Genomic DNA, 72089 nt, shown 5'->3' with positions numbered 1-72089 from the left:
TCGAGAACGGACATCGGATGACAAAGTTATGCATATTGCACAAACTTTAACTGTTTAAGCTTGTGTGAAATAAATAAATTCAAAACTAGCCGGCAGAGTCTAAATGAAAGTTGTAGATCCCGTCAATAGCTACTTGAGGATATAAAAGTACGTGAAAAACGGAGTCCGTATGAAGAAGTTATGTAATTTTTAAATTCTAAAAATTCGTCACGCGCATTAGCCATTTTAAATTCACCCCTACAACTCATTTCTCTCTCTCTCTCTCTCTCTCTCTCTCTCTCTCTCTCTCTCTCGATACTCTTCGATTCTTAGCCATTTTCCCTAGTTTCTAGTGTACCGGAGAAGCCCTATGATCTATGAGTGCCCGGAAAGTAATAACCATCAAGTAAGAACTCTGCCAGTGCAATTTCCAGACTTTTGTATAGGGAATCTCTGTAAGTGGATTACACTCTATTCTATTTTAGTGTAATTTATATTTAAATTCATAGTCGTTGTTTTGAATTTATAAATAATATTTGTCAGTGGTTCCAACGTCATATTACTGATTGATCAACTTATGGGGATGATATCTAGGCTGGATTTAGTGAAGTATTTGAATTGAGATTTCCAAACAGTTTACTTTGTATACCAAACGACCCTACCTCCGATATGATCCTACCTGCTTGTTTCTTATCGGCTATAGATCAGTAGACATTGGGATTATTGAGGGATCTTGACTATTAATTAGTCATAAGAAATAATAAACTAAGACTTGGTGATAATTGAACCTAGGTTACATAAAGGGAAAAGCCAAGTGTTAAAGCGAAGCGCTGCCCAATTTTCCAGTCATCACATTATGAAGTAAGTGCATAGTCCCTTTCATGAACATGATTTTAATACAAGTATTATTTAATGTATTAAGTATCTGTTATGGAGATTTTATGTGAGTTATATGCTTATTTCCTGGAATATGTGTTAAGAACATATTTGATGACATATGATATGCGAACCAAGTATGGTTCTATATGTGATAGGATCATATTTATTATTTCATTATAATAATAAGAGAATTATCATTAGTGTGAAGGATAAAGGTTGATTAATACCTAAATACTTTGTATACACTGAAGTAGGATAACGTTGTCTAAACAAAGATGGAACTAGGAGTTAAGCATTGTAGTCTTACTAAGAGATAAGATAAAGACCTACAAAAGAGGTACACGTTTAATTAAGTTAATGGGTAACATCTTCTTAAGAGTACATACAAGACATGAACGGATAGTAGAATTCTAGCATCCCTAGTCCGAGAATATGGATTAAGCATAGTCATTCGTCCCTGGTCCGAGAGTATGGATTCGGCATAGTCATTCATCCCTGGTCCGAGACTATAGATTAAGCATAATTATTCGACATTGATATGAGAGTATGGATTAGACTCAATTATTCATTCCTGATCCTAGAGTCTGTATTAGGTAAAGTCATTCATTCCAAATCCGAGAGTGTGGATTATAGGTCTGAAAATGCGAGGATAGACGAGATGGGTAGAATGCTTATATACGATATATTTGATCTTACATGTTTTTATATATATATATATATATATATATATATATATATATATATATATATATATATAATAAGATTGTGGGATTGAAATCCCTATGTACTCTCCAGGTTTCCAAACCTGGCCAACTCAGTATATTGTATCACATGAATCATATACGATGATATATGTATCTACCGAGAGATTCAAAGGAGTTATAGACTAATAGTATAAAGAGATATTGCAAGTCTCAGTTTATGCTTATGTTTCTTTTATTGATGATGACATCCCGAATTTTATAAATAAAATACATTTCTTGGAAATGTCTTAATAATAATATTATTATAATTTTGGGATAACTTCCGCAAAGAAAATCTTTTTAAAAAGGATACTCTGATTTAATAAGCATAAACAAATCGGTCTTTTCTGGCTGTGAAATTGGGAATGTCACATCCTCTTCCTTTTGTATGCAACTATGTGTTTGTGTGCGACTCCCCGTTTTTTACCGTATTTTCAATTTTCAATTAGTGCTCAAAGTGGAAGCTCAATTGGACTTTTCTTGGGTCGGCCCTGACGGTGGGTAGAGGGAACGACGGAGATACAGGTGGTGGTGGAGGCTGACAATTCTCAGGAAGGAGTGGTTCATGTTGACTGTTTTAGTGACAACGATGAAGAGCACCTTCAACGCTCCTATTGGTTTTCCTTTTGCGTCGTCTTACTCGCACAACTAAAATTGTAGCCGATTTTGAAGACATGTGTAGAGCCTGATTCCTGGTACGCATTAAATAATAATTTACTAATTTTTATTGAGCAACTCAACGAGTTGGTAGCGCCAAACTCGTCGAGTAGACACCAGAAGGGACACGGGTTTTAAGCAATCTACTTGACGAGTTGAGAGTCTCAACTCGGTGAGTAGGTCTGCCAGAACGAAACCCTTATTTTGAGGTTTTGCACCCTATTTAAGAATCTTAATCCCCACTTGCTGGCCTCATTTCCAGCCTCCAAGTCCCAAACCCTAATCCACGAAACCCTAGTGCCTTGTATGAGCTTGTGAGTTGTTTTGAGTGAAGATTATGTGTTTTGAAGCTTGTTGAAGAAGGATGAGCTTGGAGATTCAGAAGGAAGCTAGTAGATCTAGAAACAACATCTCACCCTCTTCATTTTCTGGTAAGCAAGTCTCGACCTTGCTTAGTAGCTTGATAGTTCTCCTTTTTTTAACTTTATGGGTTTTTGTTCCAAGAAGCTTAGTCCTTGGGAAATGGATGTCCCAAGTAATTTACCATTTAGATCTAGGGTCTAAAAGGGGTCTCATGGCATAGAGGTGCAAACTTTATGACCATGGAAGCCCCATGCAACCTTTAAGGTGTTATTTTGGACTTTTAAGCCCCAAAAGGCCATGCATGGAAGGAAAGTCTGAAACTTTACGTGTTATTTGGTGTCTAGGACCTAGATCTCAAATTTCATGCTTTGGTTTGACGTATTATGGCTTTTGGACCAAGATCTATGTCCTAGAGATCTAGGGTTTGAGCTAAACCCATTAAGAAGGACTATTAACGGGTAAAGCTGAAAACTTTACCCTTAAAAGGGAATTTCCAGTATGTAGATGAAGTATGGAGTTTGGATCTGAAGGATAGGAGCTTAATCTATTAAGATGGCTCAATTAGATTGAGGAACTCAGTGAATCCAGAGAGGGACTCAACGATTTGATTCTATTTGTCCCGATTATGTGCATGTAGAACTCGATGAGTCTGTGTAAGGACTCCACGAGTTGGCTCGTGTTATCACAACTATGTGTAGCAAGGGAACTCGACGAGTCAGGGAGATGACTCGATGAGTTGAGTCACCTCGGATTGTTGACTTTGAATTTGACTGAGCGTTGACTTCGACTTGGATATTGAATTTGACCAAGGTTGATACGTGAAGGGGTATTGAAGTAAGTAATGGTATCTAAGGGTTGTTTTGTATAGGGCGTGAGTAGAGCCGGTTGCAGGAGCAGAGACATTCAGCTACTTCACTCGACATTTGAGGTGATTTTTCCTCCAGTAGGAACAGGTCGAAGGCACCAAGGCCGGCCGTTTATGTATGTTAGTGTGTTTCGGATTAAGGTCTGATGTCGGGGCGGGGCCCGATGTAGGTTTATATGTTTTTCCGGATTTCGATCCAATTTCAGGTCGGTACCCGAAGAATGTGGTATGCTTGATGTCTGTAACATCCGGATTTCCAGGCATGACAATTTGAGTATTTCTTTTTGAGTTATGAGGAGGGACTCGACAAGTTGACGACTAGACTCATCGATTAGGATCACGATTTGCTGACTGGATTAATGAAGGGACTCGACGAGTCGATGGGTGGGCTCGACGAGTCCGCGCTGTGGACAGAAACTCTAAATCTTTGGGCCTGTGCCCTATTTAAGGGTCCTTATAGCCCTTAATTGCGGCTACCAGTCCAGAGAGAGAAACCCAAGAGAGCTTGAACGAGTGGTATAAGAGAGAGAACTTTTTTTATCCTTATTAGTGTGATTTTGCAAAGAATAAGGTGTTTCCAGCAAGAGGAGGTCAAGGGGATTGCTATTCTGTGGGTTTCCAGCTTGGATCTACAACTTTGAGGTAGTAAATCGATCCCTTCTTCTGTTTAGTATGAGATCCTTGAATTTAGGGTTTTCTATACCCATTTATTGGCTTGAAATGATGAGTATATTGTCCCTTTGAATGTTAGACTCCGGATCTGGACCTTTAGAGGTCCAAAGAGCCTTATACAACCTCCTTTATGTCGTTCCATGGAAGAAATGATCTTAGGTTGCCTTTTTAGAGATGATTTCACCAAAGAGAGCCCTATGTGCGTTGCATGAGTGTAAAGGTGTGACAACCCGAAATTTATTCCGTCAATGTAACCCTTTCCGTTAATAAAATTTATTTTATTATTAAAATTGTCCGTTAACTTTTAAGTTAAATAATTCATCTAGGGTTATTGTCATAATTTCCTACGTGTAGGAAATCAATAAAATCACATATAATTCCCTTGATAATCCTTTGGAAAAATTTCTAGTTTATGACTAAGTCGGGTTACGGTCACTTAATCGGGTAAAATCTTAAACTCCGTTTAATGTCGGGATTGGGTGTGTCCCCACCTAACCATGGACTCAACCCCATATAAGGGTTGAGTGGACTCCATTTGAACCTTTTCACCCACCTTGGAACTTTCTCTCTCTACTCTCTCTCTAAAAATCGGGTTTTGATCAAGAATCACCTCATTCAAGCTCCAAAATCGTAAGTAATCCTTCCTAGCTTGTTGTTTAACTTAACATACACGCAAATCTATGGGTTAAACTCTCAAAAACCCCAAAAACTTGTGTTTATGGTTTGGGAACACCTCCCAAAACCGTAAACTCCCATAAGGGGGTTTTGAAGCCCCAAAACCCTCTCAAACCTCTTCTAATGTTTAGCTATGGCTTAGGAACTTGCATGCATGAACTTAGAACACCAAAATCATGTCTTTATGGGACTAGACATGGGTTTACGGTCCATGAACATTCATGAACCGTAAACACCCTAAAAAGGGGTTTTGATGCCCCAAAACCTTTCCAATGCTTGGCTAATGACCTAGAAACTTGCTTGAATGATCTTACAACCCTAAAACATGGATTGAGAAGTGTAAACATGAGTTTACGGTTTGGGAAGGTCTCCAAAAACCGTAAACACCTCCAAAGGGTGTTTAAGTGCCCTTAACACCTTGTATGGCTTACATTTGGGTCTAGAACCTTGCATGCACGACCTACAACCACCAAAACACATGAAAAATGGACACACATGAGTTTACGGCCGTAAACCCATGTGTTTACGACCGTAAACTCCCCAAGGAGTGGTTCAGAAACCGTAAACTCCATAAAGGGTCCATTCCAAGCCCCAAACACTTCCTAAGCCTTTGATTCAACCCTAGGACCCTTCTTTGTGAAGCATGAGACCTTGAAACACCCAAATGCACCATTCCCATGAGTTTACGGCCGTAAACTCATGGGGGATATGGTCTTTGGACCGTAAACACCCCTAAGGGCTTACACTTGAAGAATAAACTCCATATCAAGGCCCAACACTCCTTAGATGCAACCCGAATCATTCCTAACACTTGAAATAAAGTGTTTTCGCGCCTCGGGTATATTATCTTACTTAATTAGTAGTTCAATGTCTAATTAGATACAATTATGTATCTCCTCATGTTACATAGGATCCTCGCGCGTGTTCAAGCCCTAAATTGACACTTAGCATCCTATCCGGCACATTTCTCGTCTGGTGAGTTCATACCCCTACACTTTTTCCGAGTTTTTCATGTTTTCAGGGGGAGAATACAAGCAAATCAAAAAAGTTTTCGTAACTTAAAAACTGATGTAATTATACGATTTCCTGACAAACTTTAGATACTGTATCCCTTTTGTAATATGCGGAGCATAAGGGACATTTTCTAAATATAATTACATAGTTTTCAGAACAGCGTGGAAACTTCTCAAACCATTCAAATTATTATGGGAATAATTTGGGATCTTTATTACTTGTATTACGGATTCAAATTTCATGCAAAGTCAATATATATAAACTATGTCTGATTTAGTTTATCCATGTTAAACCTAGAGTATCATGCTAAATAATTACTTTGTATTTAATTATTTATACTCTACTTTGTTCCAAACGATTTCAAAATTCGATAAACGACCAGTTATTTCGTGAATTAGTTAGTACTAGCTTGTGAGACTTGTCTTCGTTATACCCTTCGGGGTACCAGTAAATCCTCTCCGGAAGTATAACCAGAGTCTCCTGGAGGGAGAACGTGAAATTTGTGGATAGATCTATTCGGGACTGACAATCCCACACCTAAACTGCTAGCTACAGTTAGGCGGGCACGCCTGGGGTGACAAATTTTGGAAATCGAACGACGCCTGAAGAACGTCAAGGAGGTCACGGGTCAAATCAGTATGGTTATACGACTCACAATACGTACTAAATTAACTAACTCTATTCACAGATTTCTTTCTTTCATCTATAGTTTTATGTATTAAAACTACATACTTTCGTACTGGAGGGGAATTCCAGGATCCTAACTTATGGTTTTCTTAACTTATTGATGATTAGTCAAGTTTTTTTCTCATTTTATGGAAACCAACTTACATGTTAGAAAATATGGGATTTTCTGGGAAAACATGCTTATGTAATTCATAACTCAGTAACAATGGTTTTCGATATAACAACAATCTTTATTAAAGGAAATGAGTTATTTATCACAAGATTAAATAACCGGGTTTTCCTTACAAAACATGCTGATGAACTCACCAGCTTTATGCTGATATTTTAAAACGGCTTGTATTCTCAGGTTCTCGTTAGACAGGTATCCCGTTACTTTTGGAGAAGACGGAGCGTATAGAAGTCTCGTCTTTACTTTTGTTCATACTGATGAATATATAAAACATGTATTATCTTGCTCTCAAACGAATGTAACTTTTCTTATGTAATGTAATGGTTGTGTTTACTATGATTACTATGTTCAATGGTTGTGATACTACGCATGATGTCCTCCGCCCCGGAACGTTTCCGCCGCCGGTTTCGGGGTTTGACAGATTGGTATCAGAGCTATTGTTTATAGTGAACTAAGTATACCGAACCTTACATGGTATACAACTATAAACACTAAGGGGCCTAAGTGCTCTAAACTAAAAGTATACTTTCAAAATATAAATATTTTTACAAAAGTATACAAGTATACCCGTATCCCAGGAACCGTGCCTTAAGCAGAACAAAACAAAAGTATTTTGGATGTTGAATACTGCGGTTAAACCTGGGCAGTTATGTAATCATGTCTAGGGTCAATATAGCCTGATCAACTATATTTATTCGAGACATGACCAACATGTGCTTGGGAGTGACTTTGGTGTTACAACAGGCCTAAAACTTACCAAATATCTATCCAACTCAAAATACTATAGGAGTATTTTAGTCAAAACCGAATGCATTGTAGAAGTTCATCCCAAGTGTTGCTACTCATTCCTTCCTTAGCGATAGTTTACTTGCTTTAGTAACTTTTCCTATACTATCGCTTTGTAGAACACTCTAACTGCCATAATGAGATATCCCTTGTTTCATATCTCTTAATTCTATCCAGAGGACTTACCATCCTCTTCTTCTTGATTGTTTTAGAACAAGATGCCTCCCCGAAAAAGACCTATCAGGAGAAACGACGACACTCCACCACCACCACCGCCTCCTCAGTTTGATCCTGTCATATTCTAGGCAGCTGTTACTGCCGCAGTGGCTGCCACAATGTCACAAATGAATCCTGGTGGATCTGGTGGTCAGGGAGGTGGTATGCATCCCCAAATCCAGGAAGGTGGTCAGGAACGCCAGAAAGAATGCTCTTATAAGGATTTTATGAACGCAAAACCCACAACTTTCGACGGCACAGGAGGTGTTATTGCCCTGACTCAATGGTTCGAAAAGATTGAGTCCATATTTGAAATTTGTGCCTGTTCGGAGGCCAACAAAGTGAAATTTTCCGCTTGCACTTTCGTCAATAAATCGTTAACCTGGTGGAACGGCCGGGTCAAGTCCTTAACCCTACCGGTGGCAAATACTATGGGTTTGGAAAGCCTAAAAGAACTTATGATAGCCCAGTACTGCTCATGGGGCGAGATGCAGAAACTCGAACACGAACTCTGGACCCTAAGGATGATGGGTTCCGACATTGCTTCCTACACTTCTAGGTTTGAAGACCTAGCACTCCTTTGTCCGGGAATGATCTCCCCAGAAAGCAAACAGATTGAACGATTCATTTGGGGGCTGACCCAGCCAACCAAGGGAAATGTTTTGGCTGCGAAGCCAGACACCTTCGACAGCGCTAAATGTTTGGCGCAAACTCTGATTGATCATGGTGACGATCTCGAGGAAGTGGCCACCGTTCCTGAACCGGCTAAAGGGAGCGGTGAAAATAAAAAGAAATTCTGGAACAAACGAAAGGGTCAGGGTTCGCAAGGACCCTCGAAGAAACAACAAACTGTGGCAGTTCATGCTGCTACAACTCCTACCGCCGCTCCTACAACTCAAGCTCCTACCAGTGGATACACTGGTACCCTCCTCTAGTGCGACAAGTGTAGTTACCACCATCGTACTTCTGGACCTTGTCGTGAAAAGCTCTGCAACAATTGTGGTAAAAAGGGCCATCTGACTCGAGACTGCAGAAACCCAGTCCAACAAACTACTCAGGCCTCTAGAGCAGGTGCTGGTCGAGCCTGCTACAACTGTGGGGAGATTGGACATTTCAAGAGAAACTGCCCCAAAGCAGCAACAACCAACAACACCGGGAGAGTTCTATCTATGGGACAAGAGGAGGCAGTCGCCGACCCCACCGTTGTCACGGGTACGTTCCTTCTCGACAACTCTTATGTATGCATCCTTTTGGATTCTGGTGCAGAACGTAGTTTTGTTAGCCATTCATTCAAACATCTTCTTAAACATAATCCTCTACCATTAACCGAAAATTTTACCGTCGAAATGGCTAACGGTGAGAAAGAGAGCACTAACGAGATATACGTAGGTTGTACCCTTACCTTAAACGACCATTCATTTCCCATTGACCTTATGCCAGTCTCCATAAAAAGCTTTGATGTCATCATCGACATGGATTGGTTGAGCCCCAATCGTGCTGATATCCTTTGTTTCGAAAAGGCTATACGTCTCAATCTTTCCCTCGACGAAACTCTTGTAATCTACGGTGATAAACTCAGTTCAAACCTTCGCATCATTTCGTGCATCAAAGCCCAGAAACTCCTGCGGAAGGAGTGTTATGCATTCCTAGCCCACGTCATTAACGAGAAACAAGAAGTTAAAGACCTCGAGAGCATCCCCGAAGTCTGCAACTTTCCCGATGTTTTTCCATTAGACCTCCCAGGAATCCCTCTTGAACGCCAAGTCGAGTTTCGTATCGACTTAGTCCCCGGAGCTACCCCCGTAGCCAAACCTCCCTACCGATTAGCACCAGCAGAAATGCAAGAGTTATCTAGTCAGCTCAACGAGCTGCTCAGCAAAGGATTCATCAGACCGAGTTCCTCACCCTGGGGAGCCCCGATCTTGATTGTGTAAAAGAAGGATGGATCCTTTCGAATGTGTATCGATTATCGGGAGCTGAATAAGCTCACAATCAAAAACCGTTATCCTCTTCCTCGGATAGACGACCTTTTCGATCAACTTCAAGGAGCCAGCTACTTCTCGAAAATAGATTTAAGATCAGGGTACCATCAGCTACGAGTCCATGAGGGTGATGTTCCTAAAACAGCCTTTCGGACTCGATATGGTCACTACGAGTTCGTAGTTATGCCCTTCGGCCTAACCAACGCACCGGCAGTATTCATGGACCTGATGAATCGGGTGTGTCGTCCTTTCCTGGACAAGTTCGTCATCGTATTTCTTGACGATATACTTGTCTATTCCAAAAACGAGGAAGACCACAACAGCACTTGAAATCAGTACTGGAAACCTTAAGGACGGAGAAGTTGTACGCGAAATTCTCCAAATGTGAATTCTGGATCCGAAGAGTAACTTTCCTAGGTCACGTAGTAAGCGAGGAAGGCATACACGTGGACCCCTCAAAAATCAAAGCGATAGAGAACTGGTTAGCACCAACGACACCCACTGAAATCCGTCAATTCTTGGGTCTCGCTGGCTACTATCGCAGATTTATCCAAAATTTTTCCAGAATTGCCAAACCCTTAACCGCTCTAACTCAGAAAGGCGTACCCTTTTGTTGGAGTGAAAAGCAAGACACTGCGTTCCAAACATTGAAGCGTGCCCTATGCAGCGCACCTATACTGTCTCTGCCCGAAGGGACAGAAGACTTCGTTGTCTACTGTGATGCATCTAATCAAGGCCTAGGTTGTGTGCTCATGCAACTGGGAAAAGTCATTGCTTATGCCTCGAGACAGCTGAAAGTACATGAAGTCAACTACACGACGCACGACCTAGAATTGGGTGCAGTGGTCTTCGCATTGAAAATATGGAGACATTGTCTCTACGGAACTAAGTGCACTATCTTCACTGACCATAAAAGTCTACAGCACATCCTCGACCAGAAGGAGCTGAACATGAGACAACGGCGATGGGTTGAACTACTCAACGACTACGAGTGTGAAATCCGCTACCATCCCGGCAAGGCCAATGTGGTGGCAGATGCTCTCAGCCGAAAAGAGTACTCAGGTCGTAGAGTGAAGGCACTGACTATGACTATCCATTCCCATTTATCTGCGCAAATCAAATAGGCTCAGTTGGAAGCCTTAAGACCAGAGATCATGCCAGGCGAAGCCCTGAGAGGAATGGATAAAAATCTTGAGATCAGAAGAGACAGAGTCTATTGTTTCATGGACCAAATCTGGACCCCGAAGTTCGGAGGTTTCAGGGAGGTTATCATGAACGAAGCTCACAATACTAAATACTCCGTACACCCAGGTTCGGATAAGATGTACCTGGATCTCAAGAAACTATACTGGTGGCCAAACATGAAAGCAGAGATCGCTACCTTCGTGGGCAAGTGCCTGACTTGCGCCAAGGTGAAGGTCGAATATCAGAAACCCTCCGGTCTACTCCAACAACCAGAAATACCTAAATGGAAGTGGGAGAGGATTACTATGGATTTCATTACCAAACTACCCAAATCTCCGAGTGGGTACGACGGCGTTTGGGTAATTGTCGATCGACTAACCAAATCCGCTCACTTCCTTCCTATCAAGGAAAACTTCAAAATGGAGAGACTCACGCAAATCTACATCCAAGAGGTAGTCCGACTGCACGGTGTGCTTGTGTCCATTATTTCCAATCGGGATAGCAGGTTCACTTCGAGATTCTGGCAGTCACTACAAAAGACTCTTGGAACTAAGCTGGATGTGAGCACGACTTACCATCCTCAAACAGATGGACAGAGTGAGAGGACCATCCAAACCTTGGAAGACATGTTGAGAGCCTGCGTCATCGATTTCGGCGCATCATGGGACACTCATCTTCCTTTGGTTGAATTTTCTTATAACAACAGCTACCATACCAGCATCAAGACTGCGCCTTTCGAAGCCCTCTATGGCCGCAAGTGCAGATCCCCTCTGTGCTGGGCTGAGGTGGGCGACACGCAGCTGGTCAAGGGACAAGTCCCTGACAGCACTCTCACTGGTCCAGAAATCATCCGCGAAACCACCAAAAAGATCGTACGAATCCGAGAACGACTTAAGGCCTCCCGAGATAGACAAAAGAGCTACGCCGATAAACGACGAAAACCCTTGGAATTCCAGGTTGGAGACCGTGTCCTGTTGAAAGTCTCACCCTGGAAAGGCATGATACGCTTCGGAAAGCATGGAAAGCTGAATCCAAGATACATAGGACCCTTCGAGATCCTCGCTAGGATCGGTCCCGTAGCCTACAAACTCCGATTACCTCATGAACTTAGCAATATCCATCCTGTCTTCCACGTCTCTAATCTTAAAAAGTGTCTTTCCGATGAGACCCTTGTGATCCCTCTTGATGAGATCAAGATCAACGAAAATCTGAACTTTGTGGAAGAACCAATCGAAATCATGGATCGAGAAATCAAACGAACGAAACAAAGCCGCATCCTGTCACACCCCGATCCTTGTCGGAATCGATCAAGGCGTGATATATTGTTCAAAGTCTCATGACAACTATGTTATAATATGATTAGATTCAATTAAGTACTAAGTATGCAAACAAGATCCACAACATACAAATACAAATCCAAATACGAACAACCTTTATTACATTAAATTTAAATAGTCTTGTGGATTTCTAAGGCACAACCTATTTTTAATCAACTTCATTCTTCAAATCTGCATCATGGGTAAAAACAGGTCAACTACGAGAGTTGGTGAGTAATCTAATTTTAGTAGAGAAAATTGTGAAGTTGAAACATATATAATTTGAAATTTGTTTTCTTTTGAAGTCGGCAAACAATTGTATTTGAGATAACGGTTTATAAATCAAAAATTGATTAACAAATGATAACAACAACAATAAGTCCTCACCCTATATATATATATATATATATATATATATATATATATATATATATATATATATATATATATATATATATATATATATATATATATATATATATATAGGATGGAGCATCTAATCATCAAACACACTCAACCACGTACGATCAATCACCTTAGCGTCCCAAGGCGGGGTGGTCAACCCAATAGCACTATTATTGTCCATAACGTACCTCAAGAATACGGGCATAGTCATGGAGATTAGACTAAAAATAGTAATGCACTACAAGTACATGTAGCGTAAACAAACAATAGTTATACAATTAATGACTCACGTATAAATGTCCCAACAATGTCTCAATTGTGATAAAACAATAAAATGAAGTTGGAACATATTAGAACCACATGATACACCCCAAAAGTATTGAAAATTATAAAATATGGGGTAGATTACTCACATTAGTCCCAAAACGAAATGCGTGTGTCGTACGATAGACGGTTCGGGTCAAAATGACGTAGAACCTAATATAATTAATAGTTTTGGTTTAGGAACTGCTAAATGAGAATGGAGTATTAATACAAATAATTAAACACATATTCTTATATTAGATGAATTAACAATAATTCATTTTGATTAGAATATTAAGATATTCATTTGTTAAATGAATTTTAAATTGAATTAATTACTTTGCATAATTAATTTATATTTTCAATTTAGGCCAGATTTTAATAATTTCTTATTAAAATAACAATTTGCCCAATTATAATTATTTACAGATTTTAACAATTATTTATATGAAATAATCATTAAAATGCATTTTTACATGCTTAAATACTTAGGAAAATGGTTTTAAATAGTAAACAGTATTGAAAAATTAGGAAATTATTAGGAAATCATTATTTCATACAATATTAATTACTGTAAAAATTTTATATTTTTCTGAACTGTTTTAGTATTTATTTAATACTTTAATGATTAAACAACAACAAAATCCGGGAAAAATAATAAATGATTCCCAAAAATTCTGTAAAATTAACCATAGTTTTATAACATGATATAGAGCCCATTGTATAAGTTTCGGATATTTGTGACTATGGGAAGTATTTTTTATATATTTCATTATTAATTAATCAATAAAATCATAAATAATAGTAAACAGTAATATAAATGCATGAAACTTCATAAATTATGTTTAATCAATATATTGGTCATCCCAGAATTTTCTCAGAATTTATTGAATGCAAAAAGTATTTTATGTGAATTATTGCCCTACTTTATTGCAATAATTATAGTAATTCAATAAAAATAAGTTATTTTCTGAAAATTTCCAGAACTTCTTATTTTATTGATGGGATTCTGAGAAAAATCAGGTTTATGCATAAAATGAGTTTTAGATAGTTTGGTGGATTTAATTTGTTTCTTGTATGAATTTGAAACTTTTAACACCATACCTTGATGAATGCTTTAAGAGGGATGAAGATTTGAGTATAATAGATTATTCTTGGCTGGAATATGAGTATTTCTTGGATGAATTTCGAGATTGAGAGTGAGAGAAAGAATAGAGAAGGTTTAAGTGGTGAAGAGAATAATGTGTTGGGAGAAAAAGGAAGGAAAGTGGATGGGAGGTGTGAGTGGGAGACCATGGGAATAATCCTTTTGCTTTTGGTGGTCTTCATAATTTCCCACTAACACAATCATCTTTTACATAATTAATATAAGAGTTTTATAAAATTTAAAGTAAAGTTTATAAAAATAGAGTTTTATAAAATTTCATGTAAAGTTTATAAAAATGGAGTTTTATAAAAGATAGGTTATCATTTGATTATAACAATCTACTTTGATTTGAAGTTTAATTATAGCATTCAAGTTTGATTCTTTTAATTTAATTAGAGCATTATACTTTGATTTGATTTGAATATGGTATCATAATTTAATTTTATTATAGTTATAACGTTGTATTATACTATGTTGCTATTAACGTCAATTTATATCGTAGTGTATGGGTTTTGATCCTATTAGCGTCAAGTAATCTTGAGTAGGGTTTGTTAAATTTCCAATTGGGTTGGGTTGACCCGAATCCATTTTAGGCGGATGTCACAGTCTCCCCTACTTTAGGAAATTTCGTCCCGAAATTTAAGAAGAGAGTACCTTAAGAGAAAAGTTGTGGGTATTTGGTACGCATATGATCCTCACGCTCCCATGTATACTCAGGTCCACGTGCCGACTGCCACCTGACCTTAACCAGGGGAATGCGACTTCTTTTGAGTTGCTTTTCCTTTCGGTCGGCAATTTCCAAGGGTTTCTCGATAAATTGCATTGTCTCGTCGATTTGGATATCCTCGAGAGGAACATGAAGGTGCTCGTCTGCTAAACACTTCTTGAGGTTGGCTATATGAAATACTGGGTGAACTTTCTTAAGCTCTGTTGGTAGATCCAACTCGTAGGCTACTGGTCCGATCCTTTTTATGATCTTAAACGGGCCTACGTAGCGTGGTGCCAATTTACCCTTGCGTCCAAATCGAACCACACCTTTCCATGGGGACACTTTTAACATGACCATGTCACCCAGGGGTAAATTCAAGTGGTTTGCGTCGCTTGTCGGCATAACTCTTTTGTCGGCTACGAGCTGCGAGAAGGTTATCGCGAATCTGAGTGATTTTGTCGGTTGTTTCCTGGATAAGCTCAGGACCAACGATTGGAGAATCCACTGTTGCGCGAATCACGTGGGACTCACCAATTTCATGCCAGCAAATAGGAGATCGGCATTTACGGCCATAGAATGCCTTAAATGGTGGCATCTTGATGCTAGAATGATAACAGTTATTATAGGAGAATTCCACCAACGGTAAATGAGAGTCCCAGTTTCCTCCGAAATCCAAGACACACGCCCTCAACATATCTTCGAGTGTTTGAATTGTCCTCTCAGATTGACCATCGGTCTGAGGATGATAGGCGGTACTGAGATCGAGGCGGGTTCCCATGGTTGTTTGAAGTGATTGCCAAAACCGAGAGAGAAATCTCCCATCACGATCTGAAATGATGCTGAGAGGAATGCCATGCCGACTAACTATCTCGTTGATGTAAATCCGAGCAAGTTTTTCGACTTTGAAATTTTCACGGATGGGAAGGAAATGAGCGGATTTGGTCAAACGGTCAATGATTATCCAAATGCTGTCGTGTCCTTTTGTGGTACGGGGAAGTTTGGTTACGAAATCCATGGCGATCGCTTCCCATTTCCACCTGGGGATTTCTGGTTGGACCAATAGTCCAGAGGGTTGTTGATGTTCTACTTTGACCCTGGAACATGTAAGACATTTGGCCACGAATAAGGCAATATCCTTTTTCATTCCCGACCACCAATAATTGGTTCTCAGGCCATGATACTGATGGGTTTTTGAGCATTCTAACACTTCCTAAGTGTACATGCAACCCTAATAACCTTGAATCTATGTTTTCTCTATATACATGCAAATTTCTTTTCAAGGATATTTCCTAACTAGCATGGCATGGGGATTACATAGAACATAAAACTAGTAGAAATACATACCTTGTTGTTGCTTGGATTCCTTCAAGACTTTGTGAGCCTAGCACCCCAAATGTTGTGCCTCAAATGCTTCACACAACACCACAAGACTTGGAATAACTTGAGAGAATACTTCTAGCACTCAAAATCGGTTATGCCCTCTCTAGTAACACTAGGTCACGATTTTGCTAGCCATAGGGTTCCTTTTATAGTGTTGTCATAATTAGGGTTTACACATGAATGCCCTTAATTGTCATGACTCTTGATTTCTCATGACCCATGGGTTTGTAACTCCCATGGACTATCCATGGAGCTCCATATGGTTATAGCCAAACCCATAAACCATGGATCATTAATCCACCATAAAAGAATTGATGATTGTCATAATCAACCCTATATATTTAATTAGTCTCACTTTGATCACCAAATTAATACTAGATTAATACTTGATCAATACTAATTAAATAATACTATTATTAATATATTAGAACTTATAATATATTAATAATCATAAGTGCCTTATTCTCTCATTTAGTCTATCCAAGTATTGCAATGCCATGCAACCCAAATGGACCATGCCGGGTCGGGTCAAGTACATACCAAATAAAGTTATGGACTTAGACATTATATCCAACAGATACATCTTGTCAGTGCCCGGATGAATGGAATATCGGGTTTTATGGATTTCTTCCATCAGGAATATACGAAGATTGTCACGATCTGGGATCCAGATGCGATCTTGATAATAGAAAATACCATCAGATTTAGTTTCCAACTCCCCATCAATTCCCGTGGGCATGTCATTTTCGGTAATTGCCGAGTGTTGGGCTCCTCGAATTCGGTCGCTGAGATTGGACAAGATAGGAGAACATATTAGATGAAATGCATGGGCATGTTCTTTTCGGCTTAACGCATCGGCTACGACGTTTGCCTTGCCCAGATGATAGCGTATTTCACACTCATAATCATTTAGGAGCTCGACCCATCGTCTTTGCCTCATATTGAGTTCCTTTTGATTAAGAATATGTTGCAAGCTCTTGTGGTCGGTGAAAATTACGCATTTAGTGCCGTAAAGGTAATACCTCCAAATTTTAAGAGCGAAAACCACGGCACCGAGCTCCAAATCATGAGTCGTATAATTTCTTTCGTGGATTTTGAGCTGTCGTGATGCGTAAGCTATAACCTTTCCCTTTTGCATCAAAACACAACCTAGACCGAGATTGGAGGCATCGCAGAATACCACGAAATCTTTGGATCCTTCAGGGAGTGTAAGAATCGGAGCGTTACAAAAACTTTGTTTAAGGGTTTGGAAAGCGTATTCCTGCTTGGGTCCCCAATCAAATGGTGTACCCTTGCAAGTGAGAGAAGTAAGCGGTAAAGCAATCTTTGAGAAATTTGAAATGAAACGCCGGTAATAACCGGCTAAACCGAGGAAGGACCGAATTTCCTTGGGGGTACGTGGGGCTTTCCAATTCTGGACTGCTTCAACTTTTGCGGGATCGACTAAAATACCCTTGTCACTTACAATATGACCAAGGAATTGTACCTCATTTAACCAAAACTCGCATTTCGAAAATTTGGCGTAGAGCCGATTTCCTTGCAACGTTTGGAGAATTAGGCGAAGGTGTCTTTCATGCTTTGCCTTTGTCTTGGAGTAAATGAGGATGTCATCAATAATGACGATAACAAAACGGTCGAGATAAGGTTTAAATACCCGATTCATCAAGTCCATGAATACGGCAGGGGCATTTGTTAGGCCGAAAGGCATAACAGTGAACTCGTAATGACCATAGCGGGTTCGGAAAGCGGTTTTGGGGATGTCTTCTTCCCGTACTCGAAGTTGGTGATAACCCGAGCGAAGGTCAATTTTGGAGAAGCATGAAGCTCCTTGAAGCTGATCAAAAAGGTCGTCGATCCGAGGTAACGGATATCGGTTCTTGATGGTTAATTTATTTAACTCCCGATAATCGATACACATACAAAACGAACCATCTTTCTTTTTGATGAAGAGAACCGGGACTCCCCACGGTGAAGTACTAGGGCAGATAAATCCCTTATCAGTTAATTCTTGGAGCTGACTTGCCAATTCTTGCATCTCGGCTGGAGCCAACCGATATGGAGACTTGGCTATGGGAGTAGCCTCAGGAACAAGATCGATGCGGAACTCTAGCTCACGTACTGGAGGGAGTCCAGATACATCATCAGGAAAGATGTCGGGAAAGTCTCGTACTATCGGAATATCTTCGATCTTCTTTTCTTTGACCTTTGTTTCCACCACATGGGCTAAGAAAGCCATATATTCTTTTCGTAGATATGATCGAGCTTGAGTACATGACATAAGACTAAGCTTTTTCGAATGAGTCTCGCCATAAATACGAAGACTTTGACCGTCGGCGAGAGGAATACGAATGAACTTATCGTAACATACTATTTCAGCATGGTTTTGGGATAGCCAGTCCATTCCTACTATGATGTCGAAGCTACCAAGTTCCATAGGAACTAAACTGACAGAAAATTTATGACCGCAAAAATCGAAAGTGCAATCTTGGATGACTGCATTGAGTGAAACGTATTTTCCATCGGCGACTTCTACGGTAAAGTACTCATCAAGAATCGTGCGAGATGTGTGAAGTGTGGGCTCAAATTCCAAAGACACAAAACTTTTATCGGCACCTGAATCAAAAAGTACTGACGCGTAGCAGTCATTTATGAGAAACGTACCATTTACGACCTTGTTATCGGTCTTTGCTTGGGTTGCGGTAATGACAAAGGCTCGGCCTTTGGGAGCTGGAACCTGCATTGTTGGATATGCCTGGGCTTGGGTGTTGATGATATTGACTAGCCTAGGACACGCGTTTCTGAAATGGGTGGGGTCACCACAGTTGAAGCATGTTCCAGCTGGATATCGGGTTTGTGTTTGCTGATTTGAGGGTAGATAGAGTGGTCGCTGAGTTTTTGATGCACGACATGTGTCCGCCAAGTGGACATAGCGACCACAATTCGTACAGAGGCGACACGGGCTGGTGGTCATATGGTGATAGTTACAGTGGTTACAGAGGGGGTGAGGTCCGGTATACGGCTTTTTATTCGGTTGGGCTTGTGGGGTGACTTGGGTGATAGGAGTACCAGGGGTAATAACAGCATGGTTGTGGTGATGACTTTTCCGCTTCTTTTTGTCATGTCGGTGGGAGGACTCGGACTTGACAATTAGGGGGGTCTCAGGGGTCGGCTTTTCAGTTGACATCTTTGAACCCTTGCGTGGGAGGACACCATCGTTCATATTGTCCTCGTTGAGTTGACCTGCTATTTCAATGGCGGATTCTAGAGTAGATGGCCTGCTGCTGGTCACCGAATCACGGATCTGGCGTGGTAACCCTTTGATGTAGCGACGTATTGCAGTTTTCATAAGTTGAACCATGTGAGGTAGGAGTCTCGAGAGATCATGGAATCTATTGGTGTAGGTCGTGTTGTCGCCTCCCACCTGTTTCAGATTCCAGAATTCATCCTCGAGAGGTTGCAATTCGCTGTCAAGGCAGAACTTCTCCATCATGCGTTCCTTTAGTTTTGACCAGGTCATTCCCAAGGCAACAACCTCTCCCTTTGCCCGTTTTTCTAGGTTCCACCATGTGAGAGCATGACCTTGGAGGCACCCTGTAGCATGACGGACCATCAGGTCCTCAGGACACTCGCTATGGATGAAAGTACTCTCCATTTCTTCAATCCATGTGAGGAGTGCGGTGGCACCATCGATGCCTTTGAAGTAAGGCGGATTGCAGTTACGAAAGTGCTTGAACGAGCAATGAGGAGTGGTTGCTGGAGCTTGTGGCTGAAGAGAATGAAGTTGGGTTGCAATTGTTGGGATGACGTTTGCTACCTCCTTGGCGATAAGGGCAGCTAGCCTTCGGTTGTTGCGAGCAGCGTATGGGGGTCGTAATGCCATCTACGAGACACACGCATATGGACTTGTGAGTTATTTGTAAATTGATTATGGAAATAAAGTTTTTAGACATTGTTGGGTAAAATAATTGTAAAACACTTGTTGGGCCATGGTTAGGAGTGTTGGGCACCTTTTGGGCTTTCCATGGTTACTAAATGTGAAACATGTAGCACTTGCGTGGGCCCCCACAAAACTAAGTTTTCACATGTCTTTCCCACTACTAGGCCCATTAGGGAACTTAATAGTCCAATGAGTTGGCCATTTTGGAGTGTATCTTTTCGGATACGTTTGATAAGGTCGGGTATTTTGATGGCTCAAAAGTAATGTGAATGATGCGCTTTGGCCTATAGGTTTGGGAACTCTCGCCTTTGGTCCCCAGATAAGCAAACTGGTCCCTCGGTTGATTGGGATGTATACGAATGCTTGCCTAGTCAGGACTTTCAGGCTACCGGCACCTCCCCCTTCCAGTTACTACGCGTCCATTACTATGATCCTACCCAACTAGAGTGGATGACTTTGAATTTCCTATGAGCTCTAAGGAATATATATGTATATACATTTTTTTAAAACCACTTGAATATGTGAGTGATTTTCAGAGAAAGAGGAGAATATTCACCAGTGTATGCACACATATAAGTGTCAGGAGTAATACGTATGCACTTAAGGGAGCAATTAACACACAAAGGTATTCCTAGGATTTCTAAGTGTGAATTGCATGCAGTTGTGTGTGCATTTTATAAACTAGCATACGAGAGGACCCTAGAGGCTATAGACTAGGTCAAGGCAATTAACCTAATTCCCTATAGTCAAGGGCTCTGATACCAATCTGTCACACCCCGATCCTTGTCGGAATCGATCAAGGCGTGATATATTGTTCAAAGTCTCATAACAACTATGTTATAATATGATTAGATTCAATTAAGTACTAAGTATGCAAACAAGATCCACAACATACAAATACAAATCCAAATACGAACAACCTTTATTACATCAAATTTAAATAGTCTTGTGGATTTCTAAGGCACAACCTATTTTTCATCAACTTCATTCTTCAAATCTGCATCATGGGTAAAAACAGGTCAACTACGAGAGTTGGTGAGTAATCTAATTTTAGTAGAGAAAATTGTGAAGTTGAAACATTTATAATTTGAAATTTGTTTTCTTTTGAAGTCGGCAAACAATTGTATTTGAGATAACGGTTTATAAATCAAAAATTGATTAACAAATGATAATAACAACAACAAGTCCTCACCCTATATATACAAATGTATATATATATATATATATATATATATATATATATATATATATATATATATATATATATATATAAATATATATAGGATGGAGCATCTAATCATTAAACACACTCAACCACGTGCGATCAATCACCTTAGCGTCCCAAGGCGGGGTGGTCAACCCAATAGCGCTATTATTGTCCATAACGTACCTCAAGAATACGGGCATAGTCATGGAGATTAGACTAAAAATGGTAATGCACTACAAGTACATGTAGCGTAAACAAACAATAGTTATACAATTAATGACTCACGTATAAATGTCCCAACAATGTCTCAATTGTGATAAAACAATAAAATGAAGTTGGAACATATTAGAACCACATGATACACCCCAAAAGTATTGAAAATTATAAAATATGGGGTAGATTACTCACATTAGTCCCAAAACGAAATGCGTGTGTCGTACGATAGACGGTTCGGGTCAAAATGACGTAGAACCTAATATAATTAATAGTTTTGGTTTAGGAACTGCTAAATGAGAATGGAGTATTAATACAAATAATTAAACACATATTCTTATATTAGATGAATTAACAATAATTCATTTCGATTAGAATATTAAGATATTCATTTGTTAAATGAATTTTAAATTGAATTAATTACTTTGCATAATTAATTTATATTTTCAATTTAGGCCAGATTTTAATAATTTCTTATTAAAATAATAATTTGCCCAATTATAATTATTTACAGATTTTAACAATTATTTATATGAAATAATCATTAAAATGCATTTTTACATGCTTAAATACTTAGGAAAATGGTTTTAAATAGTAAACAGTATTGAAAAATTATGAAATTATTAGGAAATCATTATTTCATACAATATTAATTACTGTAAAATTTTTATATTTTTCTGAACTGGTTTAGTATTTATTTAATACTTTAATGATTAAACAACAACAAAATCCGGGAAAAATAATAAATGATTCCCAAAAATTCTGTAAAATTAACCATAGTTTTATAACATGATATAGAGCCCATTGTATAAGTTTCGGATATTTGTGACTATGGGAAGTATTTTTTATATATTTCATTATTAATTAATCAATAAAATCATAAATAATAGTAAACAGTAATATAAATGCATGAAACTTCATAAATTATGTTTACTCAATATATTGGTCATCCCAGAATTTTCTCAGAATTTATTGAATGCAAAAAGTATTTTATGAGAATTATTGCCCTACTTTATTGCAATAATTATAGTAATTCAATAAAAATAAGTTATTTTCTGAAAATTTCCAGAACTTCTTATTTTATTGATGGGATTCTGAGAAAAATCAGGTTTATGCATAAAATGAGTTTTAGATAGTTTGGTGGATTTAATTTGTTTCTTGTATGAATTTGAAACTTTTAACACCATACCTTGATGAATGCTTCAAGAGGGATGAAGATTTGAGTATAACAGATTGTTCTTGGCTGGAATATGAGTATTTCTTGGATGAATTTCGAGATTGAGAGTGAGAGAAAGAATAGAGAAGGTTTAAGTGGTGAAGAGAATAATGTGTTGGGAGAAAAAGGAAGGAAAGTGGATGAGAGGTGTGAGTGGGAGACCATGGGAATAATCTTTTTGCTTTTGGTGGTCTTCATAATTTCCCACTAACACAAGCATCTTTTACATAATTAATATAAGAGTTTTATAAAATTTAAAGTAAAGTTTATAAAAATAGAGTTTTATAAAATTTAATGTAAAGTTTATAAAAATGGAGTTTTATAAAAGATAGGTTATCATTTGATTATAACAATCTACTTTGATTTGAAGTTTAATTATAGCATTCAAGTTTGATTCTTTTAATTTAATTAGAGCATTATACTTTGATATGATTTGAATATGGTATCATAATTTAATTTGATTATAGTTATAACGTTGTACTATACTATGTTGCTATTAACGTCAATTTATATCGTAGTGTATGGGTTTTGATCCTATTAGCGTCAAGTAATCTTGAGTAGGGTTTGTTAAATTTCCAATTGGGTTGGGTTGACCCGAATCCATTTTAGGTGGATGTCACACATCCCGATAGTGAAGGTTCGCTGGAATGCCAAGCGGGGACCCAAATTCATTTGGGAGCGCGAAGACTCGATGAAACAGAAATATCCACATCTCTTTCCAAATCCATGATTTGTATCTTAAATTTCGGGACGAAATTCCCTCTAACGGGGGGATGATGTGACAACCCGAAATTTATTCCGTCACTGTAACCCTTTCCGTTAATAAAATTTATTTTATTATTAAAATTGTCCGTTAACTTTTAAGTTAAATAATTCATCTAGGGTTATTGTCATAATTTCCTACGTGTTGGAAATCAATAAAATCACATATAATTCCCTTGATAATCCTTTGGAAAAATTTCTAGTTTACGACTAATTCGGGTTACGGTCACTTAATCGGGTAAAATCTTAAACTCCGTTTAATGTCGGGATTGGGTGTGTCCCCACCTAACCGTGGACTCAACCCCATATAAGGGTTGAGTGGACTCCATTTGAACCTTTTCACCCACCTTGGAACTTTCTCTCTCTACTCTCTCTCTAAAAATCGGGTTTTGATCAAGAATCACCTCATTCAAGCTCCAAAATCGTAAGTAATCCTTCCTAGCTTGTTATTTAACTTAACATGCATGCAAATCTATGGGTTAAACTCTCAAAAACCCCCAAAAACTTGTGTTTACGGTTTGGGAACACCTCCCAAAACCGTAAACTCCCATAAGGGGGTTTTGAAGCCCCAAAACCCTCTCAAACCTCTTCTAATGTTTAGCTATGGCTTAGGAACTTGCATGCATGAACTTAGAACACCAAAATCATGTCTTTATGGGACTAGACATGGGTTTACGGTCCATGAACATTCATGAACCGTAAACACCCTAAAAAGGGGTTTTGATGCCCCAAAACCTTTCCAATGCTTGGCTAATGACCTAGAAACTTGCTTGAATGATCTTACAACCCTAAAACATGGATTGAGAAGTGTAAACATGAGTTTACGGTTTGGGAAGGTCTCCCAAAACCGTAAACACCTCCAAAGGGTGTTTAAGTGCCTTTAAACCTTGTATGGCTTACATTTGGGTCTAGAACCTTGCATGCACGACCTACAACCACCAAAACACATGAAAAATGGACACACATGAGTTTACGGCCGTAAACCCATGTGTTTACGACCGTAAACTCCCCAAGGAGTGGTTCAGAAACCGTAAACTCCATAAAGGGTCCATTCCAAGCCCCAAACACTTCCTAAGCCTTTGATTCAACCCTAGGACCCTTCTTTGTGAAGCATGAGACCTTGAAACACCCAAATGCACCATTCCCATGAGTTTATGGCCGTAAACTCATGGGGGATATGGTCTTTAGACCATAAACACCCCTAAGGGCTTACACTTGAAGAGTAAACTCCATATCAAGGCCCAACACTCCTTAGATACAACCCGAATCATTCCTAACACTTGAAATAAAGTGTTTTCGCGCCTCGGGTGTATTATCTTACTTAATTAGTAGTTCAATGTCTAATTAGATACAATTATCTATCTCCTCATGTTACATAGGATCCTCGCGCGTGTTCAAGCCCTAAATTGACACTTAGCATCCTATCCGGCACATTTCTCGTCTGGTGAGTTCATACCCCTACACTTTTTCCGAGTTTTTCATGTTTTCAGGGGGAGAATACAAGCAAATCATAAAAGTTTTCGTAACTTAAAAACTGATGTAATTATACGATTTCCTGACAAACTTTAGATATTGTATCCCTTTTGTAATATGCGGAGCATAAGGGACGTTTTCTAAATATAATTACATAGTTTTCAGAACAGCGTGGAAACTTCTCAAACCATTCAAATTATTATGGGAATAATTTGGGATCTTTATTACTTGTATTACGGATTCAAATTTCATGCAAAGTCAATATATATAAACAATGTCTGATTTAGTTTATCCATGTTAAACCTAGAGTATCATGCTAAATAATTACTTTGTATTTAATTATTTATACTCTACTTTGTTCCAAACGATTTCGAAATTTGATAAACGACCAGTTATTTCGTGAATTAGTTAGTACTAGCTTGTGAGACTTGTCTTCGTTATACCCTTCGGGGTACCAGTAAATCCTCTCCGGAAGTATAACCAGAGTCTCCTGGAGGGAGAACGTGACATTTGTGGATAGATCTATTCGGGATTGACAATCCCACACCTAAACTGCTAGCTACAGTTAGGCGGGCACGCCTGGGGTGACAAATTTTGGAAATCGAACGACGCCTGAAGAACGTCAAGGTGGTCACGGGTCAAATCAGTATGGTTATACGACTCACAATACGTACTAAATTAACTAACTCTATTCACGGATTTCTTTCTTTCATCTATAGTTTTATGTATTAAAACTACCTACTTTCGTACTGGAGGGGAATTCCAGGATCCTAACTTATGGTTTTCTTAACTTATTGATGATTAGTCAAGTTTTTTTCTCATTTTATGGAAACCAACTTACATGTTAGAAAATATGGGATTTTCTGGGAAAACATGCTTATGTAATTCATAACTCAGTAACAATGGTTTTCGATATAACAACAATCTTTATTAAAGGAAATGAGTTATTTATCACAAGATTAAATAACCGGTTTTTCCTTACAAAACATGCTTATGAACTCACCAGCTTTATGCTGATATTTTAAAACTACTTGTATTCTCAGGTTCTCGTTAGACAGGTATCCCGTTACTTTTGGAGAAGACGGAGCGTATAGAAGTCTCGTCTTTACTTTTGTTCGTACTGATGAATATATAAAACATGTAGTATCATGCTCTCAAACGAATGTAACTTTTCTTATGTAATGTAATGGTTGTGTTTACTATGATTACTATGTTCAATGGTTGTGATACTACGCATGATGTCCTCCGCCCCGGAACGTTTCCGCCGCCGGTTTCGGGGTGTGACAAAAGGTCGGACCTTTACGTGATTATTGTGTATGGGAAGGTCAGATCTATAGGTTAGAGAAACAGATCTGACCTCAGAAGGTCATTTGAGTGTTGCCATGGAGGGAACTCGCCGAGTCCATATGGGGACTCGACGAGTCGAGTCGGGGTTGCCCCGCGATTCGTGACAGGTGTAACCCATCGAGTAAGGGGATGACTCGACGTGCCGTGTGAAGCTAGAAGGATTCTGGGGACCCGCATGGACTTGCCGAGTCGCCCATGTGCACTCGACGAGTCGGGTCAAAGTTTGACCGTTGACTTCAGTTGACCTTAGGGTTTTGGTCAAGCTAATTCAGGAGAGTTCAGGGAGGGGTAGGATGGTCTCCTACCCAATCTTTAGAGATGAGGCTATGAGAGGGTATTGATCAGGAATGTTATTCGTATGATAGGAGGAGGCTAGGTCGGGACGTCAAGCACGAGAGTTTATCCGACTTCGTACGAGGTGAGTCTTCTCACTATACTGTACCTGGGAAGGTACCTATATGTGACCGGAAGGTCTTGTATGCTATGAGGTGTATGTGCTGTATGCAGTTACACGATATGTATGTGTTATGTATGTTATGAATGAGAAGGACCGGAAGGTCATTATGATGTGGACCGGAAGGTCATTTTGATGTGGACCGGAAGGTCATGATGATATGGACCAGAAGGTCATTACGGGTAGGACTGGAAGGTCTACCAGGGTTGTGGGACGGAAGTCCTCTGAGACACAGTGACCGGAAGGTCTTATAGCCTTGAGTGGCATATGTGCATATGTGGTATTTTGGGGAACTCACTAAGCATTTATGCTTAAAGTTGTTGTGTTATGTGTTTCAGGTACTAGCGAGGATCGCGGGAAGGCGCCGCCATGATCTGTACACACTCATGGAGTTTATGTCTTGAGATTCTGGTAAATGTTTTGTTATGATAACATTGGATACATTATGTTTTGATATTACCTTATGAATAAAAGTATGTTTTAAAAATGGAAAAATTGTTTTGGAAATTTACGTCGTTACAAGTTGGTATCAGAGCCTTGGTTTGAGGGATTCGGATGCACCTTCGGGCGTATCTGAACTCAAACTAAGGATTTCAGAAAGTTTTTCATAAAATGGAACAACTTTTCTAAAAGTGTAAAAGACTTTGAGAAAAGCAGAAAGGAGCAGTGTGTACGATCAGCCAGGGCCCGAACGGTGATTTCCCAAAATACCCTTACATTATATATTATGAGATATGATATAATATGTTATGCATGCTAGAGTAGGCTAGGTATTCATATTAGGACTAGAGTGGCCTGATTTGTGATGCCTTAGCCTAGGAAGATTTCTGCTGCTATGTGATGCTTGAGAGTGAATAGGTAGCAGTGAGGAGCTTATGAGAGGTCTACCGAAGGGTAGCCTATGCTAACAGGGTGTAGTGTACTTGTGATCTGGGATCCTAGGAGGAGGACTTGGGGTTAATACTGATGCGGTGTGGACGGTAGTGTAGGGCCCGTACTACTGAAGACACCAGATCAGTGAGCAGTCCAAGTAAGAATCCTTAGGGTACCAAGGAACAAGTAGGGTTGGGTGATCAAGTGCGAGTATACTCGATCGAGTCTCTGGTATCTTTGTGTTGTGTTTCAGAGACATCATGGTTGGTACACCACACACACCGGAGAGCAGCGGTGTTAGCGATGATGAGATTCGCCGTATGATTCATGACGAGATGACCGCGGCGATCCGGAAGGCTAATCCGGAGGATGATAAGTAGCGGATTGAGAAGTGATGTCATGGTTCGAGTACCATGATAAGTAGCAGATTGAGAAGTGATGACATGGTTCGAGTACCATGATAAATAGCGGAATGAGAAGTGATGTCATGGTTCGAGTACCATGATAAATAGCGGATTGAGAAGTGGCGTCATGGTTCGAGTACCATGAGTTGTAGCAGGTCGAGAGGTGATGTCATGGTTCGAGTGCCATGATGTGAGGTGGAATGAGAAGGGGGAACATGGTTCGAGTACCATGATTCGTAGAAGATTAAGAGGAGATAACATGGTGCAGATACCATGATTCATAGCAGATCGACAGGTGGCCACGCGGTTTGAGTACGATGACATGTGGCGGTTAGTATTTCTGGTTTTTACCGGTTATTCCGTGGGGATTGTCAAGAATGAGATCAGAGGTGAATGAGTATGGGGCCAGAAGGCCATGATGAACAAGTTTTAGTGGAGCATCCCTTGAAAAGGGAAATCGAGTGAGCTCCGAGGGATTGTGGGTGATATGCCAGTTGGAGTCACAAGACTCAGGGATGAGTAGGGATGGTGCATTATGGGAGAATACGGCCTGGGCTGGGCGACCGGCCGATAGTGGAGAGTTCACTTTCTGAGACCCGAGTGGTGCTATTTCCTTTTCCTGTAGGAGACCTAAGAGGTGATGAGATTTCGGTTTTTGAGTTTGGGGGTGAGCCCTATGGGATTGCACGGATGGTGATCTCCAACCAGAGTATATGGCAGTAGGTCTGCCGCGAGGTAAAGACATAGCTTGAACAAGTCGTCAGTGGGGACTGAGATGGTCAAGGACCAGGATACACCCTAATTGAGTATAGTAGGGCATGTGTTAGCTGCAGCATCAGAGGATCAAGAGGAGTATATCAGGGCGGTGGCCCTTATTGTCTTTGATGGGTATTAAGAGCGGAAATATGGTTTCTGCTCTTATGATAAGTGACGTGATGGAACGTTGCTTGAGGAGTCGATGATGAGGAGTATGGTAGATCATTACTTCTAGAGTAAGAGTCAGGGTTAATACTGGACAGTTGGGAGGTCCGGTGAAGGAATGGTGTGAGATTATGAATGGCTAGAGGCATTCATGGTGGGAAGTTCTGAGGATTTCATCTGAATTTCAGGGCATTTAGAGCTGCTCGATCTCTGTCGGGAGATCATCGAGCGTTGCGTAGCACCTTCCAAGAGTAGGTGCGGTGATTACTGGTGGAAACAGTCGGTGTGATAGGTTGCTGGTACGCCGATTGGGGATGGTTCGAACCCTAAGTGGGGGAGAACCGGGTATTTTATTGAGGGGATCAGAGATTCGATCGAGAATGGTTAGAGATCTGGATATAGGGACCGGCGGTGCGAATTCATTGAGCCCAAGGTTGTTGGTGATTGGGACGAGATGCAGAACGAGATAATGCATGTGTTATGTTTGAAAAGGATGAGTGCCTCCACGGCAAGTGGCCGTTGATCGGAGACCTTGGGGTGAACGGGAATTCTTCAAGGTCATAATGGTGAATTCGAGATGGTTGGCTCGTAGGGTGAGTTCGGCATTTGAGAAATTTTGGTTCAATGATGTGGCTGTTATTCAGCTTGGAAAGGGCAGAAGTTGATTAGACAACCAATTTCAGGTTGTGGAACAGGAATATCGGTGGATGAGACGAGACGTCGTGAGGTCCTATGTGGTGTATCGAGGTATCCGAATTTAATGCATTGGATTTCGGATCCTTTTGAGTCTTGAGTGGAGACAGCAAGTGGTGGGTCAAGTATCGATGATTCCAGTGGGAGCCCTTTCGGTTAATGACAGCAAGTGAGATTGTCCAAGAATATGGATCGTAGCAGGGAAGGCTGTTTTGTTATGACGATTGCCGCCAGATATAGTGATGCATAATTTGGGTAAGTGCATGCACCTATCTATGATCGATCCTCGGATTGTGAATGAGTCAGAGGTTGTTGTGATGCTACGGGAAGCCGTAGTACTCACTAGTCAGAGGTTGTTGTGATGCTACGGGAAGCCGTAGTACTCACTAGTCAGAGGTTGTTGTGATGCTACGGGAAGTCGTAGTACTCACTAGTCAGAGGTTGTTGTGATGCTACGGGAAGCCGTAGTACTCACTAGTCAGAGGTTGTTGTGATGCTACGGGAAGCCGTAGTACTCACTAGTCAGAGGTTGTTGTGATGCTACGGGAAGTCGTAGTACTCACTAGTCAGAGGTTGTTGTGATGCTATGGGAAGCCGTAGTACTCACTAGTCAGAGGTTGTTGTGATGCTACGGGAAGCCGTAGTACTCACTAGTCAGAGGTTGTTGTGATGCTACGGGAAGCCGTAGTACTCACTAGTCAGAGGTTGTTGTGATGCTACCGGAAGCCGTAGTACTCACTAGTCAGAGGTTGTTGTGATGCTACGGGAAGCCGTAGTACTCACTAGTCAGAGGTTGTTGTGATGCTACGGGAAGCCGTAGTACTCACTAGTCAGAGGTTGTTGTGATGCTACGGGAAGCCGTAGTACTCACTAGTCAGTGAGATGTTGTGGTGATACCGCGGGAAGCCGTATTACTCACCGGTCAGTGAGAGGTTGATGTGATGCTACGGGAAGACCTAGTGTACACTAGTCAGCGAGAAGTTGTCATGATAAAGTACTCTTTGATTAGAGCATGGCGCAGAAGAGTTTTAGGCATGGGGTGACCCTAATTTATGAGTTTTTGGGAACTTGGTGGTCGGACCAGGGGCGAGACTGGGGTCTCCTTAATGATAGGGAGTCATTATGTTCTGAGTAAGGTGTGGTCATCGCAATCCGAAAGAATGGGATAAGTGAGGTACGCATGGGTTGCGGGAAATGAGTTCTGATTTGGGTGCTTCGTTGGGACGAGTGGTTCCAACTCTGGGTTGGACCAAACTCTCGAGTTTGCGTTTGGCTCTGGTGGTGCGTTGGATAGGCGAGATGAGATTCTGGATTCTGAGGTGGGTTCCATGTTGAGAAGTATTGTTTGTCATCTGATGTCTTAGACCTGTGTGGGTCAGTACTCGGGTACGGGAGGTACCGCAAGTTGCATGGAACGATGAGTAACAGATGACAGAGGTCGGGGTTGAGTCGATCTCCAGTTGGGAAGGTAGCATTCGCTTAGGGTTAAGCGAACTTCGTTATTTGTGTGCCACATTGGGCCGATGTGGTTATAGTAAGAAGGAAACCATGGAGACGGTTGGGATAATGCAACGGATGACCCTGGAGGTTCAACTGTTGGGTCGAGATCAGATCTGGTACTCAGTGTTAAAAAGGGAAACGAGGGATGCAGATGAGGCTTATGATTTTAGATGTCTGAGGACTTCTGAGCGAGCATGATTCTCTTGTGTCAGAGAACAGGATGTTGAAAGTTTATTGTTCGGATGGATTCTGATAGTAGTTCAGTGGATGAGCCCTGGTGGGATGTAACCCTTTCATTCCTTGGGGCGTGATTCAGACTGTTTCGGTACGTTGGTATGAGCGATCGGTAGCCGATTGTCGGATTTTGTCTTGTGAGAATCATAGGAGCAGTGAGTTATCAGGGTTTGATGTTCGAAGAGCGAATATCATGGTGATAGCGTGAGTGTGCGGTCTGGCAGCAGGCCAGGCCACTAGAGTTTCCCGATTCTGGGAAGGTCAGAAAGGGGTATTTTAGCGACAGAGGGGCCGGTTTTGTTCCTATTTTGGAGTTCCTGGTCGGATCCAGGTAATCATGGAGAAGGATATCGTTTTGGTGTGAGAACCTCTCAGTTGTACTTTTCGAGTGTTTGGTTTCTATCTATATGGTTGAGGAGCGACTTCAAGGGCGAAATCTATTTCAAGTGGGGGAGAATTGTAACATCCGGATTTCCATGCATGACAATTTTAGTATTTTTTTTTGAGTTATGTGGAGGGACGCGACGAGTTGACGACTGGACTCGTCGAGTAGGATCGCGATTTGCTGACTAGATTAATGAAGGGACTCGACGAGTCGATGGGTGGACTCGACGAGTCCGTGCTGTGGACAGAAACCCTAAATCTTTGGGCTTGTGCCCTATTTAAGGGTCCTTATAGCCCTCAATTGCGGCTACCAGTCCAGAGAAGGAAACCCTAGAGAGCTTGAACGAGTGGTATAAGAGAGAGACCCTTTTTGATACTTATTAGTGTGAATTTGCAAAGAAGAAGGTGTTTCCAGCAAGAGGAGGTCAAGGGGATTGCTATTCTGTGGGTTTCCATCTTGGATCTACAACTTTGAGGTAGTAAATTGATCCCTTCTTCTGTTTAGTATGAGACCCTTGAATTTAGGCTTTTCTATACCCATTTATTGGCTTGAAATGATGAGTATATTGTCCCTTTGAATGTTAGACTCTGGATCTGGACCTTTAGAGGTCCAAAGAGCCTTATCCAACCTGCTTTATGTGGTTCCATGGAAGAAATGATCTTAGGTTTCCTTTTTAGAGATGATTTCACCAAAGAGAGCCCTATGTGTGTTGCATGAGTGTAAAGGTCGGACCTTTACGTGATTATTTTGTATGGGAAGGTCAGATCTATAGGTTAGAGAAACAGATCTGACCTCAGAAGGTCATTTGAGTGTTGCCATGGAGGGAACTCGCCGAGTCCATATGGGGACTCGATGAGTCGAGTCGGGGTTGCCCCGTGATTCGTGACAGGTGTAACCCGTCGAGTAGGGGGATAACTCGACGTGCCGTGTGAGGCTAGAAGGATTCTAGGGACCCGCATGGACTCGCCGAGTCGCCCATGTGCACTCGACGAGTCGGGTCAAAGTTTGACCGTTGACTTAAGTTGACCTTAGGGTTTTGGTCAAGCTGATTCAGGAAAGTTCAGGGAGGGGTAGGATGGTCTCCTACCCAATGGTTAGAGATGAGGCTATGAGAGCGTATTGATCAGGAATGTTATTCGTATGATAGGAGGAGGCTAGGTCGGGACGTCAAGCACGAGAGTTTATCCGACTTCGTACGAGGTGAGTCTTCTCACTATACTGTACCTGGGAAGGTACCTATGTGTGACCGGAAGGTCTTCTATGCTATGAGGTGTATGTGTTGCATGCAGTTATGTGATATGTATGTGTTATGTATGTTATGAATGAGAAGGACCAGAAGGTCATTATGATGTGGACCGGAAGTTCATGATGATATGGACCGGAAGGTCATTACGGGTAGGACCGGAAGGTTTACCAGGGTTGTGGGACGGAAGTCCTCTGAGACACAGTGACCGGAAGGTCTTATAGCCTTGAGTGGCGTATGTACGTATGTGGTATTTTGGGGAACTCACTAAGCATTTATGCTTACAGTTATTGTGTTCTGTGTTTCAGGTACTAGCGAGGATCGCGGGAAGGCGCCGGCATGATCTGTACACACTCATGGAGTTTATGTCTTGAGATTTTGGGAAATGTTTTGTTATGATAACATTGGATACATTATGTTTTGATATTACCTTATGAATAAAAGTATGTTTTAAAAATGGAAAAATTGTTTTGGAAATTTACGTCATTACAATGTCTTTGTGATTCTTGCATGTGTTTGTATATGTATGTTCAGGACTACGGTCCGATGTCGGGCCGGTTCCCAAGGAATATTTGTATGCTTTCCGGATTTCGGTCCGATGTCGGGCGGGGCCCGAGGAACGTGTATATGTCTATAATTAGGTGGTTATGCTCATGTTATGTGTATTAGTAGTTATGCTTATATGTATGCCAACCTTTGCTCGATGTCGGGCGGGGCCCGATGCCAGATGCTGTCTGATTCCAGGCGGGGCCCGATACCGGACAAGGCCGATACCGTGCAGCGCCCGATGAAGCAGGGCGGGGCCTAATGAATGTTATATGTGTTTATGTGTATGGTATGTGGTAGTTTGCGGAGACTCACTAAGCTTCGTGCTTACAGTTTTCAGTTTTGGTTTCAGGTACTTCCACTAGTAAGGGAAGAGTTCGGGATGACTGCATGGCACACACCATAACTTTTAGCCTGGGAGGATTCATTATGATATTATGATTTGTTATTTGGATATAGTGTTTTGACATGATATTCTGAGATATTACACTTATATTTTATGAGATGATTGGATTACCATGGTTTTAGTTATAAATAAAAATGAAATTTTTGGACCGTATTTTTAGGATGTTTCCAGTTGGTATCAAAGCCTTAGTTTGAGGGATTCGGGCACACTCTCGGGTGTGTCTGAACTCAACCTGAGGACTTGGTATAAAATTTTTCAATAGAAAATCATTTTTATCAAAAATAACTTTAAAAAGAGAAAAGAATTTTGAAAAGAGAAAAGGCTGCGGTGCATGCAATCAGCCGAGCTCAAGCAAGTACTCCCAAATTAGCCATACAAGTTTATGTTATGATATTTTTATGAGAACTGCATGCTAGATTAGGGCTAAGGATCTAGGAAGGATGCCTTATGTGCCTGCTATATGTATGTCAGCTATATGAACTGCATGCTAGTACAGATTAGTCAGTGATATGATGTCCTGATTAGAATATGCTTGATTATGTTACTCAATGATGGAATGTTGCTTGCTTTGTACTTTTAGGAGTTCTAGTTATCTTTTACTTAATAGTAAACGAATATGTTAAGTTACATATTGCGAGGACTAAATAATTTCAGAAGGTTAGGTCTAGCTCTATTTCGTAGCTCTTGTTTGAGTCCAACCATTGTAGGATAGGATCTCTCATTAGAAGAATTATCTAGTCTTAGTGATATGTAATGGTATTCGCGAGCTAGTTAGGGGGAAATAACAGGGACTTCTTATGCAGCTGATAGCGGAGAGTGGGTTGGTGATTACCCTAGGGCAAGCCTAGGATGAGATTAGCATCAGAACAACAGTAGAAGTAGAAGGAACGTGGTGGAGTTAAGACAGTTCTTGAGGAAAGTACGGATAGATGTGGAAGGTAGTATGGGCCCGTACTACTAAAAGTAGAGGATCCGTACTCGAATCAAGGAAGGTTGAGATGAACCCAGGAAACTTGTAGTATGTGAGATCCATCGAGTTATGATGAGTATTTTGATGTTTGTTATGGTGTATTTTCAGTATGCTGACGCTACGTACTAGGCCAGTTGGCACTTCACGCACTGGTGAGGGATCAGGCTCGGGTACTGGAGTCGGGCAGCTGATGACCAGATGATGGAGTTCATCTCATCTAAGATCATGCGCAACATTGTAGACCGGACTCCTGTGATCTTTGGTTCGATCAAGGAGGGTATCATGGAGTTGCTAGATGAGAGACTGAGTGCATTCCGCATTGAGGTGGCGTCCATGATGGGGTCACGCACACTGACATTCAGGGAGTTCATAGCCTGTGGAGCTCCCGACTATCATGGGGATCGGGACCCCATTGCTATCAGCAAATGGTTGGCGGATGTTAACAACGCCTTCCGCACCAGTAGATGTCCCGAGGGGGACAAGGTTCGACTTGCTTCCTGCCTCCTGAAGGACAGGGCAAGAGATTGGTGGGAAGAGGTTGGGAGAGCTATTGGAGATGATGTTGCTACCGATGCGATGACTTGGAGTAATTTCTCGGCCAGGTTCAGGGCCGAGTTTTCACCTGTGATAGAGGTGCAACATATTGCGAGGGAGTTCCAGGACCTCCAGCACACTACGGAGTTGGTGGCCAAGATCACCGTTATGTTCAGAGAGAGGGCCCTTCTCGTTCCGTAGTAAGTGGCGGACGAGGAAATGAAAAAGGCCCGATATCATGAGATGTTATGGAGTGATATCCACTAGTTTGTGAGCTGATCTAGCTGCAAGACACTGGAGGATATGATTGTTAGGGCTCAGGAGAGGGAGCTGGATTTGGAGATGGAGAGAAAGAGGAAACCAGATGGAGTTCAGACAGGTAGTTCGGGCAAGAAGCCCAAGGTATCAAATCATAGATCGAGGAGCCAGCAGGGCCGCAGCTGGTGTGGCAAGATGCACGAGGGGGCGTGCAGGGCGGGGAGTTTGTGCTGCTTCAAGTGCGGCCGAACTGGTCATATGAGCAGGGATTGTACAACTACCAACACCACAACAGTTTCAGATCTGATTTGCTTTTAGTGAAATCAGAGGTGCCACAAAAAGGCCCAGTGTCCGGGTTTAGCAGTAGTAGGACAGGTGGCAGCACCCCCTCCTGCCACGTTGAGGATTACGGATGGCCGTCAGGGCCGGGGAGAGGCGTCTACGGCGAGGAGCAGGGCTTTTCAGCATACTGCAGAGGAGGTACGTGCAACTCCCGATGTTGTGGCGGGTATGTATTCTCTCCTTATTTCTTTATTTGTATTGATTATTGCTTATGTTTACTTGTTTTGTTATAGGATCGTTCTTAGTGAATGGTATATCAGCCCTGATATTGTTCGATTCGGGGGCCACCTGATCTTTTGTTTCGCTTGCACTTAGCAGGCGATTTTTTGGAGCTCCGGGGGAGCTAGACTGTCCACTGGGTGTAGAGATAGCAGATGATAGGACTGTTCGGGTTGCGAGGGTGCATCAGGGATGTACACTACAATTGTTCGACGAGCAGTTTTCCGTGAATTTGGTCCCCGTTCCCCTGCGAGGGAATAAGGTTATAGTGGGTATGGACTGGTTGAGCCCCAATGAGGCAGTGATCGACTACGAGCATCAGCTAGTGAGAGTTTGGACTCCTAGTGGTGGAGGGTTAGTGATTCAGGGCGAGAGGCCGCAGCATGGACCGACTTTATTTTCAGCAGCGAGGGCGAGGCATTACCTTCAGTAGGGTTGCGCAGGGTATGTCGCCTATGTTATGGATACCCGGGATAAGGGTAAGGCGACAGTGAATGATGTACCGGTCGTGTTAGAGTACTCGGATGTATTCCCGTAGGATATTCCAGGGATACCTCCGAAGAGACAGGTTGAGTTCAGGATTGACCTAGTACCTGGTGTGCCTCCGATAGCCAAGGCAGCATATCGGTTGGCTCCTCCCGAGATGCAGGAGTTGTCTACACATCTACTAGAGCTACTAGACAAGGGATTTATCATGCCAAGTAGTTCGCCATGCGGAGCCCCGATCCTGTTTGTGAAGAAGAAGGACGGGTCACATCGGATGTGCATAGAGTACCGGGAGCTGAACAAGGTAACTGTGAAGAACCGTTATCCCCTCCCAAGGATTGATGTTTTGTTTGACCATCTACAGGATGCATCTTGGTTCTCCGAGATTGATCTGCGATCGGGTTATCACCAAATGCGAGTCAGGGACGAGGATGTGTAGAAGACAACTTTTAGGACTCGCTATGGTCACTATGAGTTTGTGGTGATGCCGTTTGGGCTCACCAATGCTCCAGCCGCGTTCATGGACCTCATGAACCGCATGTGCAGACCGATGCTGGACCGGTCTGTGATAGTTTTCATTGATGACATCTTGGTTTATTCCAAGACTCAGGATCAGTACGAGGAGCACCTGAGGGAGGTGCTGGAGACACTGAGGAAGGAGAGACTTTTCCCAAAGTTCTCCAAGTGTGAGTTCTGGTTGCGCGAGGTGCAGTCTATGGGGAACCTTGTCAACCGGAAGGGTATTTTGGCCAATCCGGCCAAGGTACAGGTCGTGATACAGTGGGAGGTTATGAGATCTCCAACTGAGATTCAGAGCTTTCTTGGTCTAGAGGGTTATTATCGGAGATTCATCCAGGATTTCTCTAAGATCGTTGTTCCTTTGAACCGACTAACCAAGAAGTCGGTGACATTCCGTTGGGGGCTTGAGAAGCAGGCAACCTTCGAGACGCTCAGACAGCGTTTATGGGAGGCACCGATTTTGACTTTGTCGGAGGCAGTCGATGACTTCATGGTTTACTGTGACACTTCGATCATATAAATGGGCGCAGTATTCATGCAGCATGGTCACGTGATAGCTTACGCTTCAACGCAGTTGAAGCCCTATGAGGAAAACTATCCAACGCATGATCTAGAGCTGGGGGCTGTGGTTTTCTACCTCAAGATTTGGCGGCATTACCTCTATGGGGTTCGTTGTACCATTTAGACGGACCGCATTACCTCTATGGGGTTCGTTGTACCATTTCGACGGACCAAAAGAGTTTAAGATACCTCATGGATTAGCCGAATCTGAACATGAGGCAACGTCGGTGGCTAGATGTGGTGACGGATTACGATTGTGAGATCCTTTATCACCCGAGCAAGGTCAATGTAATGGCCGATGCTCTTAGTCGCAAGTAAGTGGCGGCTCCGATTCGAGACATATGTCTGAGGATGACAGTGATTACTCTGTTGCTTGAGTGGATCTGAGTGACGCAGGTCGAGGGTATGAAGGAGGAGCGATGGAAGTGTGAGCGGATCATAGGCCAGGTGGCCTCATTTAATTATGACAGTCGTGGGTTGTTGAAACTGCATGGGAAGGTCTGGGTTCTGTACTGGGGCGGAGTATGACAGGTTCTGATGGATGAGGCCCACAAGTCGAGGTTCTCCATCCATCCCGGGGCGATGAAGATGTATCGTGATCTTCGCCCTGATTTCTGGCGGCCCTACGTGAAGCGGGACATAGCATGGTATGTAGAGCGGTGCTTGAGCTGCAGGAAGGTCAAGGCCGATCACCAGAGACCACACGGCAAGATGCAGCTGCTAGACATTCCCGTGTGGAAATGGGAAGATATCACTATGGACTTCATTACGAAGCTTCCCAGGACCGCACGTGGAGTAGATTCGATATGGGTCATCGTGGATCCGTTGACCAAGAGTGCTCACTTTATCCCGATCCAAGAGAGTATATCGGCTGAGAAGCTGGCCGAGATCTACGTGCATGAGATAGTGGCACGACATGGAGTGCCTGTCTCGGTGGTGTCATACCGGGATTTTCATTTCACTTCCCGATTTTGGAAGCGGTTTCACGACGAGATGGGTACTCGTCTCCACTTCAACACCGCTTTCCACCCTCAGACGGATGGACAGAGCGAGAGGACGATACAGACCCTTGAGGACATGCTATGCGCATGTGTTTTGGATTTCGGTGGCAGTTGGTATACGTATCTTCCATTAGAGGAATTTTCGGATAACAACAATTACCACGCCAACATAGACCAACCTCCCTTTTAGATGCTCTATGGGAGGAAATGTACGACCCCAATATATTGGGGCGAGGTCGGTCAAAGAGTCATGGGGAGTACTAAAGTAGTACTCAAGACTACTGAGAGGATCCAACAGGTCCGTAGCAGGCTCCAGACTGCTCAGAGTCAGCAGAGAAGCTACGCCGACAAGCGACATTCAGACTTGGAGTTTCAGGTGGGCGACATGGTCCTCCTGAAGGTGTCACCTTGGAAAGGTGTCATCCGGTATAGGAAGCGCGAAAAGTTGGGCCCCAGATACATCGGTCCGTTCAGGGTGTTGGCTCGGGTGGGCCGGGTTGCTTACCGTTTGGATCTTCCAACAGAGCTCGGCCAGATCCACAGCACATTCCATGTTTCTCAGTTACAGAAGTGCTTAGTGGATGACTAAGCGGTTGTGCCCCTAGAGGATATTCAAGTTGATGACAGCCTGAATTACATCGAGAGACTGGTAGCTAGTCTCGACAAGAAAACGAAGGAGCTAAGGAACAAGAGGCTTGAGCTAGTAAATGTGCAGTGGCAGCACCGCAAGGGCTTGGAGTTGACTTGGGAGCCCGAGGAGGAAATGAGGGAGCATTACCCAGATTTGTTTCCCAACGCAGCAGACTTCGATGATGAAGTCTAAGAAAAGTAGGGGAGAATTATAACGACTGATTCCTGGTACATATTAAATAATAATTTACTCATTTCTATTGAGCAACTCAACGAGTTGGTAGCTCCAAACTCGACGAGTAGAGACCAGAAGGGACGCGGGTTTTAAGCAATCTACTCGACGAGTTGAGAGCTTCAACTCGGCGAGTAGGCTGCCAGAATGAAACCCTAATTTCGGGGTTTTGCACCTTATTTAAGCATCTTAATCCCCACTTGATGGCCTCATTTTCAGCCTCCAAGTCCCAAACCTTAATCCACGAAACCCTAGTGCCTTGTATGAGCTTGTGAGTTGTTTTGAGTGAATATTTTATGTTTTGAAGCTTGTTGAAGAAGGAGGAGCTTGGAGATTCAGAAATAAGCTAGTAGATCCAGAAAAAACATCTCATCCTCTTCATTTTTTGGTAAGCAAGTCTCAACCTTGCTTAGTAGCTTGATAGATCTCCTTATTTTCACTTTATGGGCTTTTTGTTCCAAGAAGCTTAGTCCTTGGGAAATGGACGTCCCAGGTGATTTACCTTTTAGTTATGCGGTTTAGAAGGGGTTTCTTGGCATAAAGTTGCAAACTTTATGACCATGGAAGCCCCATGCAAGCTTTAAGGTGTTATTTTGGCCTTTTAAGCCCCAAAAGGTAATGCATGGAAGGAAAGTCTGAGACTTTTCATGTTCATTTGGTGTCTAGGACCTAGATCTCAGATTTCATGCTTGGGTTTGAAGTATTATGGCTTTTGGACCAAGATCTATGACCTAGAGATCTAGGGTTTGAGCTAAACCCATTAAGAAGGACTATTAAGGGGTAAAGTTGGAAACTTTACCCTTTAAAGGGCATTTCTAGTATGTAGATGAAGTATGGAGTTTGGATCTGAAGGATAGGAGCTTAATCTGTTAAGATGGCTCAATCAGACTGTAGAACTCGGAGAGTCCAGAGAGGGACTCGATGAGTTGAGTCGATTTGTCCTGATTATGTACAAGTAGAACTCGACGAGTTTGTGTAGGGACTCCAGGAGTTGGCTCATGTTATCACGACTATGAATGGCAAGGGAAGTTGGCGAGTCAGGGGATGACTCGACGAGTTGAATTAACTTGGATTGTTGAGTTTGACTTTGACTGAGCGTTGACTTTGACTTAGACATTGATTTTGACCAAGGTTGACCTGTGAAGGGGTCTTGAAGTAAGGAATGGTATCTAAGGGTTGTTTTGTATAGGGCGTGAGTAGAGTGGGTTGCAGGAGCAGAGATGTTCAGCTACTTCACTCAACATTTGAGGTGAGTTTTCCTCCAGTAGGAACGGGTCGAAGGCACCAAGGTCGGGCCGTTTATGTATGTTAGTATGTTCCGAATTAAGGTCCGATGTCGGGGCGGGGCCCAATGTAAGTTTATATGTTTTTCCGAATTTCGATCCGATGCCGGGGAGGTACCCGAAGAATGTAGTATGCTTGATGTCTTTGTGATTCTTGCATGTGATTGTATTTGTATGTTCCGGACTACGGTTCGATGCCGGGGCGGTTCCCGAGGAATGTTTTTATGCTTTCCGGATTTCAGTCTGATGTCGGGCGGGGCCCGATGAATGCTTATATGTCTATGATTAGGTGGTTATGCTCATGTTATGTGTACTAGTAGTTATGCTCATATTTATGCCGAGCTTTGCTCGATGTCGGGCGGTGCCCAGTGCCGGATGCAGTCAGATGCGGGGCATGGCCCGATGCCAGACAAGGACGATGTCGGGCAGTGCCCGATGAAGTACGGCGGGGCCTAATGAATGTTATATGTGTTTATGTGTATGGTTTGTGGTAGTTTGGGGAGACTCGCTAAGCTTCATGCTTACAATTTTCAGTTTTGGTTTCAGGTACTTCCGCTAGTAAGGGGAAGAGCTCGGGATGACTGCATGGCACACACCACAACTTTTAGCTTGGGAGGATTCACTATGATATTTTGATTTGTGATTTGGATACAGTGTTTTGACATGATATTCTGAGATCTTAAACTTATAATTTATGAGATGATTGGATTACTATGGTTTTTGTTATAAATAAAAATGAAATTTTTGGATCGTATTTTTGGGATTTTTCAACATGTCTGAGATTGTTGTTGAATAAGGGTATCGATGTACATAGGTGCGTCTGATATGAAAAAAAAGAGACAAAGGTGGAGAAGGTAGCATATTACTCAACGTTACATCCCTCTAAACTCATTGTCGCTCACCCAAATGATCTTTTGTGTCGTCTTCCTAGCCCGACTGAGTATGTCACTGACTTCGAAGATAAAACTGAGAGAAGACTGAGATTGATATTGACGAAACCATCGATTTACAAACTATTAGGGTTGAAACCTACTCGAATGATATTCTGGGGCACTAAGAGACAACTAAGAGACCAGATGCAACAGAGATCGTTCTCTGATGGTAACGACATCTAAGAGACCAGATGCAATAGAGTGACGCGGGGAAAATCCACAGAGCCCAAATGGAGCCCTAATTGAATACAAAATGAGGCAAAAGGAAAAAGTCTGCCAAGGTTTGAGATGACACAAAATTGAGGAAGTCAAGTTCGACGGAAATTTGAGGAAGTGTGGAATAGAAGAGTAAGAGAAGACGGTTGGAAGTAAATGGAAGGCGATGAAAAGTATGTGGAAGAGAAGGGTTGGAGAGAGTTACGACTCTTTCAAATGAAAACAAAAGAAGAAGTCGACTAAGAAAAACCGACCGTATAATACAAGAACAATTTAGCTGGCGGTTTTGGCTAGGCTCCAAATCAGGCGCTATTCACCAAGCACTATTCATAGCCACATCCAAAATTATGTTTCATTGAATTTTATAAACTTCAATGCATTGGAAAAAAAATTATAAAGTTGTATGCAAATATATTAACAATATGATATTCCATTAAATTTTGTAGAGTTTAATTCATTATATGATAAATGCAAAGAAAACTAAATAGTTCAATAAATGCAAAGAAAACTAAATACAAAGTATTATCGTTCTGAAGTCCACTGGTGTCATTCCGATAGTAAATTGTCTTCCTTCCTAATATGTATATTTCTATAATTTCTAGTTTGTTGGGTTATGTTGGTTTGCAATTTCCCTCAATTTCAAGTAATTTATTTTTAGTCATAAAATGTCATATTATCCTAACGAACTTATCACATTTGTTTTAAAAGGTCACTGAATTACTTTTTTTAGACATTACGGGAATAAAGTAGACTGTGACCTGTTGAAATCGTCCACTAACCCCTTATAAGAGGCCACTCAATCAAAATAATAATATAAATTAAAACAAATTCAAAAAAAAGAGGAAAACTTAAACGTGATCATAGGCATTAACCTATCTTCATCCCTTCGTTTTCATCTTTCCTCTAAACACCGAATCCATACAACATCGCCTCAAACCCCGTCGGAGACACCCTTATCTATTTCGCCTACGTCTTCTCTTTCCGAAAACCTCCATCGATAACCAACCACCACCAGTATCTACTTCGCATCCCTCTAACGCACCTAGAGTCCTCTAACCTCCTGAAACTGTGGTGATACTACTCGATCGAACCATCTTCAGAACAATCCAACACTACAATGCCACAATCGATATCCTACAATTTGATTGCAGAATACATACACAGACAAAAACAAACATCTAAAATCTGACCTAGAATGCCCTTAAACCTTCAAAATCGTCAATGGTAATCGAATCCATCTCTAATTCTTCATGTACCCCAGCAAACATTCTTCTTTCAATTAGATCAGAAAAATAGAAACCCAATAATGATCACCATTTGAAATTCATAGGTTTTGTTTGATTTTTTATTCACATTACAACATTGCATTTTGAATATACCCCCGGTCTCGGATTCATATATCTTTCTGATCTTGGTTCTCTCATTTTTCTTAGGTCTCTTTTGTTTGTATTAACTGTACATAATTCGTGATGTTGTATTAACTATACATGATATTTTGGACATAATTTCATTATTGGTACACGAAAAATGAAGTCTACTTGAGTTGGAGGAAAGGTGTTTGACGAAATGCTTAAAAGAGACATTTACGTGAAACGAATTTCTAGAATGAACTGCATATGAGTTACTCAGTTTCAAAATGGTTAAAGAGATATAAGATGAGTTTTTCAATGAGTGAGTAGAGGGAGTGTTGATTCTCTGGCGAGATTAGAGGGGAGCCTGGAAAGGTGGAGTGTGTTTTGTGGTAGGGGTAGAGATTTTTTTTATGAATAAACATAATAATAATAAACTAATAAAATAACATGTTGACATGTCAGTCAAACTTGCTGATCTTGAAGAGGTAACCGATATCAAGTTACATAAGGAGGTTTTAAAACAGTCAATTCAGATTTTATTCCCTTAATGTACAAAAAAAATAATTCAGTGACATTTTAAAACAAACATGACAAATGGGCTAATATGACATTTTCTCTTTCTTATTTGTGAGATGCACTCATGTTTATTCTTCTCCAAAAGCTTGTTTCCTTGTATATAGTATTTTTCAGTTTGCTGCTAGACATGAAAATTTCACCCGACTAGATGCGGAACTTGATTGACTCGTTATAATTGGGGACAGATATTCCCTGCAAAAACAGGTAATGAGGATTCTCATTAGATTAAAATGAGATAGGGTTAGGGCCGACTATACCTATCCCCACTTTGCCTTCTCAACTTTGATGACGTTATATATATATATATATATATATATATATATATATATATATATATATATATATATATATATATATATATATATATATATATATATATATATATATATATTGTGACATACCCAAATTCACGGCCAAAAAAGACCGATTTGTTTATGTTTTATTTTGAAAATCAGAGTAACCTTTTAAAGAAAACTGTAGCGGAATTTGTTCCCAGAAAAACATGATAAATACGTTATCAAAGCATTTCCGAAGAAATGTATTTTAGTCATTTTAAAACATTGGGATGTCATTTTCAATACAGAAACATAAGCATAAACAAAACTTACATTTGTTATCACTAGTGATTTATATCTTCTTTAAATCTCCCAATGTAAAGTAGCTTCGTATCGACACCTGTGATACAAATAAACTGAGTGGGTCAGGTTGGGAAACCTTGTGAGTACATAGGGTTTTTAACCCACAATAATATAATTATTATGTTGAATCATCAAACAATCAACTCAATTACCCATCCTCATTATCTTCTTTACTTCTTCAGGATCTACCCTAAGACTCAGCTATTCCTCGTTCATTCATTCCTAATGATTATCCTAAGGAATAGGCACGAAGTCCATTTTCTCCAGGGTTTATACAACAGGCACCAAGTCCATATTTGCCAGGGTTTACACAATAGGCACGAAGTCCATCGTCGCCAGGGTTTATACAACAGGCACTAAGTCCATAGTCGCCAAGGTTTACACAATAGGCACAAAGTCCATCGTCGCTAGGGTTTATAAAATAGGCACGAAGTCCATCTTTGTAACATCCGGATTCCCAGGTATCTTATTTTAAGTATTTATCTTGAGTTTTAGGAAGGGACTCGGCGAGTAGGCGCTCAGACTCGCCAAGTAGGATCGCGCATTTCTTGTCTGAATTAATGAAGGACTCGACGAGTTGAGGCGTAGACTCGTCGAGTAGGAGCGCGTGTGCTGACTGGATTAATGAACGGACTCGACGAGTCGGGAAGGGTGGACTCGACGAATCCGCGCTGTTAAGTGAAACCCTAAATCCCTGGGCCTGTGCCCTATTTAAAGGCCTTTATGGCCTCCATTTGCGGCCAATGCACCCCAGAGAAACCCTAGAGAGAGCAGTAGGAGAGTTGAGAGCAAGAAGAAGTTAATACATCACTTTTGGTGTGGTTTTGCTAGAAGGAAGAAGTAAACACCCATCTAGAGCGTGAAGGGAGCTTGGATCTGGGCTAATCATCTTGAGAGTTCATCCCTGGAGGTATAATCCTTTCCATTTCGTGTTGATATGATAGATTTCATGATTTTAGGGTTTTTACCTCCATTTTATGTAAGATCTAGTGAGTATGAGGTCCCTTTGTGTTAATAGCATCAGATCTGGACCATGAGAGGTCCATAGAGTCATTATCTCTCAGCTTTATGCAAGCAAATAAGAGATTGGGGACTAGGTTGCCATTTTTAGAGTTATTTCACCATTTGTGGCTTGATGAGGGTTGCATGCACGTAAAGGTTGCACCTTTACTTAACATTTGAACACTTGAAGGGTAGATCTGATAGTTAGGGAAGCAGATCTGACCTTAGAAGTTCATTTGAGTAAGAACATGGAAGCAACTCCGCAAGTCCATAAGTGGACTCGACGATTCGAGTCGGGGTTGCCCCGCGATTCGTGACAGGTGTAACCCGTCGAGTGGAAGGATGACTCGACGAGCCAAGAGAGGCTGAAAAGATTCAGAGGACCCGTATGGACTCGCCGAGTCGCCCATGTGCACTCGACGAGTCGGGTCAAAGTTTGACCGTTGACTTTCGTTGACCTGAGGGTTCTGGTCAAGACTGATTCAAGAGAGTTCAGGGAAGGGTAGAATGGCCTTCTACCCAATCTGTAGAGATGAGGCCATGAGAGAATATTGATCGAGGATGTTATTTGAATAATAGGAGGAGGCTAAGTCGGGACGTTGAGCACGAGAGTTTATCCGACTTCATTGAGGTGAGTCTTCTCACTATACTGTACCTGGAAGGATACCTATGTGTGACCGGAAGGTCTTGTATGCTATGATGTATGTGCTATATGCGGTTATGTGATATGTATGTGTTATGTATGTTAAGTACGATAAGGACCGGAAGGTCAAGACGATATGGACCGGAAGGTCAAGGGGTTATGGACCGCGAGGTCGATACGGGTATGACCGGAAGGTCTACCGGGATTCGGGACGGAAGTCCCTTGAGACACATGGATCGGAGGATCCTACAGGGTTGTAGCCTGGAAAGGCGTATGTGGTATTTTGGGGAACTCACTAAGCATTTATGCTTACAGTTGTTATGTTATGTGTTTCAGGTACTAGCGAGGATCGCGGGAAGGCGTCGGCATGATCCGTACACACTTATAGAGTTTATGTTATTGAGATTCTGGGACATGTTTTGTTATGACACAGTGGATACATTATGTTTTGTGATTATCGTGTGATTGAAAGTATGATTTAAAAATGAAAAATTGTTTTGAAAATTTACGTTGTTACAAGTTGGTATCAGAGCCTTGGTTTGAGGGATTCGGGTGCATCTTCGGATGAATCTGAACTCAAACTGAGGAATTGAGAAAGTTTTCATAAAATAAACAATTTTTCTAAAAGAGTAAAAGATTTTGAGAAAGGCAAAAGGAAGCAGTGTGTACGATCAGCCAGCGCCTGAACGGTGATTTCCCAAAATACCCTTACATTATGTGTTATGAGATATGTTATGATATGATATGCATGCTAGAGTAGGCTAGGTATTCATATTAGGACTAGAGTGGCCTGATTTGTGATGCCTTAGCCTAGGAAGGATTTTGCTGCTATGTGATGCTTGAGAGCGAGTAGGTAGCAGTGAGGAGCTGGTGGGAGGTCTACCGAAGGGTAGCCTATGCCAGTGAGATATAGGGTACTTGTGATCTGGGATCCAAGGAAGAGGACTTAGGGTGAATACTGATGCGGTGTGCACGGTAGTATAGGGCCCGTACTACTGAAGCGTGATTTGATAAAATTTATATAAAATACTTAATATCTATTTGTGTGTAAGGTGAAAGTAACTATGCACTCACCTTAGTAGCGTGATTTGATAAAATCTAACTAGAAACGGTCAGCGGTTCGTGATCGTCGGGCTCGGGACGTGGAACGGCTTCAACAAACGAGAGAGAATGAAAGTAGAAGGTGTAAGGAATGAATGAGCCTTGTTAGTTATTTATAGGCTAATTTTGGATCTCTCACGTCGTGAGAATCAATGCTCACGTCGTGAGCCATGGCTGTATCACCTTGTAGCTTTGCAATCTGCGTTTATAGCTCTGAAACGTGTCCGGACGACATCTCACGTCGTGAGAACGATATGCTCACATCGTGAGCTTCCAAGAGTCATCCCGTAGACTTCCCAGGTGTTTTCTAGGCTTGATTAGTGTCTGTTTGACTCCTCACATCATGAGAATTAATGCTCACGTCGTGAGTCCAGTCAGATTAGGGTTTCTGACACGTGTCATGCTCTCAGATAGCTGCATCTTTAGAAAATCGTAACTTTTGCATACGAGCTCCGTTTTTTATGTTCTTTATATCCATGCATAGGTGGAGATGTACTATACAACTTTCATTTAGATCTCTAAGGCTAAAAAGTACTTTATCGTAAACTCACTTTTTACAATTCCTGGTGTCGTGCCGGTTTTGTCGCGAAACTTCGACAAGTTATAACTTATTCGTTATAACTCGGATTTCGGCGTCCTATATATGTACGGAAACCTTGTGACATACAATACAACTTAGTTAAGATTATTTATTCTAAATAATCATCTATAAAAAATGTCATCTTTGACGCTTATCGTCTCTAAATTGACTAGCCCGAATCTGCGGGTGTTATATATATATATATATATATATATATATATATATATATATATATATATATATATATATATATATATATATATATATATATATATATATATATATTCGAAGAGTTCATAATTGTCACTTCTTGTTGTTTGTTAACTTTGTGTTTATTGTAAAGAGAATATGGTTAGGCCGTCCGGTATGGTTGCAACGTACAAGTTTGTGGTCTAAGTGGCCATGAACAATGACCGTGCAAACCATCCCGGTGGCTCGTGGTGGCTCGTAGTCGTGGGCGTTCGTGCTCAGGATGTAACACCCTGTTTTGAAAAGTACTTCGATTGCAGGTTCGGAGGCCCATGGTATAAGAGATTTGTTATTTTATGGGTCTCGGGTTTTATTCGAAAGGTTTTAAGGCTTGGGTATATAGTCAGGAGCGTAAGGCTTCTCGCCACCTTTTCGTGGGTATAAAGTTCATCGGAAATGGACTTAGAACGAAGGAGTTATAGCACTTTGAAGTTATTGGCAATATTGGTCCTTAATGGAGAAAGATGGCAAGAAAGGACCATGCATGCAAGCTAGCTAGCACAAGAGTACGCCAAGCGTAGGTTGGGGTACGCCTAACGTATAAAGGAAAATGATCACGGGTGCGGAGGGGCGTACGCCCAACGTACGCTCAGAGTTCCCAAACCCTAATTTTAGGGTTGAGCCCTATATAAAAAAAACCTTATGTCTCAAAGGCCAACCTCCATTTCCACCCTAAAGGAGCTACTACAAAACCCTAATCCATATTTGAGTGTTCTTGGAGCTTAGAAGGTCACTAGAGAAGCATCTTGGTGTTGTGGATCCATTTTCCAAACAAGAAAGGAACAAGGAAAGGTGCTAGTTCAAAGGAGAGGTTGCATATCTGGGATTGTTGCTTCATTTCTAGCCATTTCAGGGTATAAAGATCTAAACTTGGTGATTATCTTCTTAGATCTCTTAGATTGAGTTTTTGGACCATTTTGGTCCAAAGGTTGAAGCTTTGTTGTTCAATCTGATTTGTATGAGTTGGAGTTGCTACTCTCTGTTCTATATGAGTCCCTAAGGCATATATTTGCCATCTTGAATGTCTTATTGGGTTCATGCATGAGTTAAGAGCATTTCTGTGTGAATAGAATATCATTTTTGGAGTTTGGACTTGATTGGGGCATGCAAAGTCACCAAGTTAGTGCCTTTATGGATTAATACGTTGAAAAGGACTTAGATCTGGGTTTGTAATTTTTGGAGTAGAGTATTAAGCACTTAATGGGAAAGTGACTTAACAAGGGGAGTACGTTGAGCATACATGCAGGTACGCCCAGCATACACACCATTTGGCTAGTCGTACTCATCAGATTTGGGTTTGGCTTGTTTTGGGCCTCAGTTTGGGCCATGTAAGGGATTTTGGTTCTTTGGGCCTTAGTGGGCCATCAGAAGTCAAATAATGTGGGCCAAGAAGATGTTTGGGCTTAGGGTAAGGCCCATTAGAGGGGCCTGGGCCCAATTTGGCAAATTGGGCCATTAGTGGGCCACTAATGGGCTTGGGAAGCCTACCTAGTGTTGGGCCATTTTTAGAACCTGGTTTGGGCCTTAGATATGGACCAAGTTGGACTAGGGGGTAAAATGGTCAGTTTACCCTAAGGAGGATTATTGTTTTGGACTAAGAGATATTTTGGTATTGATAGCTCAGAGAGCCGAAGGAGTAGCAGTTCGGGGAATTGCCAAATAGCAGCCGAAGGAGTATCAGCAGGGTTTCCGCAGTGCGAGGTGAGTCTCCTCACTGTGTGCATGGGTCTACAGCCACAATGCCGGCCCATTGTGTTTGTGTGTAGTAGGAAGACCCGGGGGTTAGCCCTAGGCATTAGTATGATATATGTTCCGGATTACGATCCGATGATGGGCGAGGCCCGATGTATGTTAGTATGCTAGAGGTCTTTGTGATTCTTGCATGTGTCGGTAGTATGTTTCCGGACCAAGGTCCGATGCCGGGGCAAGCCCGAGGAATGTTTTTTTTGTTAGTTTACGCTTGTTGTCGGTGTGATACTTGTATGTGCCTGGTAGGGAGGTGAGTGTGGGCGAGGTCCCGTATCTCATCACTAGCTGAGTATGGACGGAGTTTCGTATCTCTTTAGTAGCAGAGCAGGGGTGGTGCCAAATATAGGAGAGGAGTGAGTGTGGGCGAGAGACCGTATCTCACTACCAGCCGGAGTGTGGACGGGGTTCCATGACTCAACAGTAGCAGGACAGGGGCGAGGCCTTAGGACAAGAATACAATAGAGTATGTTTGATTATGTGTTATCATGATTATATTATTGAATGTGTATGGCGAGCGAGGCCTAGAGACAGGCGGGGCCTAAGATAGACATATCTGTATACCGAGCGGGGCTCGATGCCAGGCCGAGCCTTATGCCGGGCGGGGCCCGATGCCGGAGCGAGTACGATGTCGGGAAATTCCCGATGCAGCGGTCGGGGCCTAGTATGTGGTAGTATGGGGAACTCACTAAGCTTCGTGCTTATGGTTTTCAGTTTGGTTTTAGGTACCTCCAATGGCGGAGGGAGGAGCTCGGGATGATTGCATTGCACACACCATGATGTTTTAGCCTGAGATAATTTACTCTAATATGATATGTTTAGACATGATACTCTGATTAAGTATGTTTTGAATGAATGGTTTGACATCTATGGTTTTATTATAGTTTTAAAATGAAATATTTGGACATGATTTTTGGGACGTTACACGGGACAACGAATGGAAACGGCCAATTTGATTGGCTGTTGAGAAATGGCTATATTTAGGGTTTAAAATCATTTTTTTTTAGTTTTACCTTTCAAACAACATTAAACCTCTTCCATAAATACCATACCTACTCATTCACAATTCTTTTCTCTTCTTCTCACAATCACACACTTCTTTTGCATGATAAATTCAAAACCAATGGCTCCTAAAAGGACGAATTGGTCAGAAAATGAAGAAGATAACTTAGCATTAGCATGGGTAGCTATTTCAGAAGACCCATAAATACCTCCTATTTTTGGGTAAAAGTTGGAAATGTTTTCCATGATTTAATGGGTTGCCAAAGTCGTAATCTTGATGAAATATGTTTGAAGTTTCGCGACATGAGGGTTAAATGCCTTGAATTCAATGGGATTTATAACTTAGTTATAAACAACATAGACAAAGGCGACCCGTTTGTTGTGGCCATGCATCAATATGTGTGACAACCCGAAATTTCTATATTGTAAAAGTCAAACTTGGTCAACTAAAGTCAAACATTCAATCAAGGGTTAAACTTATTTCTTTTATTATCTTAATATAGTTAGATTAAAGAGATAAAAGTGTTTGGATCTAGCATTCTTAAGTGTTATGTATTTTGGAAGGATAGCCTTTAAACCATTTGGACCGAAGCCTCGGGTCGTGAACAGCCTTGGGCCGTGAACGAGCCTTCAGGCCGTGAACCTTGGTTGGGCCGTGAACCTCGGTTAGGCCGTGAACCTTCCCTTCCTATATATGCAAGAGTTAGTTGATTTTTACTTCACTTCTTCATTTCTGACCGTGAACTCGAACCTTCTCTCTCAAGATCATCAACCGTGAACACTTTTTCCCTCTCAAATATTATCCTCTTCCTTTTCTTCTTCACGGGAACTTGCTTAGGACCTTCACTTATTCATCAAATCTCCAAGATCTTTAGGCCGTAAACTCAAGAACATCGAGTTTTTTGGGCCGTGAACCATTCATTGGGCCGTGAACTCCTTGCAGCCTCCCATATTTGCTTATAACACTTCTTTTGTAAGTGTTTCTTGCATCCTAGGTTGTTTTCCTAATACCTTAGAGGTTATATTCACTAGTTGTGTACATATATGCTATGTAAATTGCTATTTAGGACTTGTTTTTACCCGGGAACTAGCTTGTGAAATCAAACATCCTATATCGAACTTTCATTCGAATCACTCACACAAGGTGAGTTCATACCCCTACAAATTTCAGTGTTATGCTTTTAAATGCTTTTTAAATGCTTTTTAAATGCTTTTAAGGGGGAGAATACAAGTAGAACACGATATAATTGTGTTAAAACACTTACGTGTGAAAACATCAAACGAAAGGATTTCTTATACTCAAATACTTGTTAAAACCATTTTAAAACTATTCTTAGATTTCTATTTTTATCAAAATCATATTTGTATATCTATTTACGTATAAGTATACTTTAACAGACTTAGCACTATTGCTAAATACCTTGACTCCTGTTCCTTGTTTGGTTGTGGGCTTAGGGTAGGATCATTAGTCCGACTGTCGGCTAAATCATAGTTATACTCATTGAATACATACATGAATATTAAACCCATTTTAAGGAACATACTAACTCGGTTGCTTATGTTGAACAATTGCGTCTTTTCTACAAATCAGTAACAGTTCAAACAAACATACTAGTAAACTATAATAGGTATAGTTTAGAGGATTTCTACATACTATTTCTAGATCAGAGAAAACATACATGAGTCAGTACATATATACTATTAGTATACATTTACAAGAACAAGAAGGAACATACATACTATAACAAGAACCGGAAGGAACATACATACTATAACAAGAACCGGAAGGAACATACATACTATAACAAGAACAAGATAACTAAAACGTGATGAAACTATTTAAGGACATAGCAATATACTTGCTATGTCATACTCTTATAACCAGAGTCTCCTATAGGGAGAGCGTGAATTTGTGTATAGATCTATACTGGATTGACAATCCTACACCTTGCTGCTAGCTACCATAGGACATGCATGTCTACGGGTGACAAATATCATAACTTTTCGATGCCTAAAGAACGTCGTGTTTCACATTAGTCAAGCAAGCATGGTTATAAATTTATCACATTTTAACCTTAAAATTAACCAAATTGGTTACAAGGTAGTTAATGCTTCAGCAGTGTAATTTATACAACACTACTATAAGTCTTCATTTTTCCATTTACATTCATACAGTGATATTCTCACAAGAGAAACACATACTATTTTTCAAGTAAAGATAGTTACCAATATGGAAAAACATACATTTATAATATTTCAAGTACAAATATACATTTTACACTTTATTTAAAAGAATAGAGCATACAAACAGTTGAGTCTTGGTAGAAGACTACTTTTCATTTAAGTAGAAAATATAGGATTTTCTGGAAAGATACAAACATTTTGACTTTACATATACAAACATTTTCATGAAACAAATGCAAACATTTGACACAAAAATACTTATGCACTCACTCAACTTTTATTTTGATACTCTCTTTCAAAAAAAAACTTGTATTCTCAGGTCACCAATAGTCAGGTACACTTGACCAGGTTTTGAGAAGACGGAGCATGTTCAAGACTCGTCTTTTTATTTTGATATAATTTTTGGTGTCTTACAACTTTACACAGAACACACTTGTATTAACTATATTATTAATGCAGTGGATGTTGTTGCTTGTTTTATTATTGTGCATTGTTATGATACTGTACATGACGTCATCCACCCCTGAATGTTTCCGCCATCTCGGTTTGGGGGTGTGACAATATGAAGACACGAAACACACATCGTTTAAACACGTAAAAGATTGGTGAAAATTGAGAGAGTCCCCAAAATTTAGTCATTAAAAATAAGGGTTAAAAACTAGTTTAAGTTGTTTGTGGTTCCATTTTTACGTTTTTTTTATTATTATCTTTTTTTATTTTATGTTGTGTGTTTTAAATTAATGTAATCTTTGTTTCATTGAATAAAAAACTAATTTAAAAAAATATATGTTTTATTGTGTTTGTGAATTAAATTTAAATAAAAAATATGTTTTATTGTGTTTTGTTGTATTTTTGAATTAAAAAAAATAATAAAAAATGAGGTGGAATGGTGTGTTTAATGGTTGGTATCCCATAATTAATGGTAGAGAGTGTGGTGATGATGTGACACCCACCACTATAGTGGTTAGTTGTGGGTATAACCGATGGTCTAAGTCCTCTAGTGTTGATGGCTTATTAAACTTGTTTTATGTTTTTTTTTATTTAGAGTACATTACTCAAATCGTCTCTATGGTTTGGTTAAAATTGGACGTTTGGTCCCTAACTTTTCTTTTTGTACTCGGATCGTCCCTGTGGTTTGATTTTGTTACATTTTTTGTCTCTATGTTTTGGTCAAAATTGCACGTTTGGTCCCTAACTTTATGTATATAAGGGACGAAAAACGTAACAAAATCAAACCATATGGACAATCCGAATGCAAAAGAAAAGTTAGTGACCAAACATACAATTTTGACCAAACCATATGGACGATTTCAGTAATTTACTTATTTATTTATTTCTTTTATTTATTTATTTATTTTGTTAGAGTTGGCTACAAGGATATAAAAATAAAAACAAAATATTTTCATAGTTTGTATATTTGGAATTCAATATCCCTTCCACTAAAAAAACAAGTTGCAATACACTCATTTTCTCTTTTTGATTAGTTTTCCATTATTGTTTCGATAATGGCGGCTGGGCGAAGCCACCCCACCTTCAATTAATAGCGTCGGTTTCAACATATAATCTGGTCTATATAGACGGGTTCTTTCATCCACTAAAAAAACCACCAAAAATGGCCTTTCCCCATTGCATCTATACAACTTCCCTTCTACTTTTGCTCAGCTTTCAACTATTTTCCACCATTTCCGAAGCTGTTGTGCCAGCTTCAGACACCTTCAGTTACATAAACGAAGGTGTTTTTGGAGATTATATAGTAGAGTACGATGCAAATTATCGCTTTCTTCCACCTTTTTCTAACCCATTCCAGCTTTGTTTCTACAACACCACCCCCAACGCATACACTCTAGCTCTACGTATGGGTACAGTCCGATCGGAGGCGCGTATGCGTTGGGTTTGGGAAGCCAACCGGGGCAACCCAGTTCGTGAAAACGCTACCCTAACCTTGGGTACAAATGGAAACCTTGTCCTGGCGGATGCTGATGGCCGAATTGCTTGGCAAACCAACACCGCCAATAAGGGTGTCGTCGGTTTTCAGTTGCTCCCCACCGGTAACATGGTTCTTCATGATGGCAAGGGTAATTTCATATGGCAAAGCTTCGACTCCCCAACTGATACTCTCTTAATGGGTCAATCTCTTCGAGCTGGTGGTGTCAGTAAGCTGGTGAGCCGGGCTTCCGCCGAGAACAACACCGATGGACCATATAGCTTGGTGATGGAGCCTAACATGCTAGCCTTGTATTACAAGAGCCCTAATTCACCTCGCCCAATGCTTTATTGGTCCTTATTCGTTGACAGAGTTAGTGTGCTCAATCTAACTCTTACTTCAGATCCAGCTACAGCTGAGGGTTTTCTCTATTACTTCGAGTTTCTTTACTTTACGACAAACTCCCAGGCTGCTTCGGATGTCGACTTGACCTACGCCCACACACGATACAACAACACGTTATCTTATCTTCGAGTAGGGATGGATGGTAACCTTAGATTCTACACGTATAATCCAAACGTGCAAGTCTACGCCTGGGATGTGGCCTACGAGTTTATGGGCAGGGATTCCTTAGAAAGTGAGTGTCAGTTGCCGGAACGATGTGGGAAGTTTGGTCTATGTGAGAATAATCAATGTGTCGCATGCCCAACACCAAACGGACTAAGTGGGTGGAGTACAGATTGTGAGGCAAAGAAGGTGACATCTTGTAAAGCAAGCGACTTTAGCTACTATAAGCTTGAAGGTGTTGACCATTTTATGATCAGGTACACGAGGGGAGATGGTGGAACGAAGCAAAGTGACTGCGAAAGCAAATGCACCAAGGACTGTAAGTGCATGGGATATTTCTTCCACACGGCTGATTCGAGGTGCTGGATTGCTTATGATTTGAAAACATTAACTAAAGTCAGAAACTCGACTCATTTGGCGTATATCAAAACACCAAAGAATTAGCTGGCACTGTCGAGATCTTTGAATTGCCAATTTCCTATTTGAACAGCATTTGGTTTTGTTTTCCCCACTGAGTTGTGTGTCCAAGTCATGATGTAAATCGATTAAGACATGTAATAAAATTATCTGTGCAAGTCATGATGTAAATCGATTAAGAATTGTAATAAAATGCATATCGGTCAAAGATATGACCCAAAGATTGGATAATTGTAGTTTTCTTTTTAATTAAAAAGTTAATAGAATTTGTTTTACCGAAAAATAGGAATTTACTGAAAGCAACAATGACAGTTCTTATTTCTTCTTATCGAGATGCTACACACTGAACCGACCTTCGTAAGGATGATGAGGCTTAGAAGGGTACACGTAAACACCTCCACAACAACCACAGACTCTGTAAAGGTGGTATGAGTGGACCGGCTTATGCTCTGCAACGGATAAGAAAGAAGATACACGACGGTGAAGACTGTTATAAGCATTTAATCATTTTTCCAATATAACCAACTCTAAGAAACGGTACTTAAGAGCACCCACATTGGTACAATGTGGGGTTATTGCAAAACATGCCATATAAAAACAATTGAATAAATAAATAATCAAGTATTCATAAATGTGTACCACTTTTTTTTTGCAAGACTTTAACTTGAAAGAACTAGATTGACCTGGAATATCTTCCTATTTGCAAAACATGCCATATAAGAACAATTGAATAAATAAAAAATTAAGTATTCATAAATGTGTACCACTTTTTTTTTTGCAAGACTTTAACTTGAAAGAACTAGATTGACCTGGAATATCTTCCTAACAAATAAGAATAATGTAATTCTTTCTTTTAATTTTTCAAATGTCAATTTGTTTTGTGGTAATTTAGAGACATTATTCTCCACTTTTCATTACTTTCATTTTTTTTTTATTTTTTTTTTTATTATATCATTAATTTAGTTTCTATAAATTAAATATACCATAATAACTATATTAATTTCAAATTTTAAATTTCAAATTTTATTTTCAAATTCTAATAAATACAATTTAAACCTTCGTATTTAACATTTTGGTATAATTAACCCGTTTAGTACACGGGTCTGACAACTAAACACGTAATTTTAATTAATTTATTTTTTTGGATGTTTTTTTTTTAATTTTTTTCTCATAAATCTGACTTATTTTAAATTTCAAATACAAAATAAACTTCCCGTTACTCCTTCGTGTTTAACATTTTGTTTTAATCAACCCATATAATATACAAGTTTCACAACTATTAATATTATACAAGTGGCATTGCAAGTTGGCGATGTGGATAGTCTAAGACCGGTGGTACTCTACCTCACCTTCGATGCCATATAAACGCGAACACCATCTCTTGACTGCAGTTAGGGTGCGAATAAAGCCACACTACGGTATCCCATGCAAGCGCTCCCTTTCTCCTTTTTGTTCGGACTATCTATGTGTTATTTTCTCGTCCCGTCTATCCATGTATTATAATTTCATTTCGACTATCCCTATGTAATTTTTTTCATTCGGACTCCCAGTTACCGCGAAGAATAACATGTGTCATCAGATAGGGCCATGTTATGTGCCCTTCGGACTTATGGAGCATTGTTCTTTCTTTGAGTTATCAGGAAATGAATTCTAAAAGTGTTTTATTTTTGCTTACGCAGTGTTTCGATATACAATTTGTTTACTTTTTTAATAGTTGACGTTTCGGCTCACAGTGTTTTGCGACCTTTAGTTATGAGAACTATTACTGAACTTACCACTATTTATTTGATTGTTTCGGACTTTCATTTTTCACCTTTACAGAGCTACCGAATGCAAAGAGTGTTATCTTTCATGTAACCTTTTCTTTTAGTTTTAATTTTTTAAAGCATAAAATAAACTAAAAATTAAATACTTTTGGGTTTTTTACAATGCAGAAAAACAAAAAATAAAATAAAAATATGTGTGGACTTTTCTCGCAACTTTTGGGTTTCTTGACACCAACTCTCTCCCAAAACTTAAAACGAAGCATTGTTCTCAATGCTCAGATAAGGAAATTGACAACTCAATAAAAAAAATTAAAGGAAAAAGGTTGCAACTAGGAAAGAATGTATCTGATATGTTGCAGAAATTTTTGATTTTGACGAATGTGTTGACGAACAATCTGAATTTCAGCAACATAGAAGATCATATGATTTTCCCAAGCTTGCATGGAGCTGCGATTATATCTTATAAAGATGAAAAAATAAACTACATGGGTTGCCTTCTTGAAATCCACCATTTTTTAAAGTCGTTGGCTCGATTGTGCCCAACCAGATTGTTAACTGGTGAACATGGGGCTCCTCTTCTGGTCAATTCTTTTCTTTCTCACTACAGATCCCTTCAGATGTGGCAAAAATTTTAGATATGGTACTTGCACAATAAAACAAAAAAAATTCAGATTTTCATCGGATAAACCTGTTTTCAGCTTTTTGATTATTTGTCTTTTTTCTAATATTTTTTCCAGAAATCTTATCATTCTTTTCCCCATACATGTTTCTTTTTAGCGCTCACCTTCTCCTTCTCTTACCTAATCTTGCCTTTTTTCAACTTTTTTGATGTGTTACCACCTAACTTCATGTCTAAAAATACTTATTGCACAAAATAGTTAGACAACCCACATCAGTTCTCAGGTATAGGATTGTTGATACCCACAAATTTAACCGAAACATTATCAGAAGGAATTTCATCATCATTTAATTTAAAGTTGACTACATCCCCATCAAATTCAACATAAAAGAGTACCAGCAAAAACATCAATTTTTGTTTTGGCAGTTTTCATAAAAGGTCTTCCTAAAATAATTGAGTTTTTACCTTATGCATCCACATTACCCTTATCCAAAATGTAAAAATTAGCAGAAAAAATAAGATAATTCACTTGGACAGGAACATCATACAGTGCACATTTTGGGTGTATAGTCGAGTGATCAGCCAAATAAATGATGGGTTCAGCCTTTTTTAGAGGTCCTAATTTTAACTTTTTAGAAATTGAAAATGGAAGGACATTGACTGAAGCACCTAAGTCAAGTATGACTTTTGGAAAAAATAAGGTCACCCAATTTACAAGGAATTGAGAAAATTCACGGATCATTGCGCTTTTGAGGTAAACCTTTTTGTAAAATTGCAAAAATGTTTTTCACAAGCTTTGTTAGTTTCACAAATTTTTAGCTTTTTCTTTAAAGCACATAATTCTTGTAAAAATTTAGCATAATGAGGAATTTGTTTTATAATATCTAAGAGTGGAATATTTACCTCCACCTGACGAAAGGTGTCCATTATCTCCTCATCCTCTTGTTCATGCTTCATTCTTTTCAGTCTAGATAAGAATGTAACACCCCGTTTCCAAGACAAACCCTAAAATCTGAAGATGCGTTTTAAGTATCATTTTATTCCGGCATATGAATATATTTAAATAAAGAATTTAGTGAAAAAGTGTGTAATTGGTATTATAATTTGTTTTGGAGGTCTAAAGAATGCTTTTGGGATTCGTAGTGGAAAGAATATTTGATAATATGTCTAAAAGATATTCAATTGGGCTCGTGTTGTAGTTTTTGGACTTATATTGAAATTATTTCGTAGATGAGGGACTATTTGAGCAAATTTGGATGTAATTTGAAAGGAAAAGAGGAGGAAGGGCTAAATATGTCATAATTGAGATTTTGGAGTTAAAACGGTAATTTTTGGATTTGTTTTGCAAAAGATTTTCTAAGTGGAGGGCTAAAAGGTAAGTTTGAGGCTTAATTTGAAAGGATCCTATGGGGAGGGACCGGAATTGTAAATATGCCAAAGTTTTAGAATGGTCGGGGTTTAAAGACCCGCCACCCTTACCATACTAACCCTAACCCTAAAATTATGAAAGCCGCCACTCTCCTTTCCTCCATTACCGGCTGCCACCCTTTTTGGCTTCTCCGACCATCGAGCTGTCGTTGTACCAACCCATTTGTAAGTCCCTGATCTGCTTGTGTATCAATCATATCCGTTTGATGGTGCGGAATCCCAAACAAACGAATGATGCCAGATCAAAAAGAAGAAGAAGGAGAAGAAGAAAAGTTGAATCTATGATGTATTCAATGAATAGAATGATGCTCCATACACATAGTTCACACACTAGCTCTTCTCTCTATATTCTCTCACACCTTAGAATACACACACTTAATAACCTCTCAACCATCACCACTCCTCACCCCTAACACCTATATATATATATGTATATATATATATATATATATATATATATATATATATATATATATATATATATATATATATATATATATATACTTGGGGAACATGGGCCGTAAATGGGTTTACGGCCATAAACCTGTTTACGGCCGTAAACACCCACCTGGCCGTAAACACAACCGTAAACATACATTACACTTTAGAAAAATACAGTTGTTTAGAAAAGCAAAATATAAACCATATTTTTGACCCAACAATCTCCCCCTTGGTTTATAGCTTTCTTTTCTAACTTACCCAACAAACTCCCCCTAAAAGGTAGCTGGCTTTTCTTGTTAATCTTCATTGGGAGCTTGGCTTCAACATTAATCTTCAAATTCTTCACAACTTCGAGGTGAACTTTATGAATCTTCAGTGAATGAGTTCATCTTGAGCAGTTGGGCTTTTCTTCAAGATTTGACGTTGAACGCTCGTCGGGTGAGGAGGCTTCTTGAAAAGATTCTTGAAAGATAGCGCTTTCAGCTTGAGAATCTTCAGAGAGACTATCAGAGAGAACTAATCTTCTGGATCACTTCAACAGGTACAAGATAGCAGCAAATTGATTGAGGAGGCTTTAATGCAATCTGTCATATAATCTTCAATTATAGCTTGACCTTGCATCTGGGGTTGAAGGATTGAATGTTGAAAGAATAATCTTCATTTCTTGCTCCTTTGAATGAAAATTCTTCGACACTCACGGATGAAGTCTTGGCTTGGAAATTTTCGATTCAGTCTCCATGAGTCTCATCTACAACTGAATTCACTTTTCAAGACAAAACAAAACTAACAAAAACAAAAATATTTTTGGATTTTTGATTTTCTTGAACAAGAAATAAAACATAAATAACACTATTTTGGATTTTTAATTTTCTGATTTTTGTTTGATTTTTGAATTTTTTTAATTCTCGCCCTAAATTTGTGCATAGAGGAAAACTATGAACAAATTTAACAAAAACAAAAATATTTGGGATCAAAGTTGTCAAGCAATCCAATATTGTTTATCAGCACACGCCTGCATGTCTAGATTTGGTCAATCACCGGTATTGTGGTCCACTTAAACACCTGACGAAAGGTGTCCATTATCTCCTCATCCTCTTGTTCATGCTTCATTCTTTTCAGTCTAGATAAGAATGTAACACCCCGTTTCCAAGACAAACCCTAAAATCTGAAGATGCGTTTTAAGTATCATTTTATTCCGGCATATGAATATATTTAAATAAAGAATTTAGTGAAAAAGTGTGTAATTGGTATTATAATTTGTTTTGGAGGTCTAAAGAATGCTTTTGGGATTCGTAGTGGAAAGAATATTTGATAATATGTCTAAAAGATATTCAATTGGGCTCGTGTTGTAGTTTTTGGACTTATATTGAAATTATTTCGTAGATGAGGGACTATTTGAGCAAATTTGGATGTAATTTGAAAGGAAAAGAGGAGGAAGGGCTAAATATGTCATAATTGAGATTTTGGAGTTAAAACGGTAATTTTTGGATTTGTTTTGCAAAAGATTTTCTAAGTGGAGGGCTAAAAGGTAAGTTTGAGGCTTAATTTGAAAGGATCCTATGGGGAGGGACCGGAATTGTAAATATGCCAAAGTTTTAGAATGGTCGGGGTTTAAAGACCCGCCACCCTTACCATACTAACCCTAACCCTAAAATTATGAAAGCCGCCACTCTCCTTTCCTCCATTACCGGCTGCCACCCTTTTTGGCTTCTCCGACCATCGAGCTGTCGTTGTACCAACCCATTTGTAAGTCCCTGATCTGCTTGTGTATCAATCATATCCGTTTGATGGTGCGGAATCCCAAACAAACGAATGATGCCAGATCAAAAAGAAGAAGAAGGAGAAGAAGAAAAGTTGAATCTATGATGTATTCAATGAATAGAATGATGCTCCATACACATAGTTCACACACTAGCTCTTCTCTCTATATTCTCTCACACCTTAGAATACACACACTTAATAACCTCTCAACCATCACCACTCCTCACCCCTAACACCTATATATATATATGTATATATATATATATATATATATATATATATATATATATATATATATATATATATATATATATATATATATACTTGGGGAACATGGGCCGTAAATGGGTTTACGGCCATAAACCTGTTTACGGCCGTAAACACCCACCTGGCCGTAAACACAACCGTAAACATACATTACACTTTAGAAAAATACAGTTGTTTAGAAAAGCAAAATATAAACCATATTTTTGACCCAACAATCTCCCCCTTGGTTTATAGCTTTCTTTTCTAACTTACCCAACAAACTCCCCCTAAAAGGTAGCTGGCTTTTCTTGTTAATCTTCATTGGGAGCTTGGCTTCAACATTAATCTTCAAATTCTTCACAACTTCGAGGTGAACTTTATGAATCTTCAGTGAATGAGTTCATCTTGAGCAGTTGGGCTTTTCTTCAAGATTTGACGTTGAACGCTCGTCGGGTGAGGAGGCTTCTTGAAAAGATTCTTGAAAGATAGCGCTTTCAGCTTGAGAATCTTCAGAGAGACTATCAGAGAGAACTAATCTTCTGGATCACTTCAACAGGTACAAGATAGCAGCAAATTGATTGAGGAGGCTTTAATGCAATCTGTCATATAATCTTCAATTATAGCTTGACCTTGCATCTGGGGTTGAAGGATTGAATGTTGAAAGAATAATCTTCATTTCTTGCTCCTTTGAATGAAAATTCTTCGACACTCACGGATGAAGTCTTGGCTTGGAAATTTTCGATTCAGTCTCCATGAGTCTCATCTACAACTGAATTCACTTTTCAAGACAAAACAAAACTAACAAAAACAAAAATATTTTTGGATTTTTGATTTTCTTGAACAAGAAATAAAACATAAATAACACTATTTTGGATTTTTAATTTTCTGATTTTTGTTTGATTTTTGAATTTTTTTAATTCTCGCCCTAAATTTGTGCATAGAGGAAAACTATGAACAAATTTAACAAAAACAAAAATATTTGGGATCAAAGTTGTCAAGCAATCCAATATTGTTTATCAGCACACGCCTGCATGTCTAGATTTGGTCAATCACCGGTATTGTGGTCCACTTAAACACCTGACGAAAGGTGTCCATTATCTCCTCATCCTCTTGTTCATGCTTCATTCTTTTCAGTCTAGATAAGAATGTAACACCCCGTTTCCAAGACAAACCCTAAAATCTGAAGATGCGTTTTAAGTATCATTTTATTCCGGCATATGAATATATTTAAATAAAGAATTTAGTGAAAAAGTGTGTAATTGGTATTATAATTTGTTTTGGAGGTCTAAAGAATGCTTTTGGGATTCGTAGTGGAAAGAATATTTGATAATATGTCTAAAAGATATTCAATTGGGCTCGTGTTGTAGTTTTTGGACTTATATTGAAATTATTTCGTAGATGAGGGACTATTTGAGCAAATTTGGATGTAATTTGAAAGGAAAAGAGGAGGAAGGGCTAAATATGTCATAATTGAGATTTTGGAGTTAAAACGGTAATTTTTGGATTTGTTTTGCAAAAGATTTTCTAAGTGGAGGGCTAAAAGGTAAGTTTGAGGCTTAATTTGAAAGGATCCTATGGGGAGGGACCGGAATTGTAAATATGCCAAAGTTTTAGAATGGTCGGGGTTTAAAGACCCGCCACCCTTACCATACTAACCCTAACCCTAAAATTATGAAAGCCGCCACTCTCCTTTCCTCCATTACCGGCTGCCACCCTTTTTGGCTTCTCCGACCATCGAGCTGTCGTTGTACCAACCCATTTGTAAGTCCCTGATCTGCTTGTGTATCAATCATATCCGTTTGATGGTGCGGAATCCCAAACAAACGAATGATGCCAGATCAAAAAGAAGAAGAAGGAGAAGAAGAAAAGTTGAATCTATGATGTATTCAATGAATAGAATGATGCTCCATACACATAGTTCACACACTAGCTCTTCTCTCTATATTCTCTCACACCTTAGAATACACACACTTAATAACCTCTCAACCATCACCACTCCTCACCCCTAACACCTATATATATATATATGTATATATATATATATATATATATATATATATATATATATATATATATATATATATATATATATATATATATACTTGGGGAACATGGGCCGTAAATGGGTTTACGGCCATAAACCTGTTTACGGCCGTAAACACCCACCTGGCCGTAAACACAACCGTAAACATACATTACACTTTAGAAAAATACAGTTGTTTAGAAAAGCAAAATATAAACCATATTTTTGACCCAACAATCTCCCCCTTGGTTTATAGCTTTCTTTTCTAACTTACCCAACAAACTCCCCCTAAAAGGTAGCTGGCTTTTCTTGTTAATCTTCATTGGGAGCTTGGCTTCAACATTAATCTTCAAATTCTTCACAACTTCGAGGTGAACTTTATGAATCTTCAGTGAATGAGTTCATCTTGAGCAGTTGGGCTTTTCTTCAAGATTTGACGTTGAACGCTCGTCGGGTGAGGAGGCTTCTTGAAAAGATTCTTGAAAGATAGCGCTTTCAGCTTGAGAATCTTCAGAGAGACTATCAGAGAGAACTAATCTTCTGGATCACTTCAACAGGTACAAGATAGCAGCAAATTGATTGAGGAGGCTTTAATGCAATCTGTCATATAATCTTCAATTATAGCTTGACCTTGCATCTGGGGTTGAAGGATTGAATGTTGAAAGAATAATCTTCATTTCTTGCTCCTTTGAATGAAAATTCTTCGACACTCACGGATGAAGTCTTGGCTTGGAAATTTTCGATTCAGTCTCCATGAGTCTCATCTACAACTGAATTCACTTTTCAAGACAAAACAAAACTAACAAAAACAAAAATATTTTTGGATTTTTGATTTTCTTGAACAAGAAATAAAACATAAATAACACTATTTTGGATTTTTAATTTTCTGATTTTTGTTTGATTTTTGAATTTTTTTAATTCTCGCCCTAAATTTGTGCATAGAGGAAAACTATGAACAAATTTAACAAAAACAAAAATATTTGGGATCAAAGTTGTCAAGCAATCCAATATTGTTTATCAGCACACGCCTGCATGTCTAGATTTGGTCAATCACCGGTATTGTGGTCCACTTAAACACAAAGGATGTTGACAATTTGGACAGATTATAGGTGACAAGTCATTGTGATATATATATTCTAAATAGACATTTAATTGACGACGACCAAGGATATTGTTGTCCACTTAAATTAAGCAGCAAGATCTACAGACAACCTATTAAATGGTTCAATTTTAGATATACTAGAACATGTTTACCACTTCCCGATATACCCCGGTAATCAAGAAATTCCAAAGAACTTCTTACTTTAGGTGAGTATTCAATCATTAAGAAATAAGTCATATATAGAAGTGCATATGTTGTATCCCAGGTCGGATGTCTTCCAATCACACAGAGGGAACAACATATGACTAACATAGATAGGGGTTTAGAGAGATAGTAGAGTGCATATGATGTATCCCAGGTCGGATCTTCCGATCGCGCAGAGAGGACAACATATGAGTAACAGATAGAAATAATTTCATAGATAAGGAGGCGCGTAGAAATAGAGTTGCATAGGTTGCATTCCAGGTCGGATCTCTTCCAATCACGCAGAGGAAGCAACATATGACTGACAGACAGAACCAGAATTAAGGACATAAGTCCGTACATCAAGGAAGAGTTAAGCCACAGTTCTAGATGCATATTAATTTAGTTTATCTTGTGGGTTCCCGTGTTTATCTCACTGCTTAATCTACCCGGGCGTCGTATGGTCAGTCCATATGAAACTATCTAACTCTATATTATCTAGTCCTTTCATGGTCGATCAATGTATAGTCCTTTTGAATCCTTTGTTCCTACCAGCACATTGAATACAAAGTCTAGACAATTCAACTTAAGTGCGTTACACGCATCATAAATTGCCCTTTAGCACTATACTTCATATCACTTCCTAAACAATACCTACTAACGAAAGATTATAAGAAAATAAAAGATTGTCTTCAGAATGAATCAGTTTAAGATAAACTCAGGAGTATAGAGAAGAAAAATCAAATGGTAAGTCACCGATTGAATTTGCATCCAGAAGGTATGAGAACAACACACATAAGCTGAGAACAGATCCGAAAATTCTTCACATCGTTAAGCACAAACCCCATGTGTGATCCCTTCCTTTCTTCCTTTCCCGTAAAGGACACATACTCTCAAACAATGTTCTGAGTGTTTTACAGTTGAGAGATGCCTCCTATCATGTGTCTGGAACAGCCACTACCAACAAACCGAAGTCTGATGATATGCCTCCATAGCTGCTCCGACACAGAGCGGGATTAGTTGGTCTTTGGAACCCAGTCCATTTTGAAACTGGGTTGACCTTTGTCATCTGTGCAAGGTACCCTTTCCCATGACATATCATGTTTATCACAAACAGAAGATGAAGAAACGTTAGAAGCATTAGGAGATTTGGGAGAGTGAACCTTCAGAACCCATCTGTAGTTGGGTTTAACCCATTTCTTTTTTGAGCGGACGGGTGCCTCGGCACTTGATTTTGAACTTGAGGTCTGCTGTCGAGATGACTTTTACCTAGCCGGTTTTGGTTTTGTTGGAGCATTTCTTGAAATTGGCTTCTGGGCCAGCATTCCCTTCTTGCCCTTGGGATTTTTATTTTTCGCCTTTTGCGCGTTCCAGTCGCCATTGTCTGAACGTGACCTTGAGGAGTTTCTTTTGGAAAATCTCCCTCTTGGCGCGTTCTGCCAACCATGTGCGTAGTAGGGAACGTATGCACGATTTGGACAGTTTCGGGCAATGTGACCAGGTGTTCCACAGTGAAAGCAAGTTTGCTTCTTCACGTAGGAGTTGTTTCTTCCTGCCCCTGGTGGCGTGTCCTTGTCTCGTCTCTGATTGTTCCCACAAGCACACTTGCAACAAGTCGGCTGTTTCACTTGGTTTGGTGGCCTGTACTTCTCAATAGCAGGTTTGTTAGGAGTAACTGAGTTAGAAGCAACAGATTCAGAGTTCAAGGAGACATTTGTTTGTTCAATAGTTTTCTCCTTGTTCTCATCTTCCGCTACTTTACCTGCACATGAAGTAGAAGCATTAGAGTCGTTCAACTCAATACTTTCTGGCACAACCACATCAGAATTATCAAAGATATCATCAAATATATCGAAAAAATTTAATTCATCAGACTTTGATACAATTTCATTATCAGACACACTCTCTTCGACTGCTTGCTTTGATTGACTTAATGATTGATCTTCATGGGAAGTAGAAACATTAGTATTTTCAACATTAATACTACCTCCTGACACAAATCCATATTTAAGATGTGGCTCTCTATCTATTTCCTCTTTTGTCAAAGGGTTATTAGTATAGGTATGATTGAAAGGAGGAGGCACTTTATCATACCCCAAACCCTTTTGCTGATTCTCTTTGAATTTCAAATTAGTTTCTATCATGGATGCAACTACTTCACTTGACACATCAAATTTTCTAAAAGTAAAATCTGCATTTTCAAATTTGTTTTTCAATGTGTCAAGCTCATCAGTTACCTCAGCAAGTTGGTCAGTCACATATCTATATTGCGCACTCTTAGTGCTATACTCTTCCTGAAGTTTTCTAAAGTCTTTGGTTTTTGCTTCTAATTCAGCCTTCAGGGGTTTCTATCCTTTTCTAAGTTGATACCCTTCATATCTCAAGTCCTCATTCTCTCTACGTAATAGTTCTATATGCTCAAGAAGATTGTTAACTTTATCAATGCATGTTTGAGAACAACAAGACTGATTTACCTCATTCTTTTCAGGTTCTGAAGTAGAAGATACCATGAAAGAAAACTGCAACTCCATCATCTCTTCTTCAGGATTCACTTCAGCTTCTTCCATAGGAGTATCATTGATTTGAGCCAAGTGAACATTTTCAGGTCCTGAAATATCCAGTGCCCGAATCTGGTCCTCCCAGTCAAAAGACTGAGCAACCACTGCCAGATTAGCTGTCTCACTGTTGACAATAGCATTTCCACGACCATTTCCCACTGGAACCATTGTTCAATCACTGCTTACTCTTCTGTCTGGTTTGGGACACTCACGAGCAAAATGACCCGGCTCGTGACAGTTGTAGCAACACAACTTTCCCTTGTTAAACCCTACTTTCTTATCCGCATTCATTCCCCAATTATTCTTTCCTGTCTTCTTAGCAAATGGCTTTTCCCTGAACACTGCCATAGCTATCTGCCAAGTAATGTCCATTTCTTCCATATCTTCTGGATGAACCTGATCCAGATCAGCAAATGAGAGTTGAGGTGGAAGCTCTCCAGCTATAAAAGCATTGTAGCAATTGACAAGTCCACTAGCAAGAGCTAAGTTCTCATCAGTTTCTTTGGAATGGGGAGCTAGAGCTATAACTTGTGCACTTGAGGAGGAAACAGCTTGAGGAATAACGAAAGATTGCTTAGTGGATGAGAAACAGATGCTGAAGCAACAAATGGTGCAACTGATGGAGTGATAAATGTTTGATTCTGAGGTTGTTGAACAACAAAGGCTTGACTTAGTGAAGAGGTATAGGATGAAAAAGCATTATTTGAGGAAATTCCAAGATTTGCAGTTGAGTAGGAATTCACATGATTCATTTCTCGTTGCTTGTCATCAAGATCACATGCTTTGATGATTGCCATTGTTTCAGCAAGACTAGGATGATTAAGATCTTTTGTCTTCTTGATGACAGCCACATTCATATCCCACGACTTCGGAAGTGAATTTAGTAACTTTTTGTTTATCTTAGTCTTAGTAAAGTAAATCGCAGCTGTACTCATCTAAGTAGTAAGTGCAGTAAGTCGCTGCAACTGAGCTTCCAGGGTTTCTCCAACGATATAATTGAACATGTTGAATTTTTGTCTTAACATATCGTGACGGCTCTCTTTCATATCCTCATTTCCTTCGTAGACCTCAATTAAAGCTTCCCACAATGCTTTGGCTGAAGTGTATTATCTGAAGCCTTGAGCAATATCGGGAGATAAAGCCATAGTAAAGGTAGCCAGTGCCCTTTCCTGCTCTTCAACGTTTTCGAAATCTTCATCAGTGTAATCAGTGTACAATTTGTCAATTATTTGTCCATTCGAAAGATTAGTAGTGATTCTGATTGGTCCTTTGAGAATGCTTCACCAAACCTTAAAATCTTTCATTTTGATGTATTTCTCGATCCTGTATTTCCATTCCGGGAACCCTTTTGTAGATAACAATCGTGGAATGTGAGTGGTTGTTCCCATGATGGAATCCAATTCATGATGAAGTGCTTGACCTTGAGAATCCATTTTTTTATTCTTTTTAATTGAAAATGACTTGAAAAATAAACTGAAATGTCAAAAAGGTAGTTTGCGGTCACACAATTACAAGGGGAGTTTACGGTTAAGGAGGGTTTACGGTCTAGAAGAGTTTACGGTTGAGTTGATTTTACGGTCTAAGGGGGATTTACGGTTGAGATGAGTTTACGGTCTAAGAGGGATTTACGGTTGAGATGAGTTTACGGTCTAAGAGGGATTTGCGGTTGAGATGAGTTTACGGTCTAAGAGGGATTTGCGGTTGAGGTGAGTTTACGGTCTAAGAGGGATTTGCGGTTGAGGTGAGTTTACGGTCTAAGAGGGATTTACGGTCAATGAAGATTGACTGCTTACGGTCAATGAAGATTGACTGTTTACGGTCAATGAAGATTAACTGTAATGGTCGAAAATGGAAGTTTACGGCCGTAAACTGTTGACCGTAAATGCCCAGAGCTTGATGAAAACACGAATTTTAAGCAGATCTGATCCCCTTTTGCCACGAAAACACCAAATACAGTCTTGAACAATGATGAAACTGAGCTCCTTTGACCAAAAACGAGATTGAAAGATGATTTGACACCAGACTTGCTCTGATACCAATTGTAAGTCCCTGATCTGCTTGTGTATCAATCAGATCCGTTTGATGGTGCGGAATCCAAAACAAACAGATGATGCCAGATCAAAAAGAAGAAGAAGGAGAAGAAGAAAAGTTGAATCTATGATGTATTCAATGAATAGAATGATGCTCCATACACATAGTTCACACACTAGCTCTTCTCTCTATATTTTCTCACACCTTAGAATACAAACACTTAAGCTCCTCTCAACCATCACCACTCCTCACCCCTAACACCTATATATATATATATATATATATATATATATATATATATATATATGTATATATATATATATATATATATGTATATATATGTATATATATATATATATATATATATATATATATATATATATATATATATATATATATATATATATATACTTGGGGAACATGGGCCGTAAATGGGTTTACGGCCATAAACACCCACCTGGCCGTAAACACAACTGTAAACATACATTACACTTTAGAAAAATACAGTTGTTTAGAAAAGCAAAGTATAAACCATATTTTTGACCCAACACCATTGAAGGAGGAAACCTCCCTTAGAGGTCGTAGCAGCGAGGGATCGGAAGGAACTCGTTTGTGGCGTCGCTATTATCCTTCCCGGTGGAGGCCGCCACCCTCTCGCGTCTTCTTCTGTTCCGCCACCATTCTCCGTCGCCTGCTGTCAACGTCGTGACCGTCGCCGGTGGAGCGAGTTCCGACGTCGCCGCCTTCCCCTCCATGATTCGATGTGTTGTTTCCGTGTTCCGACTAGCGCTGCCACCGTGAGGGCAGCCATGTCGGGTGTGCTTCCAGGCTGATATCCATGAGAAACCGTCGCCATCACCATGAGGTGGTGGCTGTTATCGCAAAAGTCGTCGTTGCCGCCGCCTCTTCGGGGATTCTGCCGCCTCCAAACGCCACAGGTGGGTGGCTGTGTTACTATTCCGGGCAAAGGGTGTAGTTTGTTTATTGTAGTGTGTGTGTGTGGCTGTATTCCTTTTGATTAGAGTGTTTTTTTCCTAGCCGAAAAATCAAGATCAGCCACCGCCACCACGAGCCACCGCCGGCCACCACTAGGGTGGCTATGTGTGTGTGTGTGTGTTAGAGTAGTTAGTGTGTGTGTTTATTTGTGGATTAAAAGCTTGTAATTGTAATTAGCAAAAGAGTAATGAAAAGAACCATAACCACCACCGTAAGGTGGTGGCCGCCGCCGTGAGCCACCGTTGACCACCAGTACCCAAGGTGGTAGTGGGTGGTGCCTCACTAGCAAAACCCTAATTGACCTAGCAAAACCCTAATGGATTTAAAGATTAACTTTGGGTCAATTGGGCCATGTTTGGGTGGAAACCCTAATTAGGGTTTAGAAAACCCTAATTGTGAGTATTTGGGCCTTGGACTTATTGGGACCCACCTTTGGGCCATTGGGATTGGATTGTGTATTAAGCCCAAGTTATTCCATATCATTTATCTAGTTGAGTAAAGGACTTAATGGATTAAGTCCTTAATGGGTTAAGTAAAGGACTTAACCCTAATCGTCATTTTATGTAAAACCCTAGTTTCACTTGGACCTTGAGTTGGGCTTTCCTATTGGGCTTTGGTAATTGGGCCAATATGGGCCATCCAAGAATAATCTTATGGACTAGAATATTTAGATGGGCTTTGGGGTAAGGCCCATATGAGGGTTTGGGCCCAATTTGGAAAATCGGGCCATAGATGGGCCATAGTTTGGGCCTAGATGGTTGTATGATATTGGGCCCTTAGAATGAGGTATGTTGGACTGGGCTGTAAAATTGGGCCTTAAGGGAT

General features: G+C 40.1%; 1 pseudogene; it reads left to right on the top strand.

The window, feature by feature from the left end:
• Positions 1-54758: 54758 nt before the first annotated feature.
• On the top strand, positions 54759-56341 carry LOC145124754 (epidermis-specific secreted glycoprotein EP1 pseudogene; annotated as a pseudogene).
• Positions 56342-72089: the final 15748 nt, after the last annotated feature.

The sequence above is a fragment of the Lactuca virosa genome, chromosome 7, assembly GCF_052849685.1.
Source record: "Lactuca virosa cultivar CGN04683 chromosome 7, Lactuca_virosa_CGN04683_v6, whole genome shotgun sequence".
Taxonomy (NCBI): domain Eukaryota; kingdom Viridiplantae; phylum Streptophyta; class Magnoliopsida; order Asterales; family Asteraceae; genus Lactuca; species Lactuca virosa.
Note: the sequence above shows the minus strand (reverse complement) of the source record. Positions and strands in the feature narration are given on the sequence as shown.